This window comes from Sturnus vulgaris, chromosome 2 (assembly GCF_052056855.1).
Source record: "Sturnus vulgaris isolate bStuVul1 chromosome 2, bStuVul1.hap1, whole genome shotgun sequence".
Taxonomy (NCBI): domain Eukaryota; kingdom Metazoa; phylum Chordata; class Aves; order Passeriformes; family Sturnidae; genus Sturnus; species Sturnus vulgaris.
Genome location: NC_142244.1, coordinates 114,220,616 through 114,290,934, shown reverse-complemented (window position 1 = coordinate 114,290,934; position 70,319 = coordinate 114,220,616). Strand labels below are relative to the sequence as shown.

General features: G+C 45.0%; 3 protein-coding genes across 12 annotated transcripts in view; all 3 read right to left on the bottom strand.

Annotated features, from left to right (window-relative positions):
- The window catches only part of LOC106853516 (cystathionine beta-synthase-like), a 20,267-nt gene extending 14,412 nt beyond the window's left edge, over positions 1–5,855 (bottom strand). Inside the window, exons 1-3 of the mRNA XM_088159356.1 lie at positions 5,828–5,855; positions 5,279–5,453; positions 2,447–2,553 (exon numbers count right to left, since the gene is read on the bottom strand). Of these exons, the coding sequence (XP_088015482.1) occupies positions 2,447–2,553; positions 5,279–5,453; positions 5,828–5,855 (310 nt within the window). The remainder of the gene's footprint in view (positions 1–2,446; positions 2,554–5,278; positions 5,454–5,827) is intronic.
- Positions 5,856–16,706: 10,851 nt separating this feature from the next.
- Positions 16,707–41,810, bottom strand: LOC106853515 (cystathionine beta-synthase-like protein). Of its 3 annotated transcripts, none has more exons than XM_014876803.2 (17): positions 41,665–41,810; positions 35,984–36,114; positions 35,014–35,225; positions 34,682–34,788; positions 33,815–33,949; positions 31,248–31,327; positions 30,676–30,810; positions 30,088–30,157; positions 28,446–28,537; positions 27,509–27,634; positions 26,693–26,777; positions 25,959–26,064; positions 25,145–25,219; positions 24,296–24,430; positions 23,265–23,373; positions 20,761–20,845; positions 16,707–19,462 (listed from the first exon to the last, which is right to left on the bottom strand). In XM_014876803.2, the coding sequence occupies exons 2-17, from the start codon at positions 36,023–36,025 to the stop codon at positions 19,353–19,355; spliced, it is 1,704 nt and encodes a 567-aa protein (XP_014732289.1). In that variant the 5' UTR covers positions 36,026–36,114; positions 41,665–41,810; the 3' UTR covers positions 16,707–19,352. The 3 variants fall into 3 exon arrangements, 2 of the variants coding, with proteins under 2 accessions (XP_014732289.1, XP_088016568.1); XM_088160442.1 differs by lacking the exon at positions 41,665–41,810 and adding an exon at positions 39,103–39,152; XR_015801868.1 differs by having other exon boundaries at positions 18,953–19,462; positions 24,319–24,430.
- A 10,111-nt stretch (positions 41,811–51,921) lies between these two features.
- U2AF1 (U2 small nuclear RNA auxiliary factor 1) lies at positions 51,922–65,893 on the bottom strand. Of its 8 annotated transcripts, none has more exons than XM_014876808.2 (9): positions 65,765–65,851; positions 64,424–64,949; positions 63,292–63,379; positions 60,409–60,475; positions 56,206–56,255; positions 55,528–55,626; positions 54,261–54,394; positions 53,876–53,968; positions 51,922–52,174 (listed from the first exon to the last, which is right to left on the bottom strand). In XM_014876808.2, the coding sequence occupies exons 2-9, from the start codon at positions 64,591–64,593 to the stop codon at positions 52,039–52,041; spliced, it is 837 nt and encodes a 278-aa protein (XP_014732294.1). In that variant the 5' UTR covers positions 64,594–64,949; positions 65,765–65,851; the 3' UTR covers positions 51,922–52,038. The 8 variants fall into 8 exon arrangements, with proteins under 8 accessions (XP_014732294.1, XP_014732292.1, XP_014732295.1 ...); XM_014876806.2 differs by lacking the exon at positions 60,409–60,475 and adding an exon at positions 59,525–59,591; XM_014876809.2 differs by lacking the exons at positions 60,409–60,475; positions 64,424–64,949 and adding an exon at positions 59,525–59,591 and having other exon boundaries at positions 65,765–65,893.
- Positions 65,894–70,319: the final 4,426 nt, after the last annotated feature.

The window sequence follows — 70,319 nt, the reverse complement described above, 5'->3', positions numbered from 1 at the left end:
CTGGACAGCCCAGGATGGGTTTGAAACCAGCTGGACACAGTCATTGCAAGGTGGGAGGTCTCACACAGGCACAACACTCCTCGCTGCCCTGCCTTGAGGGCTCTTCTGAGGGCAAGGGCTAGCAGTGAGGTCTCACTGTCTATCCTGGGCCACTGAAGTTTTTAATAGATAGCTAAAAAGGTCTCCTTTTGCAGGGGTCATCTGCAGTCCTGAGGTGCCATAAAAAATCCCAAACAATAGAAAGAACATTTTCAAGTGTCAGACAAAATTACAGTTTTTTTTTTTTCACTGAGCTAGCAGCAAACCAAGTAACTTTCCAAGGCACCTTCAAATGGCAAGGCACATCTCAGTCCTCACTGGGGCCTCTACACCATAGGATTCTTCTCACCAAGGCTTTGATGAAAATCTGCATCTGAACTGATGCTGCTGAGCTCTGTTTTATGAACAACAGGGAGAAATGGGGATTTCCAGGGCTCATTCACTTCATCCTAGCAGAGACTGAGGCTGAGAAATCAGCCCAGCACCTGAGCAGCCTGAACGGGAAAAAAAATCTTGTGTTCATCGTTACATTTCATAATGCAAAGTGCCCCAACTCCAGCTGCAGAGGGATCCCTGGGGGCACAGAAAACACCAGGCACTCCCATCCAGCTGCAGCTTCCTTGGGGCAGCTGTGCTGCAGGCATTCCTGGGTTTGCCTGGGAAGGGGCTCTGTGCTGGCACATCTCCTGACAGGATCCTGTGCCTGCTCTGCCTGTCCTGCTCTCCTTCCCCTCCTGTGCCAGGGGAGGGAGACACCAGCCCAGAGTTGGAGTCTGTAAGTCAAGAGACTCCCTGGATTTTTCAGAGAGAAATCAAAATGTAGAGATTAAATTAAAACCTTTGGATAAATTAAAATACGTTAAGCCACTCGCACATAAAGTAGAGGTGTAAGTTTAAGTTTTAGAATAAGCAAGCAAGCAAGTAAGTAAGAATATGTTTTAAGTGCTTTTAAAGAATAAAGGTCTCAGATACCAGTGTAGAAGTGTGAATCCTAATAAAAGTTAAAAAACATAGTCCTAAATGCTAGTGTTTCCATGGAGGCTCCAGGAACACAGTTTTAAACATAATAAAACTATAGTAAAAATATTGTTTACATTTTTCAGATAGAACAAGACAGACCATATGTGTAATTTATATGTAACCTAACGTGCTAAAAAACTAAAATTCTAATAAGTTTAAAAAACAGTTATGGTTCGTGTCTTTAGTTTGTTAAATTTTTTATAAAAATCTATACATTAAGAAGAGCTTTGCTTTTGCCTTTCTGCTTTTGTTCCTGCTCTCCTCACCACCACCATCACCCAAAAAAATAAAAGCTGCCACAGCAACATCAGCCCTGCCAGAACCCTCAAGAGCAATTTCTTCTTCTATTTAAAACTCTATACCAAAGTTTTAGCATAAACTTTAATGCTTGTGGCTCTTTACCTTTTGAGACTGATGTGCCTTTGCAAGAAACAACTTTATAACAACTATTAACTGCTTGGCTCTTTAAAAAAAATAACCACAACCCAACAAATAGGGCCCAAAGCACCAAAAAAATAACCTGCATCCCAGAAAATGGGATCTGCCCGGCTTTCCCAGCAGCTAAAGCACCAGCCAGACATCCTCCAAGGACAGGCTGCTCCAGATGTGCACGAGGCACTGCACATCTGTCCTCCCACCTCCACCAGCTCCCTCCCATGGTTTCCTAAAATGCCCTCAGCTTTCATGGGCAGGGTGAGGCAGTGCAGTGTGCAGTTGCAGGGTTGGTGGCCCAAAGGTCCCAGCTCCTGAGGAAGGATCTGGTGGGAAAGCCCAGAGTGCTCAGTGGGGTCTGGCTGCCCTGAGGGCTCCACACAGCACTGCAAGGGTCTGCTGTGCCATTGCTTTAAGGATGAGTCCTCAGCAAGTCTCTCCTTACTCAGCTGTGTGACACTCGTGGCACTTTCTGCCTCTGAGTCTGTCTTTCTGCCCAGTTTGGATGGAATTAATGATTAGGGTTAGGAGTTACAGGAAAGGAGACTGGAAAGTCCACATGCACAGATCTGATTTTATCATCCTTGTGATTGTAGGGGACCAGCCTAAAGCCAACCCTTACATGAGACAGCACCAGTGCTATGTTAACATCTCCTTAGGGAGAGGGCTTAGCTCCATCCCCAAATTTAGGCCAGCTCTGCTCTGAGCTTATGCTGCTGTTATCTGGGAGGAAAGATGCCTCACTACCACTGCCCCCTGCTTATTGCTGCTTGAAACCTCCTGTTTGGTCCAAGAAATTACTGCCTAACAAGCAGGAGAGCCCAACATGAGCCACATCTGCCCCTCCCCATCAGTGCTCCCTCTCTCAGAGCCTCTTCTGGAGCCCCCTCCAGCACCACCCCTCACCCTCCCCTCGTGGCATGCAAAAACCTGCTGGGAAGGGGAGGACACTCACAGAGCTCACACTTGAGCCCATAGGACTTCCCAATCTTGTTGATTCGGACCATTGGGGTGCAGCCAATTTTCTTGAGGATATTGGGCAAGATCTTCTTCTCTTCTGTCCTGAAATAATGCAGAGGGGAAAAAAATAAAGTCAAATCGAAGCTATTGTGTAACATGAACCAAGAGAAAATCTGAGTGAGGTTTCAGCAGCTTTGTCAAGGCCACCAAAAGACACCCCAACTCCAAGAGAAAAAGTCCCTTCAACAATTAGTGGCACCAGGAGTTAGTTACAGGTCTCCATCATGAGTTATTAGGTCTTTTACATAAAAAGTAAGCTAATTAATTTTCAGGGTTGTTCTCAAATGCCTTGTTCTGCAAAACCCTAGGCCAGGTCTACAATGATGAGAAGCTGCTGGCAAGCCTTAGGATTTCATGCTGTGGGTGAGAAAACCAGGAGACACAGCTCAAGGCTCCTCCTCTTTTCCCCATCCAGCCCCACCTCTGCTCCCCACATTTCCAGCTGCCTCTGGGCTGAGTGCTCCTGGCCAGGACTCCCAGACTTGCAAGGATGGCTCCAAGCATCAGAGAAGCCCAAAGCCCAGAGGGTTCTGGAGGGTGTTTTGCAAACAGTTAAACCCAGCTCTGTGATCAGTGAAATCCAGCTGCCCGGATTTGCCAGTCGCTGTCAGGCTCCAGCAGAAGCCAAGAACCACATCACAGCAGCCAGAATGAAAAGGACCTGTTTGCCCAGCACACCTTGCCAGGGAACTCACACCCTGGAGCTCTTCCACAGACAGACAGAGGGAGCAGGTTGGTGAGGGCTGTGTCACATCCCATTGCTCCTGGTCACCAGTGGGGTGAGAACCCCCCGTTCCCTCACTGCTCAGCTCTGCTTTGCACAGCTCTCACCTCCTGTCACCCTTTGAGCCCCGAGCTGGAGCTGTCCCGTCCCTGCCATGGCAGGTGCTGTGTGCTGGCACCCCTGGGTGGTGCAGGGGTGACACTCGGGGTTACTTAGGGACATCACACCCCTCCCTCCAGCTTTTGCCAGTGTGTATAAACACCTCTCACCCTGCAGGAGCACAGGGGTTTAGCGAAGGGATTTCCTACCAAGAGGACCCAGCCTCCTTGCATCTCAGGCCCAGAAATGATGGGATGTGCCAAACCTCTCCCTCTGTGGGAAGCGCTTGCAGAGACTGCAGGCTCCACTGAGTGCTGGCAAATATGAGGCAATAACAACAATAATAATAATAACAACAATAAATAAGCTTCCCCCGGAGCTGCAGCCATGTCCCAGCTGCTCCAAAAGCCACTGGAATTCTCAGGGGTTTCAGTGGGGCTGAGCTGTGGCACGAGGAGGCTCCAGCTCCTTCAGGTAATGTTCACCTAGAGCCTGGCAGTGACCTGTGTCACTGCACTGCACATCTGGATTGCATCCTGCAGATGCTGGCATCAGTTCAGCACAGTGGACAAGGATGGTTTTCCCCTAACATCCCAGCTTTTAGTCATGGCTTGCTATTCCTTAAGTTGTCCAGGGGAAAACCAGTCCTGGCAAAGCAAAGGATTCCTGCTGAGGTTATTGTGGGTCAGAACCAGCTCAAGGGATATCAGAACTAGTCTTTGTATCTCTCAAAAAAAATTAAGTATTTAATATTCTTAATTAAAATAACAGCTGGTCTCCTCCCTCTGCTTCTACCCCCAAAACTCAATCAGATTTCACCTGGGAATCTCAGGAAGTCCAGAGATTGTTGCTACATTGGCAAAACCATCAGTGGTTTACCCAGAGCAGGGAAACGAAACCACCTCTCCCTCCAGCACTGCTGCAAAGATGTAACGTGTCCCAGTGTATTTTCTTCCCTGCTACACCGTGGGTTATGTTTCAGTTCCCCCTCAGCCATTCCCAGACTCCATTCCCAGAGCAGTGTTTGATGCCCAGGGAATGTTTCTCCATCTCCTGTCTGGGGGTGGGCCCAGCCACTGGCACCACCGTGGCACCCTGATGATAAATTGTTAAAAAACAGGAATGCTATCCTGCTCAGAATGATAACTAAGGAAAAAAAAATTCATTTTAGCTGAAAAGAGCTGATTCTATCCCAGGGCACCAGCTGCAGGGGTTGCACTGAGTGAATGCCTGGATGCACAGCTTGCTGGATCAGCTCCAGGGCTCTGCATTCCACTCCGCCCTCCTTCATGGGCCAGACCCAGAGGCTGCTCTGGGCTACCCAGGTGCTGGTGGCTGTGCCCTGGCGTTGTCCTGCCTGCCCTGTGGTCAGGGATGACCATGCAGGGCAGTGCTGCACCTCCCATGGGCTCCAGCTCCTCCCTGGCTGGAGCTGGATCCCTGTTTTACATTCCCCTGACATTTATGGGAAGCCTTATCTTTAGTAGCTTGTCTGTGTCGGGTTTGCAGGGTCAATAAAGCACCTCTTGGAGTCTAGTCTGGGCCCTCACGTCACCCTGGGAGGGAACCTGCTGCTGTGAGGGCAAGAACAACTCAGAGCAAGCACTTTTCTCTGCTCTGGGGCCATTTGCTACTGATCTAAAAGCCTGGTAATCCATTCTTGTGAAGGTCTCTCAGCCATCTAAAATAAGATGCCTCAAACAAGCAGAGGCTCTGGAAAATACAGAGCCCAGACTTGAGCCAGCCACATCTTTCTGCAAAATAAAAGGGAGTGAAAAATGTCTCATTGGAGAGGAGCTGGTTTTGCCATCTGGAATATAAACCATCACTAACACAACAACTGACTGCTGGCCATGGCCATCCTGATGTAACAACACCTTTTTCACCTCCAGGAAAAGGTGCTGAACTGCACCCTGAAATAAGCAGCATGCAGGAATTACTCACAAGGGAATGCAGGAGTGTGGAGACTTGCTGGCAGGCGTTGTGGCTGTCCAGGTGCATTTACTGGGCAGGTTGGGACGGATCCAGGTGCTGTCCTGGCTTCCTGCCCCACTGCCATTCATGAGAGGACACATCTTACTCAGCTCCTGAGTGGTGGAAACAGAGGTCACATAGACACCTGGGAGAAAAATAGCTGCAGAAGGGGAAAAAATGGGAGTTGGGTGGCCAGGCTGCTTGGAGCATCCTGCTGGCATTTCAACCACATGGATCTAGGTGGATAAGGAGGTTGGAAGGAGAGGAACAGATGAAGAGATGTTGTAGTGTGGTGTCAGTCCCTTCTCCCAGGGAGCAAGTGCTGTGACAAGAGGAAATGGACTCAAGTTGCCCCAGGGGAGATTATACATCAGAAAAACAAAACGAGATTATACATTAGAAAAAAAAATTCACGGAAAGGGTGGTAAGCATTTGAATAGAATTCCCAGTGAAGTGGTGTAGTCACCATCCCTGGAAATGCTCAAAACTCATGTGGATATGGCACTTGAGGACACAGACCAGTGGTGAACATGCTGGTGGTGTTCATGGTTGGACCTGATGATCGTAAGTCTTTTCCAACCTTAGCAACTGCATGATTCCATGACAAAATTGCTCTTTTGGAGTGGTGTGCTAGACCCCCTACATCATCTGGGCATCCTCTCCAGTACATCTTCTTCCCCATCTCAAAACCCTTGCCTCCATTAGAAAATTTTATGTTCCTAATTTAATTATTTGGTCAAAAACAGCTTTTTTCACCCTAGCTGTGAAGAACCTGCAGGTAAATCCATCCAGCAATAATTAGAGAATACTTTTATGGTGATGGTGGGACTTAGAGGTCACCTCTGCTCTGGCATCCAAGTGTATTAAAACTGAGAAAAAAAAGAATAAAAAAAAAGAATAACAAATAAAACAGTAAAGGGCAGAAAAGGTATTCAAGGGTACTGAGCAACTCCTACAGTAAAGTAGCTTAAAAAGAGGAGGATTCATCAGGCTGGAAATGAGACAAGAGGCTGGTGCTGAGAGCAGGCTGTAAATCCTGGGGGAGTTGGAGAAGGTGCATCAAATAATGAGCAATAAATAATAAGGCAGAATGGAATTAGCAGGAACAACTAGAGGGGCAGAGTAGAGAAAAAATTGAATGAGAAAAGGGTTAAACAAGCTTGAGAAGGTTGAGTCCAGTAGCAGATTTTAAGCCCACAAGCCCTGGTGGCATCAGTGCTCTGTAGGAAGGCAATTTTCTGTGCTGCTCTCTCTATATTGCTGGTGCATACACAGAGAAAAGGAAGACTCTGGGCTTGAAGTTTATTTTCAGCATGTGCTACTGACCAACAGCAGAAAGGAAGGTTTTGTGGTTTTGTGCAGGGTTGGTGTGACCTCTCTGCTCTGATCCTCTGTAATCCATCCACCACCATCTGTGCTAAGGAAACAAACCACATGGAGAAATAACACATGCTTTTTGGTGCCTGTAAGTTCCTTTTCTGGCTTGTTCAAGAATGAATTTACCTTGATTCAAGCATTAGTGAATAAAGGGAACTCCACAGAGTGATGGATGGAGGCTTGTGTCTCCCTTCAGTCGATGATGAAAGCTGATGTTAAGCTGCTGAGTCTGCCCGGTCTCCCTACCCCTCTGTGGTGCATTTTGCAATTAGAGCAAGTCTAACCCTTTCATTACCTTTACTGCAGCAGAAATGGCCAAAGACAAGGTGTTGGACTTTCCTTCTGCATTTAACTTCAGACTGAGAACAGAGACAGAGGTTCTGTCATCTGACAGAACCAAACCAGTGACTCAAAGAGAAACATTTCTAAACACAGAGAGCTGCCTGCAGCAGGGCCAGACCTGCTGCCACGTGGAGGGGCCATGGGAAATCCAGTTTAGTTGGGAAGCATCATCTTCCCCCCAGGCCACAAAGCCACAGCCCTGCCCCTCCTCAGTCCCTGGGCTCCCTGCTGTGACTCACAGTGGCCAACACGATTTTGTGGCTAAGTCCTGATTATCTGAATTATTTGTGGCTTGACATATGAGCCCAAGGGCAGCCTTAATTACCATTTCTGCCATCCTCCTCCTGCTTGCCTGCTCGTTTCTCCCTTCCTGGTGGGAGTTTCTTTGCAGCAGCCCAAGGTCTGTGCTGTGATTCCCTGGTGGTTTCCACACTGGCCAGGAGGATGGAGCTGGGGTTTGGTCCCTGAGGGTGTCCCTGGAAGACACAAACACACCACACCATTACTGCAGTGCTGGATCCCACAAACCTGGGGGTTTTGAGCTTTCTGTGCTTTCTGGCACTGACCCCCTGGAGAACACTGCTGTTGACCTGGGGCCTTGGAGAAAGCTTCTAAATATGAGTAATAGGGTTAAAATCATGAGTGTGTAGTGAAATAAAAGTATGTGATTTCACATGGTAAAGGGTTTTAAATTTGAGGGTTTTATAATATTGTAAAAAGTATGGGACAAGATAGAGAATTTTAAGTGTTGTCTCTTTCTGTGTTCATCTTCCTCCTTCTTCATTGTTTCACACAGTAGTTTCTGTGGTCAGTCAGTGTCACACTGAGGGTCATAAGAATTCAGTTATTGAGTTAAAAAAATAAATAATATAAGTATTAATTCTCTGTTGAACTGTTTAGCTTTAATAGACCTTGTAGCAGCTGGATCTTCCTCCATTTTCCTCACTTCTAGCAGGCAGCTGAAGTGCTGCTGAACTTTCTGTACTTTTGGTAAGATTTAACAAACAACCAAGCCCAAACACGAGAAAATCCATTTCCATAGTGTTTTTATTAATCCTGGCTCTGAGTGAAGGCAGAAGAGACTCCAGACAAATCACTAATTGAGTGGTGCAAACTCCCACCACTGTTACACTCCAGCAGCACCAGAGGGAAGGAACAGCCCGTGGAGAGTGGCTGAACCTTCTTATCCAGAGCCCCAGAGCATCTCTGATGATGGAACTCAACAACCTCGTGTTGTGACAGAGAGCTCTGGTGCACCCCAACACCAGGCACCTTTTCTTCTCCAGAGACACCACCCCAGCCTCAAAAACCAGCAGGAAACCATGAGGGTGCAGGGCAGTCACTCCAAAACGCCTTGGATCCTGCAGCTGGCAAAAGCTTTCCCAGCAAACTTGGCTTCCCAGGGCTCTTCCCCACCTGCTGCTCATTGCTGCTGGAGCTCTGGCCACTGAGAATTTTAAACTTTCTGTACTGACAAGCACTGACCTCCAAAAAAAACCCCACTGCTTTTAACCTGAGGCTGTGAAAAAAGATTCCAAAATTGAATGGTAGAACTAAAATTGTAAGTGTGTAGTTTAAAGCGTGTAACATCACATAGTAAAAACCTTAAAATTTAAAGTTTTAAAATACAGTAATATATAATAAAATGAAAGTTTTAAGACAAAAGTTTGTCCTTCTTTTTCACCTTCTTCTTCATTAATCTAAGTAGTATTTTATAATTAAATACAAAGGTCCACATTACAAGCCACAAGTAATTCGTTATTAGATTAAATGAAAAATTAATTTAAGTATCATTTCTTAATTAAACAGTTTATCCTTAAAAAGCCTTATGAAAAAAATACAACTCAATTTTTAACTTGTTAACTTAAAGTACTATAAAACTCAGTCTGTAAAAACAATAAAATAAATGCTATAAATATTATTTTATATTATAAAATAATAGAAATAAAAATTAATAAATATCTAAATCCAAACAAAAAATACTGTCTCACACATTTAATCCCGATCCTAACAAAAATAAGATAAAGCACAATACATTGGGAGGGATTAAAGGGAAAAAAATGATTTATTTCCTTGCAAGCCAGGATTTATGTTGGCCTTGAGTGTATGTCCCAAAGCAATCCTGTGCTTACCTAACAAACTAGCTGGGAAGGAGCAAAAGTCACCTGTGGGTAAAGAAGAGATAATCTGCAGTGGATCAGAGTGGTCAGCATGCTTTCACAACTGAGCTCACCAGTTACCACCCAAAATGCTGGCAAAATAGATTTTATGAGTATTTTTTTCCCTCCCTTTTCCTGCGATGCCCATCTCTACTATAAATCGTGGTGGGGTGGAAAGGGACGAGGCAGGAGGGTGAAATTACTGGGGCTGCAGAACCTCACCCACAAGATCCTTCAGGGCTGGAGGGTTTCGTGGAAGGAAGAGCATTACTGGCTCCCACCTTCTAAAATAAAGTTGCATTCTCCTCACTGTCCAGTTGTTTCCCTGACATCTGATACAAAAATAAATCAAGAATGGGTTTTTAATGTGTTCTCCCACCCAAACTGAATATAGACATATTTTCTAGACAATAAAGAAGCCAGGGCAGGCTTTTGACTATTCAACATCTACATTCCTCTCTGCTGGAGAATGCTTTGTGTCCAAGGGCTGGGTAATTCCTGGTGCAGCAGGAAAGGCATGGATGTCCTCCTTCCACTCACAAAACACTCTCAAATCACTGCATTTCTGTGCTCAGAGTCTGGATTCATATTTACATTAATATACAACAAAAACCCCACAGTGGCTCTGAAGGTAACTTTAAAAATTGCTTGAAGTGTAGAATCCCCAAAACGAGACAGCCTGAAATGGCACCAAAGGATGGGAGAATCTGGGATTTTTGGAGGCCTTAAAACAGCACTGGGTGAGTTTCTCCCCTGCTGCCAGCCTCAGCCCCATCCATCAGCAGGGGCTGGGTGGGATGTGAGCAGAAAGAGCAGCCATGGACAGGCTTAGTGCAACAGCAATGGGAGTTTTGTATGACTTAATTTGTGGTTTGTTTTAGTCTTTTTTTCTTTTACTCAGAGCTAGGATTAACAAATACACAATGGAAATGGATTTTCTCATGTTCGGGCTTGGTTGTTTATTAAATCTTATCTAAAGTACAGAGAGTTCAGCAACACTTCTAGCCACCAGCTAAAAGTGAGCAAAATGGAGATGAATCCAGCTGCTGCAAGGTCTCTTAAAGCTAAACAGTCCAATAGAGAATTAACACTTATATTATTTATTTTTTTAACTCAATAACTGAATTCCTATGACCCTTAGTGTGACACTGACTGACCAGCTAGAAACTACTACCTGAAACTCATGAAGAAGAAGGAAGAGGAAGGAAGATGAACACTGAAAAAGACAACACTTAAAATCCTTCATATTGTCCTATACTTACTACTATACTATAAAAACTTCAAATTTAAAACTCATCACCATGTGAAATCACACACTTCTATTTCACTACACACCCATGATTTTAACTCCATCACTCAAATTTGGAGCCTTATCCAAGGCCTCGGGTTAAAAGCAGTGTTCTCCAGGGGGTCAGTGCCAGAAAGCACAGAAAGCTCAAAAACCCCAGGGTTCTGGGATCCAGCACCTGAGTGCAGCCAAGGATGGCTGAGAGGAGCAATGCCCAGTGCAAACCTCTCCCCACACGGCCTCCAGTGTAGTTTTAGGTCACAAAGTGAAGACACGTCCCCTCTGGATTACCAAAACTCTTACCTGTGTTCCACTGCTCCTCCCAATCCCTGGCTGAAGCCTCAGGTATGATCCCAAATCCACCTGAGCACTGCAGGTGTCCTACCACAGCCCCGTTACTTGCTGCTGAATGGAGAATCTTGAGAGGGCACAAGACTGGGCAAAGGATAAATGGAAATCTCCACTGGAACTGGGAAGCAGGCCAAGAGACCAGGAGTGATAACACCCAGCTGCTGTCACTTAATGAAAATATATGACAAGGAGCACAGGCTAATGTTTACAGAGCACTTTGCAGATAGGAGATTGCAGTTATCAGGTTATCAGACTGCTCTGATAACTTCAAGAGGAAGAAAATCAAGATGCTCATTAAGTAGAGTGAGGGAAAAATTAGATGAACTCAGCAAGGCAGAAAGAGGCACATGCAATCTCCATTAGATATAAAATGCCTTTTTCTTGCTTTGTTCTAAAGAAATAGCATTGCTGCCATTGAGCAAGACAAATGTGACATCAATTTAACAGAATGATGGAGTGACCCAGGCTGGAAGGAACCACGGGAGATCCCAGTCCTGCCTCCTGCTCAAAGCTTGGGAACCCCTAAATTCAGCCCAGCCTGCTCAGGGCTTTGCCCTCCTTAGGTTTGAAAACCTCCAAGGATGGAGGTGTCCAAGCTCTCCTCTCCACCACCCCACTGACCTCGTAGTGTGCAGCCAGGCCCTCCCTGCTTGCCTGATTTATTCAGGACTTACTGAAAGCACAGCTCCTCCCCAGGAGAGAATCAGCCTTTGCACAGGCTGGGGAGCAGGGGCTGCCAAATTCCAAGTCTCCCCACGCCACTGAGGGTCCCCATTTCCCAGGGAGGTAGCAGATGAGGCAATACTCACCCCTGCAGCCCAGCAGCCAAGTGTCTGAGCTGAGCCTCAGCCCCAGTTAATATGTGCTGGTGGCAGGGGACACCTGTGAGAAACGGGAGGGACTCGACTGGGTCCTGCCCCACATCTCACTGTGCCCAGCACCTGATTGCCCTGCGAGGGGAGGAAGAAAAGATAAGCAATTTATTGTTTGTTTTAATACATACTTATCTCCAGGAGTGCTCTGAACCCTTTCCCCCAGCAGTTTGGTGCTGGTTGTAGAATTTCGCTGCTGTTTTGGTTTTGTGCCTCGTGCTGGAGCTTAAACCCAGCTCATGTGGCAGCGTGGGCCTTGCTGAAGCAGGCATAAGTAGTGACAGAAATGACATTTTGTGTTAGGTGCTGTTTGGTGGGGACTGTCTGTGTCCTCTGATGTTCTAGGGTTAGTCTCTGCACCAGCTCCAGCCCTAAACCTCTGTGTCCTGATTCTCATGCTTTACTACTGAGTCAGCTGGGAGCACTGAGCAGCTTCTGCTCCGTGGTAATTCCCAAACACCAGCTGGGGATCAGGAAATTACATGGCTGCAGATTTTGCTTGAAGAGGAAGAGCCCATGAGAATTTCAGTCCCTCTTTTCCCCACTCCTCCCCAGAGGCAGGGTAGCACACAGAGCTGCCTGGTCCGTGCTGGGGCTGTGCTCCTCCAAAACACAGTGGTGAAGGAAACTGGCAAGAGTAAGGCTTGTCAGAACGCTTATTTTGGAATTAAACTTTTGAAGACGAGACTGGTGTAGGTATTAGCACAGGGATGACTTTACCTTTGGTCTTTTTGCAATAAATGGACTCTCTGGAAAACATTGCCAGAGGTAATCCATCACAGAAAACTCTTGTGGGCTATCTGATGTCACAGAGAACATACAGCTCTCCTGTGAAGAGGCTGCAAATAACCCCAACCCCAGCAAGAATTCTGTTTTCTGGGCATTGCAGTTACAGAATAACCCAGCCACCCTTTCCTGGTTGTCTCCTGCAGCAGTGTGTGCTCAAAAATAAGATTCTTCCCTTCAGTGACCAAACTTTCTGCAAACATTTCTTCAAGAAATGGGGATCTTTGCAACCTGAAAGAAAACAAGATTTGGATGGGTAATTGGAGGGACAGAGGACAATTTTGAAATAAAACTCTTCCTTTAGAGAAATAATTTTTTAATTAAATACTTTATTTAAAAAAAAAAAAAAAATAGTCCAAATGGCAAATTTGGGGACTTTGAAAGGAAAAAAGTCCCCTTTAAAGCTATTCACTGCATCTGACCAGAATGCTCAGGCTTAGTTGCTGGCTGGGTTTAAACCACAATATTTTCCCATCATCACTATCCCCAGAGCTGCTGTGCACTCGGGCTCTTCAGCATCACCAGCCCTACTGTCACACACTAAATTGTTTTTTTTTTAGGTCAGCAGGTATTTTTGATGGGGATTTTCTTGCTTTGCCTGTGCCTGGGTTAAGAGCAGAGGAGGAGCTGGGCTGGGGTCTGCGCTGGAATCTTTGCCACGCTTCCACCCACACAGCAATGCCAGGTATTTCACAGCCTGTACACATCATAAAATCTAATTTTACCTCGCTGTCCTGCAAGTGCTGGTGTTACTAAGTTTGAAAACCACGAGACAGGACGGGGCACAGGTGCTCATTCCCCACCCTCTACCTGAACGGTTGCCTTGCAGCATTTCACCTGCAGGATTCCACTGGCTAAACATCAGCATCCTCAGGCTGGGAAGCAACAATCAGCCAGCCAAAAAAACGGGGGGAGGCAGCTGAGAGCACTGGGATGGCTCTGAGCTCTCACGAGAAGGTGTGACACAAAAATCCACTCCTAGGAAGAGGGACTCTGCTTTTAAAACACCATCAAACTTCCTCCTTGCAGAGGGAGTTTTATAGTTCTCACCTCATCTTCCCTGGGAGGGTGGGGACAGCCCAGAGAAGCTGTGGATGTCCCTGGATTCCTGGAAGAGTCCAAGGCCAGGTTGAACAGGGCTTGGAGCAACCTGGGAATAGTGGAAGTGTCCCTGCCCATGACAGAGATGGAATAAGATGAGCTTTAAGGTCCCTTCCAACCCAAACCATCCTGTAATTCTGTGACCCCTGTGGGGATGCAGCACTCAGGTTTTACTTTTGGGCACTTGGGTTGAAAGACCTCTCATGACCACAGCCACCCCCCACCAGTGATTTTTTTTTTCCTAGAAGAAACAACCTGGTTTTAAAATGTTACTGATTGTGCTGTACCAAGTGGGAAGAAATCCACGTTTCCCCTCCCATGTAATTTATATTCAAAATGGTTTTATCAAAGCAGTTGAAGCTCCACATCAGGGCTTGAGAAGATGTCAGGAGAAAGGTTAGCAATGTTTTGGGAGGGCCTAGGAAATAATTCAGGGCAGAACAGGCTTTCCTTGGTTCTTGCCTTATTTTCGGCCAGCAGAGAAAATACATCTTGCTGTGAGGGCACAAGATAAAACTGCTTCTGCCTGAGCTGAATTGGCCTGTGAGTTGGAGTACCGGTGATGGTACTGCTGTCTGAATAATGTGGGTAAACTGGGAGGAAGGGAGGCTGTCATTTGCTGTTTAAAGTATTTGTTTTACCTATTCAATGCACTTGGTGTAGAAGTCTTAGTGCAGTGCAAAATGATGCCAGCTGAAACAGGATTCCAGCTGCCACAGGCCAAGGCAGAAATAGGTTAGAAAAGTCACATTTTTGTCACTGTGTTGGAGCAGCTGTTCACACACACCTGTTTCAGGAGAGGTCACCATTTGCTTGTACTGATGCCTTAGGGTTTTAGCTTTTATGTTTCTCATATATTTGTAATCCTGCAATTCTTTAGTGTGTAACTCTAAACTCCCTACAATGTTAGCTGCTGCTTTCCCATTTTGGTCAGACAACACAATTCCTCTCCAGGCTGGCAATCAAGGACACCTCACTGTCTTGAGCACCAAGAAATCTAAACAAAAGTGAGTTAGGCAGGGAGCAAACTTGGGGTAAATGACTTAATTAATTACCTGAAGCTGCAATTGGAAGATTAACCCCCAATGTGCAAATAGAACAAACTTATAATAGTGTGAACACCCATGACTCTTTGTCCATTTGGGGTGTAGCCCCTGGGGGGGTGCTTTGAATGCCTGAAATGTGAAGGCCCTTCAATAAATAGAACTGCTTTTTATTTCCTTTATTTTGTCTGGTCTCTGTTTCCAGGTAGCCCCAAAAGGCATCAGTACAACCCACAGAATATTCAGCAGACCTGAGGATCTTCCTTTAATGCTGCATCTGCTGCTGGAGGCTGTGGGGAGAGTGATGCTGCAGGGACACCCAGGGAAGAGCAGACCTGCTGGCTTTTCCTGGAAGGAACACAAGGCACGAGCAGCTCCAAACACACCCTGTTTCCCACCCTTCCCAGGTCAGGAGGGAGGACCTGGGTGCCCTGCTTGTCCCATGGGGCAGATCAGTTCATTCCTGTGTCCTGCTGCCTGCAGAGGGGTCTTGCTGTGAATCAGGGCATTGCAGCTCCCCAGCTTCACCAGGTGAAGGAGTGAATACAGCCTTGAAGAAGCTGTATGAAGAAGAAGACAGAAAGAGACAACTCCCAAGAACCTCCATCTTGTCCCATACCTATTACTATATTCTAAAAACCCCAAATTCCAAGCCCTTCACCATGTGCAATCACACACTTATATTTAACTACACACCCGTGATTTTCACTCCATCACTCAAATTTGGAGCCTTCTCCAAGGGCTGAGGTCAAAAGCAGTGTTCTCCAGGGGGTCAGTGCCTGACAGCACAGAAAACTCAAAACTCCCAGGCTTCAGGGGTCCAACACCCAGGGCCATGCAGTGTCTGTGGCAGGCAATACAGGGCCAGGTGCTGCCCACAGCCCCCTTGCCCTGTTTGTTTGGGTACATAAACCCAGCTGGCTGCCACTGGAGGAGGCAGTGACCTCCCCAAACCTGGGATTTGGCAGGTGTGAGAGAAGCTATGGCAGGTTTTAACTCCTGAAAAAGCATTGAGACCTGCAGGGCAAACAGCACTTGGCTTTTCCTCTAACTAGAAGTGGATTTTTCCATAGGACAGGGTGGTGGCAGGTGAGTTGGCTGCTCTTAGTCCCCTCCACGAGTCATGTCCTGTGGGCTCTGCCCTCACCCACCATGCTCCAGCACGTGACAAAAGGTAGCAGCACTTCCATCAGCAACACGAGTGTGGGTTGGTGGTTGTGCTTTTTTTTTTTTTTTTTCCTTCCCCAAAGGGAATTTATTGCTTTCATAAGGCAGCTCTCTGGACTGAAGTCCTCCCTTTATCTGCAGAGCCAGTACAGCTGATTGTACCCAGTAATTTTCCTGCTGGTGACCCATGAGGAGGGGCAGCTCCTCAGCTGGGGACAGCTCGGTCCCAGGGCTGTCATTAGGCTGTGACTCAGCTGTCAGGAGGTCTTGGGGCAAAAAAACGGGGTATGGGCAGTGCCCTGCTCTCATCTCCAGCCTGGGGGCTGCTGCTGACAAGGTGCTGAGGAGCCCTGACCTCTCAGCAGCTGCAAGCAGGGCCCTGCTTCAGAGCCTGGTGTACCTCTCCAGGGTATTTCTGAACCTGTCCAGCTCCCTGCTCAGCCTGCTGGAAGGTGGAACTTGATCCCTCCTGCTTCCTGCAGCTCTCTGTGCCTGGGCAGCCTTTGGCCTTTTGCTGAAATGGTCTCTCCGTGCACAGGAGTGATGCTGGCCTTCTGCCCTCAGGGTCCCTTCCTGCCCCTCTGAGGGGCTGCCAAAAGGGAAAGGGGAGGTGGGGATCAGCTGCCAGCACGGGCAGGACGATGAGGACGATGTGCAAGATGAAGGCAGCCCATGCTGCTGAGCAGGGGTGAGAAGATGGAGCTGAGGACAGAGCACTGAGCGTGGGGAGATACCTGAACACCCAGCAAGAGCAAGGAGGTCGTGCTGGCAGGACTGGCCTTGCTCTGGAGACATGGACAGAACTGCAGAGAGGGCTCACACTGACACCCAGGGGGCTTCTGCACCAATTTCTTACAGTCTAACACACTTACAAGCTCGAAGTGGCATTAAAAAAAACACAACCCAGAGGCATTCTGCAACCAAACAGCTTTTATTGAACTCTTTGTATGGTACATTTGTGGACATCTGTGCAATAAATACAGCTCATAGTGTTGTTTTTTCCCAGCTCCTTGAAGCATAACAAGTCTTCCCTTTCCCTTAGTTGACACGACACAGTAAGAAAAGCTTTTGGATGACAGGGGCAGTGTCAGGAAACTTCTGACAGTGAGCCTTGTATGAGATTTATAGCAGCAAGCAGAAGTTTTCAGAAATGAGCTTGGTGGACAGATGAGACTGGTCTGGCTGCTTAGAGCAACCCCTGCCAGCCAGAGTTCTGCAGTCAGCCACGGCTTGTACAAGAAATGGGAAATAACACTGGACATGACAACATGAAAATGAACCTTAAGGCATTGCCTGGTAGCTGGTATAAAATATTGTACAGATTTTGCTGAACAGCTGTCTTCAGGTGAGAAATTAAATAGTATTTTTGCAGAGCCAACATTAGGACTGATAATCTCTTACAGTGACGAACAAATACAGCATAAATTGTTGATAAAAATATCCATGTGCAAAAGTTTTCAGGTTTAGTCAGCGCTTGCATAAGCAGCAAAGGTAAACAGAAGATGCAGGCACTCACTTCAGAAAAAAAAAATACACTTCTGTTCAGGCTCTGTCCTTCAGGTAAAAGACTGAACAAACTGCAGTGTCTTTCTTGGTCTTCAGAGCATTTGAAACACAGATAAGCCCAGTTTTAATCAGCCCCACCACAGCTAACCAGGAGCAGGCCAGCAATGAGGTTCTCAGTCATGCAAAAAAGCATCACAAGCTTTTGCAGAGGAAAATTCAGCCCTGCTGGATTCCCTGTCCCCTTCTCTTTGCTGCCTTCATCCCTCCCATGGGAAAGAGCTCTGGAAAGTTTTTCAGCTGTGCAGCAACTCCATTTATTTGCCCAATTCCTCTGGTCTCACCATTCCTCCCTGTGCCAGTGCAGAACAGGAGACAGCTCCTGTTATAACAAATCCCAGGGGAGCAGGTGAATTTCTTTGGATCCTTTGGCTTACTTGGAATGCTTTAGATTCACATCCCATTTCTAGCCACCCCTTATGTCTCAGTCCACAATACTGTCAGTTTTCATGGCACTACAGGGATTAATGTATGAACAGTGAACTAAAAAAACAGATTCAAATCTTTAGACTTCTTTATAACTGACTAATTTGCTGCCCCACCTTTAACTCCTCTCTCGTGCTGCTCTGAAAAGCAGCTTTGGGAACCTCCTTCTAACATTTTCATATTTTTTGCTGAATTCAGTTAGGTCAGGACATGGAGTTTTTACAAGGGAAAAGGACAAACCTCAGCTACTCAAGCACCTCCCTCCCTGCTGCTGTCAGCAAAGGTCAGATGGAAAATGGCAAAAAAAAGATCAGATAAAAGCCAGTAAAGTAAATATTCAAAGTAATGCCAAAATCTAGCAGCAGTGACATCTACAATGGCAGAAAGAAATTAATCACCCTTTAGAACCTTTCAGATACTATTGAAGTTGTGCATTTTTAAATTTATAGTAGTTTTCTTCCAGAGCCTCGGGAAAAGTTAAAATCTTAAAGATAGACTTTAAAATCTTAAAGAAGTGTATGAATATAACGGCAAACCACAGTTTAAGGTAAGGATGGGTCACTTTCCTTCAGCAATAGCCTTAATCCGAAAGGGGGAGCCAAGGCAGGTTTTCTCCTGGAATAAGGCACTACAGGGTAGGAGTACCCAAACAAGACTTGGAATAGCTCACAGCTCTTGAGAGATTATCCTTGGCTCTTCTGAAACAGGCACAAAAAAGGCACTCTGATATAAATACGAGGGTGGGGAGGGAAAAGGAAGGTAATAGATAAAACAGAATGATTTTAAAAAAACCTTTGGTAAGACGCTTGATCTTACCTTTTAAATCTTTCCACTTGTGCTTCCTTATCAGGATACTATTGGGAAAAAAATAGGTCTGTCATGGCAGGGAAAGCTGGTGCACTGTGTAAAACAGTGCCACTGGTTTATGTTTGTCACTTCACTGCCATGCTTCTGCTCAAACCAGCTTCTCTTCAGAGCAGATGGTTGGAGCAAGTCTCAGCTTCAGCCCTGAGGATTTTCTCTTCTTTTACAATTGTGCCACCAAAAGGGAAACCTTCCTTTCCTCTGCCCATGCCCCAGTCCCAATTTTGTCTCCACACAGGAAATATCTAACTTAACACCCTTGAATGGGGGGGGAGAAAAAAAATGCTGAACTTTCCAGAGCTCTCTTGGGCCTCTGCTTCAGTAACTCTTTATTTTGATACCTTTAGTGTTTCTGAAATATTTTGGAAAGCCAAACTTTATACATAACAAGTAAGGAACAAACCAGTTAATTTAGGCAATATTTTTTACACATACATATGTATATATATATAGGTAAAAAAATAAATTGTCTTGATAAGAAATACTGCTTAACCTGATTAAGAAACAAGTCCCAGAAGCTGGGCAATACAGCAAGACACATTGGCTGGATAGCTGACACCAGGATAGCTAACTGCTTATTTCCAGAATTTAAAAAAAACCAAGAATAACCCAACCAAAAAAAAAAAATCTTCTACTTAAGACTTAGACCTGATTCTTTGTTTGAGACTGGAAAATGCTGAAGAGGCTCCAGGCTGCTGCTTGGCTTTAGTTGGATTTCCTCTCCCGCTCCCGTGCAGTCACGAAGTTCAGGAGGTCGATGGCTGTGACAATGCCAAACACCATCTGCCTCTTGCTGGAGGAGCCATCCGTGTGGTCTGCACAGAAAAAAGAGACAGTTCTGACTCCAGGAGGCACAAACACACCCTCTCCTGCCTGGTTTTAGTGGCAGTGTTTGTAAAAATCGTGGGCTGAGCCACGCCAGCTCCTGGAGCTGTTTGGTGATCCTGGCACACAGAGGGGGAACACAAAAGGCACCTTGGCCAAGAGTCACAGAGCAAGGGACAGGGATTTTCAGCTCAGAAAAGCTCCTCATCAAAAGGGACATTGAAACTTTATGGAAGGAAGGATAAGGATGCACTGGATTTATTTTTCTTGACACAAGAAGTCAAACCCGGCCCTCTTGTTATAAAGTGTATTTCCCTCAAGCATTAGTTACTTGAAAGAGCTGCAAGAGGCATTTCCTCATGGAACCAGGGGCCACTGGAATGGCCCAATGGAACCACATTTTGAGGAGGAAATGTGACACAACCACCTTCCTGCATCCCCATCAAATGCAAAATCTGTATAAAAACAACAATACCCCATTTTTATCCAAAAAACATACTAACCATTTAATCTTTGCTGCATGGAGAACACACTGAGGGTTCAAGTGATTTTCTCATAGTGAGCCTAATCCTTGACTGGGAACCAAGTGGCCACATGACCTCTGGCCCTTCATCAATTGTCCAAATTCCTAAAGACTCTGCCTGTACTAAGATATTAGATCTACTTCTATACTCAGTTTTTTCAGTCAGCTGGACTGTCCTGGGCTTTTTGTTTACTCAATCTTTGTTTCACTGCAAGCTTTCAGTGAGATTCAAGATTCATAAATAGTCAGCTCAGAGCCAAGAGCCTATCCTTATGGAGATCATCAAGAACAGCCCCAAATTTAATAAATTTGATGGCTCCTCTTCCAGTTACAACTGAGAAGCTAAAGATAAATTTATCTGGCACGGCTTAATATTGTTTTGACTCTCATTTCTCCGTGTTTGTAACTTTGCAAAGTTGTCTGCTATTAGGAAGATTAAACAGGACAAAGTACTATTAACATATACGAGTGATATACTCCAGATTTGAAGATTTATTTAGTCTTACTAATCCTAGAATGGTTTGGGTTGTAAGGGACCTTAAAATCATCTTGTTCCACTGCTGCCACAGGCAGGGACACCTTCCACTAGAACAGGTTGCCTCCAAGCCTTGTCCAGCCTTTCAGGGATGGAAATTAGGGTTAGTAGAATAAAGTTAGACACAGAATGAGGATTTTGCTTCTTCAGAGCTCACTTCACACATTCACACTCGCTTCTTGTTACCAGTCAAAGGTTTGCTCTCACAAGGCGCAGGACTTGGTACTCACATTGAATTTGTTCATGAACCACCAGAGCAAAGTGGTCTATTTCCAGGATGTGAGAGAGCTTCCCCAAGTTGTCTTTCAGGTTAATCTGAGGAGAGAGTTTACAAAACTTGAATAAAACAATCCTTTCTATGTTTAGTAGTCAATAATCTCTGTACACTTCATACAGAACTAAATCAATACATCAGCAGTGGTGCAGTGCTCCCACCTGAAGCACTAGAAAACAACAACTCAAGGTCAACTTAAATATCAGTTTTCTTTGTTTCTGATTTCCAAAAAAATGAGCCACTACATCATTCTGTAAAGATAATGAATATAATGAAGATCTGAAAAATGCTAATAATCAAAGAAGATCAAGTGTTCCATGTGTCTCAACAAAAGAAGTTACCATAAAAGTCTTTGTATTTGGTGATTTTATTCTAAAAGACTGAAAGAATCTAGCTGCAAACCATTGTGGAAGTGAATATGATCTGCAAAGGCAGAAAAGCCCAAACAAGCCAAAAACAAAACCAAGGGTGAAAGATTGCTCAGCTAATACAGGATTTGGGTGCAAATCAAGGAACTGAGATTTAATAATTCTTTTTTGTGAAGTTCAACTTTGCTAAGACTGAACAAGAAAGCACCCTGTGTCAACCCTGAAAAAATATAGGTATTTACAAAATACTTCAGCAATCACCTGCTGCAATCCTTTTAAAAAATGCCTAAATCTGTTCAAACATGAGTTAAGAGATGAAGCAGCAGCCACAGCTCCATTAACCAGGTGACTCTCCCCAGCACCCACCATCTGACACACTTTTATTAAAGGAATTCACAGCCAAGCAGAGTCTTGCACTGCAGCTTCAAAAAGCCTCTCTGTGAGAAATAAGTGCCACCCACGAACAGCTGGAACATGGAGCTCATACTGGGAGTCAGAGGATCCCAGCAGTCTGTGTTTAAAGGACCAGACTGAGGAACCAATCCTCACACTTGGGGGTCAGGAAAGGAAGGAGTTTGGAAATCTGGATCTGCTGCCACATGGAGTCACCCATCAGGCCCAAATCTGTCTTCAGGGACTGGGCAGGCTACAGATAACCAGGACAAGCAGCCCCTTGGCAGCACTGGGACAACCACCAAGGAATGAACGTGCCTAGAGATGCTCAGTGGAAATTTAACAGAATCCCCACGGAGTTTTCACCTCTTCATTCAAGCTTCTTAAACATTTTGCCCACGGGTTTTCCCACATTTAGGCTTTGTTTTTAAGTTTACTAGGTCTCCAGGCAGTGAGTACTACACTACACGACTGGGAACCCAAACCACTGGAACTAACATCTGACTCCACAAGGATGGCTCCTCCCTCCACTAACACTTGTTTGGGTTGGCAAATTATCCTGTGACTGGTGTTTCAAATCCCCAGAGTACAATTGTACCAGGGACTTTCAGAAAAGCTCTAACCATTCTGCTTCCTTGTCCCAGTTATAAAATCACAGAATGGTTTGGGGTGGAAGGGACCTTAAGGATCATCCAGTTCCAACCCCCTGCCATGGGCAGAGACACCTTCCACTATCCCAGGCTGCTTGGAGCCCCATCCAGCCTGGCCTTGGACACTTCCATGGATGGGAAATCCACAACTTCTCTGAGCAACCTAAAAAAGCCAAGAGACTCATCTTTCCAAAATGTACCTTTGCCCTGATTTACAGGCTAAGCCTCTTATTTGATGCATGCTGTGGTATGCCATGTAGGATATCAGAAGTGATTTTGGTGACACAGATGATTCATTTTCCCAATTTCACTTATAAACAAGCCACATCAGCTTGACTTAAGTCGTAAGAGAAGCAAGACCCACAACACTTCTGAGGTTATGAGGTTATGTGCATTCCACCACGTTTCACCATTAACCCATCAATTCAAATGGAAAATAACCATTTTTAGTTAACATGTCAGCAGTACCACAGCTTGTGTCACTCCCAGCCTCCACCAAGAAAATATCAGAAATAAAGGGAAAAGAAATGGTTAAGCTGCTCTTTACTAAAGAAGCCTTCAAGCTGCCCATGGCAAGAGCCACAACCTCAGAAGTGCAGAGATTTGGCTGATGCAGCCAACACCAGAACAGCCACAGAAACCATCACACACCACCAGTCCCAGAAACTCTCAAGGTGTCCAGGTGAGGGAGAACATGAACCAAGCAGTTGTGTTACGCACCACATTTCCCCATGATGCTGGGTTATCTGTCTGGGAAGGAAAAAATAAGTTTACATTTGTCCATGAAGAACCAGCACCCTTGGGTGGCTCACAGGATGAACAGAAGCATTAAACACACATTCAGAACACAGCACTCAATCCACTTTGGGGCAGTGTTGGAACTTAAATCCTGATGAAAGCTAAAGTCAAGCATTCCACCTTTTTAAAAGAAAATTCTGTGCTCAAAACCAGCTGGTGGCATGGTCTCAGGTAAACATCACCCAGTGTTAGCACACCTTCTGTAATACTTGCAACCAGAGAAGCAGGAGCTGCAGAATATACCTCCCTACCTGCTGAAATTGCTTGTAGATTACTTTTCTGACTTCATCAGAAGGCTTAACTTTTCCAACAAGCAGTGAGGATAGCATGTTACCCAGGGTAACCATGCCCAGAATCACCCTGGGGAAGGAGAGACAAGACAGGGATGAACAACACAAAAGCCTCAGGTTCTCCTGTAGAAAAAAGCATCCACTCTCAGCCAGCCTGGAGGAGTCAGTTCAGCTGCTTCATGGTGATACTGCAGCATTATCAATGGCATATTTGGATTCTGTGTGTCTGCAGGGGACAGAGCACAGTTCTCAGAGGTTCTGAGGACTCACACAAGGCAGCAGGTGCTGCAGGTCCTTCTGAGCACCAGCACCTTTTCATCTCTGCTCCTTGCAACTGCAGGGAGCCACCTGCAATCCCAGAGAGCTTTTGGAAAGCAAAAACTACTTCACTTTTCCACACTCATCTTTTGAAAGGTGTGACATCCAGAGACAAGCTCACCCCAGTTTGGCTCATTTCCCTTCTCCCTGGGAGGGTCTACAACAATTCATCCTTCAGGTCAGCCCAACTGAGCAACTCTCCAACACTCAGCCTGTCTGCAGGAGACCTGCAGGGTGATAAGGCATTCCAGCTTGCTGGGGACACCCTGGTTTATAGGGGTCACTGGAGCCCTGCACTACAGCACAGTGTGCTGAAGAAACTCTCAAAATTCTGATAGAGGTGGGAACGTTTGTGTTGGTCGTTCTAAATAGGAATTTTTGCATTTTTAAGGTTAAACTGGTATTATTAAAAGAAATTAAATTATCCTGCAGAGACAAAATGAGTAAGTATATCATAATAATCATTAGAATCATGAGAAGGGTGGGACAATCCTGGCATGAAAACACAAACCCCAGCATTGGTGTGTTCAAGGTAGCATTTCTGAACTGCATTAATAAATGAAAAAGGATGAGTGAGAAGATATTGTATTTCCAGCAAGCACTTGAAAGGCATCCCTGAGGAGCTGGGTAGGGAAGTGATACATATGGATAAAGAGTGATATATGTGGACATACCCAGATTCATCAACAACTGGTACCTGGTCGAATCCCTTCTCCCGGAGAATTTCCACAGTCTTGGCACAGGTAACAGTTGGAAGCACAGTCAGGGGTGCAGAGAGGCTCAATTCCTGAATACTGATGTTCCACCACCTGGAGATGGAACAAAAAACAAACCCATGCAAGTCTTATGGAGAACACAGAACCAGTCCCTCATGCACAGGGGCCTCCAGCACCACGGGAGTGACAAAAGGCTGCAAGGAAGAGTCAGGATTCAGCCTGAGAGTCCATAAAGCCTCAGGGCTCTCAGGTGTTATTCCCAATATCAGGAAGTCACCTAAGTGTGAGAAGGCTTGAAAATCAAAACCCTTTTCTTCATTTCATCTGCTTTCTATGATTACAGATAGTCAGTGGAGAGCACTAATCTCCCCAATTTCATTTATCTCTCACACAAAAAAATTTGTGCTTCTACTCAAAGACCTCTCTGTATTTTCAGTCATTATGGGCAACACTTTAGGGAAGATTCCCTTCCACCTATGTAGACTTGGAGTGCTTTGCACTCAAAAACTCTGATTTTGGAAGGATTCTCTGCATATTTCCTTTTTTAAAAAATTCCAGATATAACACTTTTCATTTAAAAACCCCCAATCATTAAACACCAAATGTTCTTCTGCCATAGAACTCAAGGAAGGATGTCAACTAATTAAAGCAGATTTGATTAATATCTGCAATTATACATCAAGACAATAGCATGGAAGATCAGCTAAATCAAAGGAGAAGTGCAAATTGAAATGAGCTTTAAATTAGCAACTGCCATAAACTTGATTGAATAGACTGATGGAAATCAAATGGATTTGACAGGCTTACCAAGGTTTGTTGCCAAGGTCTTCTTCTTTCATGAACCCTTTCTGAATCATCCATTTGTCACTCAAGAACTTGGACCTGCAGGAGTGAAAAGCTCATTAGCAGGGGTTGAAGATCTGACAGCAAACAGAGGCTTTGAACAAAACTGTTCACAGCTCACTGCCACCAACAGCTAAAGTGTAATTGGAAAGAGACCATCATTTGCCATACAAGCTTAGCAGCCAGGGATATGGAGAAGAAATACTCATGGAAGAAAAAGGAATTTCACAGAAAACTCCAACTGCATCATTCCCTTGCAATATCATAGAGACATAGCCTGGAATGGAGATGTGTCTTGTCTGCAGCTTCTGCTTGTCTAATATTGAGCTGGATGCAGGGGAAGTCAGGAAACTCAGCTAAAAGTACCATGTTTTGGGGTATGTTTCAATGTGATTGGAGAAAAACTTCTCAGCACAGCTCAGAGCTCTGACACTTCCACCTGCAAACTCACCTGAGTGTGGCTGCTACTGCTGCAGGACTGCTGGATCCTGCTGTGAGCACAGGAATCCTTCCAGGAATGGGATAACCAGTGATCCCCCACAAATAATACAGTGAATGCAAGGCCTCTGTTGTGAGAAATGCTAACCAGTGGTGATTATCTACTGAAATCAGAGCTCAGCCTTAAAAGAGAAAAGATCCTCCCTGCTCCATGTCAGACCCCTTTTAGACAGCTCAGAACCTGTGCCCCAGAGACATTCCTTGCTGGGGTAAGTGGGTGTTAGAAGGTCTGAGGGACTCCCTCAGCCCTCTCCCAGAGAGAAAACCAGCAGGTCCTTACATGTAATTCCTGATGGAGTCAGGGCAGATGACAACACAGCGCTGACCCTCCTTCAGCTCCTTGGCTGCCTTCACAGCCACAGACATGGCACTGCCCGAGCTGCCACCTGCCAGAACACACAGAACAGTCACACCACCATGAGGGACATCGGGAGAGGGGAGGAGAAAGAACAGAGGAGTTTGTAAGTGTAAGTGCAGGAGAATAGTTTGTAAGGATAGTGCAGAAGGCGATCTTTCCCAATGAATTACTGTACTGATTAACAAGGAGCAGAAACAGCCTTGCCTGCCCAGTGAGGATGGGTGTTATAGAAGAGTGGGCTAGTTGGCCACTAATTGTAGATGGACATTGCTGCAGTTCAGGATAGAATTTGGTGGCTGTGAGGAGGTAAGGGACATGTGGTCATGCAAGGGACAGACAAGGTAAGAAGATGCTGTGTGAGGGACAGACAGGGTTAGGAGGGCAGGGTAAGGGACAGCTTGGGGTTTAGCCAGTCATGCAGAAGGAAGAAGGAAACTTGCAGAGAGGAGAGAAGGAGTCAGTGCTGTGTAGAGCTGTCTATGAAGACAGGAGTCAGTTACCTGAAAGAAGGCATGTAAAGTTTTTAATAAAGAAGTGGTATTGATGCCAGTTGTGTCCATCTCGATATAATTTCTACAGAAGGAGGTCTCTGATCTGCACAAGGCTCCAGCCTCCCACAGAGCAGAGAAAGGCAGAGGGTTCCTGCCTGCTCTTACCACACAGCAGCCCCTCCTCGCGGATCATCATCCGTGCCATGGCAAAGGACTCCTCATCATTGCTCTTGTACCACTGGTCCACTGTCTGGGGAGGGGCAGGAGACAGAAACAAGGCTCTGTTTAAGTGAGGAGGCACAGGGGAACTACACAACCAGTGTGAATTCAGCCTCAGCTCTTTGAGGGAACAGCTGCCCTACTGAACCCAGGGTTTCCGTCCTCCTCCGAATGCCAAGTGGGGATTTTTGCCAAGGTAAGATGATCACATCAGCACAACAGGCTCCTTACTGGAACCCTTCTGTGAGAGCAGGCTGCTGTGAGCCAGCCTGAGACAGCATCAGCTTCCTCCCCTCTTGGAAGGCTTCCCAGAGACACAGGCTCAGCTCAGGACAGTCTTAGCTACTTTGTCCAGCAGAGGCTGGGATGCTCTGCTGGAAGGTTTGGTTTTGTTGTTTTGTGGGTTTTTTGTGATTGGTAACTTGGTGTTCTTTGTTGTATGTCTGTCTTATTTTTATTGTGTGTTTCATGACTGTTTTTTTCAGGTGTGTTCTGGGGTTTTTTAAGCACAAAAATAAGTGTGTGTTGTAGGAAAATGTTATCTATTTGCAGTATTTTGACCTGGCACTGTAAAACTAATGTGGCCAGTTCAGAAGCCTGTCAAGGACTGTTCATGCAGATGGAAAGAACAGGAATAGCTCTGTCTGCTAGCCCTTCCATTTCAGCTCAAAGAAATACTTCCCCAAGTGTTCCTCTGCCTTTAACCACACTCCTGCATCCCAGCAGAGGGCAAAGGGCAGTAAACAAAGCAGTGTGACTTACAGATCTATCGAGCACTGTGGGAACAAAATCATATCCAATTCCTTCCACTTCATACGTTGTCTTGTCAGTCTTGTTCAGCTCTTCTGGTTCAGCAAGGATGGAGCCTTCAGGATCCACACCTATGATCTGGAGAAGCAGTTTCCACTCAGGCCACCAAGACACACAGCCCCTGTGAGCACTGGCCTTGTCACAGCTGCTGGTGGCACACAGCCAAGTGACAACAACTTGCTCTCCTGCTCATTTCCTCCTGGCAACATTCACCTTCCCTGGGAGCAAAACGCTTGGCTGCTTCTGGCCCCCTTGGAAACCCATCCCACCTCCTCAGGCTGTGGACACTGATGGCACCACTTGCTCTACATGGGTTTTGCTTGGTTGAAACAGAAAACAAGGTTTCCCTGAGACAAAGCTGTCCTCGTTCACATGCCAGGCATCATTACAGACAACTCATTTAGTGCAACGTGCATGCAGATCAGTTTCATTTTCTTTACCACTCCCTGCCTGTGTAGGAAAATTCTCATGACTGAAGCAGGATCCCAAGTTCTGTGAGGAAATCTAACACATCACACAGGTTGGTGTGTGTGCAGAGACAATTCCACAAAACCTCAGCAGCTCCAGAGCGGCTGGGAAGGCACAGCCAGGGAGGAAACTCAAGGCTGCAGAGCACACACCAGGGAAAAAAATTTCCCAGGCACCCCATGGAGAGATCTGAGAGCCTGTGTTCATCTGCTGAGCCAAACCTGAACTCTGCTCACCAGCAGGACCAGAGCCAATGATTTTAGACATTCTGAAACCCTCTCTGCAGCCAGAACTACCTTTTAACTGAGAACACCCCAGAGCTTCCCACAGAGACCCAGGGCAGGCTGGCAAGGAGTGGGATGAGCCAAGGGGAGCAGTCTGAGGAGACACCAAACAGAAAAGCAGTGGGCTTCTCACTTACTTTGCACCCTGGGCACTTCTCCTTCAGCTTCCTGGAGATGCCAGTGATGGTACCCCCTGTGCCAGCCGTGACCACCACCATGTCCAGCTTTCCTGTTCAAGGGTGTGGGAAAGAAGTGTGAAATCTCCAGCAGAATGAAGGATTGAAAGCTCACTTAACACCTAAGGATGGACTTTCTTCAACAAAAATGCACAAAGTGGCTGAAAAGGGCAGGATAGGGCTCTCTGCTTCCCAGGAGCTGTTGTGAGACTTGCCTTGAAACTGCATTGCTCAATCATCATTTTCTCCAACGAGGGCTTTGAAATGTCCACCCAGAGGCCTGGCAAGGCACCAATCTGTGGCACTTTGGACACAGCTGGAAGTGGCCCACAGAGCTGACAGCTGCAGTTTTCCTGTTACTGTATTTGCTGATACAGATAATTCATTCTCTAAGTTAAACTGAGCAGCCCATTATGTTTGCTAATTAACAGAGTGAGTGCCAAGAGCATGGGATAGGCATCCCTGGAGAGAAATGTTAACACTACTCCCTCATTTTCATGTGAAAAAGACTGTTTTGGTCACTAGCACTCAGACTGAATGTGGATATGATAGCTCATCCTTGTGTCACCACCTACAGCTTCTCTGGTGTATCCACATGACAGCTTTGTTAATTTAAAAAAAAGGATTTTTAAAGGGTCACCAATTCACACACAAAATCAATTGCTTACCAGCCAAAAGAACAACACCCCACCAAGCAGGGGTAACTGAACAGTGCCTGAGCTGTAAGGGGAAGTAAATAGAAACAAGAAGAAGCCTAAGTCTGAAACTCATCTGGACTCTCAGTTTGTGGCATGGCAGCTTGTAAAAGTGTACTCACTTTAACTCCAAGTTTGCCACAGAAAGACAAAGCCAAATCCTCTGAACAGCTAGAGCTTTAGGAGGGAGGAGAACATTTCACGTGATCTTCACCTTAATGCAAATGAATTTAATTGCTGATTTTCTTATCAGAGAGGCCAATCAGAAACTGCAATGTTTAATAAGGCAGGTCTGGAGCCTTCTGTGTGACTCCCTCCTGTCCCCTATGGAACTGCTGCAGCACGAATGTCTCCAACAGCTCCCAAACCAACTCCTGAGCTGAGGAATGAGCCCAGGGGAGGCTCTGCTGCCACAGCTCAGCCCCTGCTGGTGCTCAGCTGCCCATGCTGAGGAGAGCCCTGCAGAGCCAGAGGGTCCTGCTGGTGACAGCTGTGACACAGAGCACTGCATGCTCCTGAGGACTCCTAAGTGAGGATGCTCCCAGTGTACTGGAGTATTTGCTCTGGGAATGTTTAAACACCTGTTTCTGCATTTGTGATCAAAGAATGACCCTATTCCATACCAGTCTATCTAAAAGGGGTTTTTTTAAGGTAACTTAAATACCATTGCTTTCTCCACCTGCTCACAGGCAGAGAAGTCTAAAAAACAAAGAATTCTTCTTTAATGGAAAAAAATCATTAGTATGACTTCTGAAATAAGGTAACTCTCTAATGACATACAGCACATGTATAGGGTTTGCCTTATCAAAATCCATGCTTTTCTCATCTGAGGTTTTGTTCTCCCAGGGCATAACATCAGGGCACTACCAGGGGCTCTCTGGAGGGGTTTAGCAGAAGAGCAGACCTACCATCACACTGCTGCAGGATCTCCTCAGCTGTGGTGTCATAGTGTGTCAGGGGGTTGCTGGCATTGCGGTACTGAATTGAAAGACAGATCAGCCACAAAATAGATCAGAAACACAAAAATCACATTTTGAGGGAGTTCAAAAACATTTCAAACAATCCCCAAGCCTCACAACATCTAAACAAACTCTCTGCAGAATGCTTCATTGAGTATTATCTAGAACTAGGCCTCCTAAGTGACCTAATTTAAGGGCAGTCCTAAGGGGCCAGCACCCTCCCATGCCAACATTAGTCCTGTCTGTGGGACAGCACTCTTAGCAACCCGACCCCTGTGTCCATTCTTCCTCACAGCATTGCCAACTCAGTGGAAATAGACACCAGAAGTGTTGTATTTCTGGCAAACACCAGCTCACTGCTGCTCTCTAGTGACTGTAAAAACTTCCTTTCCTACAATGTGGTGACTGCTCAGCTCCAGCTCCAGATTTGGGGCATCTTCTCCTCCAGAGACACATGGAGAGTGTTGAACAGACAACCTAGAACACCACAGAGCGTCCTTCATGCTACACCTGCACCTCTGACACCTTGGCTCTCACCTGGTCCAGGATGTGTGCATTGGGGATTTCATTCTTCAACCTCCAGGCCACTCCCACGTGAGATTCAGGAGAATCAAATCTGGCTGTAGTTGGGGTCCTCACAATCTCAGCACCCAGAGCTCTCAGGACATCCACCTGCAGCAAATAAGGGTGGTCACAAAACCCCAAAACTACCTCAACAGGCTTCCTTCACACTCAGCCCCAAGGCCAGAATATTTGCAAAATATTCAGATTTAGCACTGTCTTCTTTTGCCCACTGCTCAGCGAGGGACAGCTAACCTGGGCACAGGTAACCACTTCAATGTGCCAGGCAAACCTGTCTTGACATTTTTAAAACAATTATGGGAGTTTTCAGAGTGGCAGTACTGTGGGGATGGCTCTTAAAGACATTTTCTACCCATGGCCAGCCAGCCTGGATTTCTCTGGGCACTGGCAACAGCACCCCAGCAGAGTTTTCCCTGACCAAGAGCCTGCACCTTTGCTGCTGAAGCCCCAGCACTCGTCTGCACCAGGAACTCTGCGAGTGCAAACACGTTTATCTTTAAATTGTTGAAAAGAGAGGCAGCTCTGACCTTCTCCATGCTCATTTTCTCCGGCATGACGATGATGCAGCGGTAACCCTTCACTGCCGCCGCCAGGGCCAGCCCGATCCCTGCAAGCAAGCAAAGGCAAGCAGAGCACTCAGTGAGCAGCACCAAACCCACAGTGCCAGCTCTGGCACGCCCTGGCTTTCATCAGATTTTCACCAGAGGCTTGAGTGGAGTGTCTCCAGAGGGGTGGCAAAGGGAAGGCTTCTGCCTGTTGGGTTTACAGATGCTCATACTTGTTTGAGGTTCACAGCCCAGAGAAAGTTTAGGCAAGGGTGGGGAAACTTGATGTGTGCAAACTGCTGCCTTTACCACATGCACATCAGCCTCCTCCTGCCTCACCCACCTCATTTTTCCAGAAGTAATTTGGGGAAGGAATGTGCTTTAAGCCGGAGGAGACCAAAGGAATCACTTCGATTCTGCCAAAAGGTCTGTAGAGCCTCCACTGACTCACTTCTGCATAAATCCCTGTTTGCAATGTGCTGAAACTAAGTCCTGTCTGAAAATAAATTATTTAGATGCTGTTGGTGATTGAGGTTCTAATACACTGTGTCAGCTTGCTACCACAGTGAAGCACCCTGGCTGCTGGGGACAGACATCTCATTTCTACTGTGAAAGTCTGGACCTCCAGCCTGATTCCTGCCTGCACCTGAAGAGCTGAGCTCAGAAGTGCTGTCCCTGTGGAAGAGAAGCTCACACCTGCTATCAGATCATCTCTCTGCTGGACAGGCTGAGCTGATCAGGGTGGCTGAGAGGTGTGAGAGGTCAGGCTGCAGCTCCCCTGCTCTTCTGGGCACCAGCACAGGACCAACATATGCAGCTCACTCTGCACAGGGACCTGCTTCTTCAAAGCTGGCTCTGTTTTTGTGTGGATTGCGTAGGGGAGAAAACACTCCCCACCCCAATAATCTTTAGCTGTTCTTGTAAGAGAAGTATAACTCACACTTCAAACAACTCAAGTAGTGTTTAATATATTGGGAAGGGAAAGTTTTCTCAGTATATTATAGATAAATATGGATGCCCAAATACACAAGTAAATAAGACAGCAGCAGCTTCATTGAAGCCAAAGGCTGAAGAGAAGTCACCCACATCTTTATGGTCAGTGATGAAAAAAGGATTTTGAGACGAACTCTAATACTTTGTACTTTCTGCTACTGATCTGGAAATGCAGCAAACATCAAAACAGGACTTTGGCTGAGGGAGAACTGGGATGCAGAGAGGATAAAAATATAACACATTAGCTCTCACATTCAACATAGTAGCTCTAAGCAGTAGAGAGCAAAAACCAATTCACTCGGGTTACTGTGTGCCCTGGTCTTTGCTCTTATGTGACAAAAAAATCAACTTTCTGAAGTTATTGTCCTGTATCTCCTTCAGTTCTGCCTTTTTGGATTCTGTGGCAAGGAGAATCATTTATCAGGTACTGACCCAGAGAGAGGGGTGTCACGGTAAGACCTTGGATACTGGAGGAATGCAACACACGAGGATATTTTCCACTCCATGCCATTGTTCAGGCAGGAGGTACAGCCACACTCACAAAGGCTTCAGCTGCCTTGAATGCCCCAGAGCCCCCCGACCCCCACCCAGAGCAGCTGCTGAGCAAACAGCAACAGATTTGACTTCCCAGTTTTGCTGCAGGTTGGGGACCTGGTCCCAGATCAGCTCATCCCCCCAGTCCCTCCAGTAACATCAAATAAAGATCTGCCTGGTCTGTGTCTGTCAGAAAGCAGCAGGGGGTGGAAATCCAGAGAAGAGTTTAGGAACAGGACCAGACACCTCTCCTGAACACATCAGGCAGGAGGGCAGCTTGCAATTCACCCCATGAACCTCCTCAGAGGAGGCACTGCGTTAGATATTTAACTATTTCCATTTAACTATATTCTGTATTTTATATTTGACTCAAGGGGAAATATTCCAGGTATGTTTGACTCCCCATGAGTGAGCTTAACACAATTACAATAGCTCTGACAGAGGAGCCCAGAGTCCTCTCCAGACTGCTCAGGGCTCTGCCCTGGCCGCTGATTTAGGGGGACTGTTCCTTCCTCCAGCCCTCTGAGGAGGAAATGTGGATCCAGATGGTATCTGCTGACAGTCCAGGAGTGCAGGAGCTCTGTCAGGCAGTGCTGCAAGGATGCAGCTCATCTCCATCTCAACTGCATCAGCATGGAAAGGGCTGTTCCTCAAACCTGACAGACGAGCCATGGGACTTCCCCAACAGAAAGAAGGGGAAGATCCAGATTCACACCAGTCTTATGGGTGCTTTTTTTCCACAATAATTCAGAGTTGAATTCCTAAGGACTCTTGTGAGTCTGGCCTAGCACTTTTTTTCTTTTGAAGCAAAGAGGCTCTGCAATTTAGCAGAACTCCTTCCCACCTGCTCTGGTCAGCACAGGGCACTGCAGAATTGTTCCTTGTGTGAGATGGAAGAGGCACTGCACCCTGCACCCACACGGGCAGGAAGAAATTCCCTTTCTTCCTTGTACAGGCTGCCATCTCCAGGAAAACCACCACAGCATTTCCCCCCTGCTTTTCCTCAGTCTCTCCATCCCTACCTGTGTTGCCAGAGGTTGGCTCTATGATGGTGTCCCCAGGTTTCAGGATCCCAGCTCTCTCAGCATCCTCCACCATCCTGAGGCTGATGCGGTCCTTGACGCTGCCCCCAGCATTGAAGAACTCACACTTGGCCACTGCAAACACACAACCAGCAGAATGCAAGGGATTCCAAAGCTCATCCAGCTCCATCCCCTGGGCAGGGACACCTTCCACCAGAACTGGTTGCTCCAAGCCCTGTCCAACCTGGCCTCAAAATCTGGTCTTGCCCATTTCCTGGTAAGCTCTCTGACAAAAAAAAAAAGTTCTGATCAAGCTGAAGTTTCTCCCCATGCTCAGCCTGCACTTTCACTCCAGCACTGCCAGCATTAATCCCTTCACCACCTTTCAGGACTCTGATCAGAGCCTCCTAATATCTACAGTATGGCTGGGTTTAAAAACACAACCAACCAAAAAAAACCCAAATTCACTGACTGTTTTACCCCTTTAATCATTTTCAGAGATCTTTAGTGATAACTGCAGAGCTGCATTTTGCACACTGATGAATACTCTGAATAGGAGAAGCAGTCAAAAATTTTATGCAACTTCTTTAAATTAAAAGAATTATTTTCTACAAAAAACATCTTTTGATTTCTACAGAAAAGGAAAAGCTGTAGGAACCATTCTCATGAGGTATAAATTGAAAGATGTTTAAGACGACCAAATCCTAGAAACCCAAAAACCTGCCAAGGAAAACCAGGATTTTTTCCTCACCATTTCCTGCCAATTACCTGCACTCCTGTGGCCAGGCTATATGACACTACTAACCCGAGCTACTCAAGTTTCTGAAACAGTGTTTGTTAGTTTGTTCTCTGCCTGCAGCAACTCACAGAGTTCACACTTGAGCCCAAAGTGCTTCCCAATCTTGTTGATCCGCACCATAGGTGTATTGCCAACTTTATTCAGGATGCTTGGCAGGATCTTCGGAGGCTCTGGCCTGGTACAAACACAAACAAAGTCAGTGCATTCACACAACAACCATTTATTGCTTCTTATTTCAACCAGCTTTCTCCTTCTCCTTTATCAGGCTGGTTATTTTAGGTATCTTAGTTCAAAGGAATATCCATTGGATACAAACTCCCAACATCAGGTCCTTGATCCAAAACGTGGATTAATCAGACCTGGATTTGTGCTGAAAATCAGCAAGTAAGGTAACACTTACAGGGTGGTATGATGATGGGGGGAGGCAGAGAGGGGTTTCCCAAGCTTCCAGGTGCATTTGCTGGGTGTATCAGGGCGGATCCACTGCCTTTCCTTCTCATTAGCCTTGCAGTTCTCAGTGTTCACCCCACCAGAGCTTAAACACTTAGCAGGTGCATGAGGGCATGAGTTTGTATCAGGCTTCTTCTGGGAAGGAACAGTAGGGATTTCATTCTTGGGGGAGGGAGAAGGAAGAGAAAAGAAAGAAAAAAGAAAAAAAAAAAAGTTGATGTTTCCACAGCACTGTGAGGATGGAGAAGTGGGGAAGTGTTTCAGCATCATCTTAATGTGCCAAATCCTTATCATCAACACGAGAATCTTGCACTGCAAGTTTGGGAGCAAAAGCTCACCACAGTGCTCTGCACAAAGATTATTTAAACACATGTGCTCACTGTAACAAGCCTCCACAGATACAAAAAAAACCCCAAAAAAACAGAACTATTCTCATGGGAGACACCTCTCCCATACCAAAAGCTCTCTGAAATAAAACCTCCCCATTTCAAGCAGACTGGAATACAGTAAGACTGCTTGGTGACTAATTAGAAAACTGTGCCAGAAGACTCTGCATTGCTACTGGTGGCCATAAGGAACTTTCCAGAAAAGTTTCAACAGCACCTTCATCCACAGAGCTCAGAGCCCCATCCAACCTGGCCTTGAAGCCTCTTGGTCTTGGCCCTTCCCTGAAAAGTTCTCCAGCCAAAGAGATTCTGATAAAACTGGGTGTTTCTCCCCTTGTCCAGCCTGCACTTTCTCTCCAGCACTCCCAGCATTAATCTATTTGGTTTATTTTATTTATTTTTATTTATTCATCCCTTGCCTCCACAGAATTTCAGCAAAACAACCTAGAAATCTCCCTGGAAACAGGCAGGGCTCTCCCAAATCCTGGTGATGGAAAGATGGGCAAACAGTGCTCCCCAGAGACCTGGGAGTACCTTAGACACAAGAACAGGCTTTTCTGATGCAAACTTCTCCATGGTTTCTGGTGGGGGTGGTGGCACAGGAAACCGGATTTTCTTCAGAAGAATGACTGCTCTGGGTCACAAGACTGGAATCCTCTTCAAAGCTGCAGATCATACAAGTTAGAAGGAAAAAAAAAATCAAGAAACTCTCACAGGGGCAAAACACACACACCTTTTTCATAGGGAGAAAATTGAAGCTGCAAAACAAAGTGAAGATGACTTCTATAAACAGGATTAAAAAGAAATCATGCATTAGAGGTATTGTGCAAGATTGATGGAGGGTCCCCTGACCCTGTCCTTCCTGCATTACCTAATCCTTCCTCTGCCCCATCCACCACAGCTCAGAGCAGAAAGCAAGCACAAAACATTTTTATCAAACCTTCTGCAACTCCAGGAGCTTGAAAGCCACAAAAAGCAATAGGAAACCCTTCAGTTCACAGGAAATACAGTCCTAGAGACACAAAGGGTAAAAGGGCTTCGTGGTGCTGTCCCCAAAAGACCCTGAACACAACTTTGGAAAAAGCTTTATCCAGGAACAGAAGCCTCTCCACCCTCAAGGAGAGCAAAATCTCACAAGTTCCTACTCAAAACTAATTAGTGTTGCATACACAGCTACAGTGATGCTGCATATAACACACACAGCAAACAGTTCATGCTTCTAGCAGCTTTTTGCTCCAGAAATTAGTAAATACACAATAGTCTAAAGTTCATTTCTCCTGCCAGTTGTTCACAGAGCCTGACTGCTTCTTATCAATTAAAGACAAAATATTGTTGAAATCTTGGAAAGCACGAGGGTTTGGTTTTTTTTCCCTAATATTTGTTTTCTTCATCACTGTTTTGCAGCAAGGTTCAGCTCTTTCCATTACTGAATTGTGCTGAAAAGGGTGTCTGGCCTCATCCTCCTTCTGACAGATGCACACAAAACACATATTTAAGATTTCAGAGTTGATGGTCTGGTGAGAAAACTGGAAAAAAAATCTGGATCACAGCATCAGTGACCTTTAGTATTTGATCCTGCAAGTTAACACGGGCCACTGACCACTGCTGCCCCAGGCACACCAATGCCCTTCCTGTATAATGGTTTGAAGAAAATGCCTAAAGCATTTAAACTGCTCTCCTCCAGGGAAAAAAAAAGCCCTCTGAAAAGATCAACATTCCAGACTAAGACTTGAAATAATTTTCCTTGAAGATAAAAAGATTTTCATGCCACCAAAATGATACAAGTCTATTTAATCAGGTTAATACATGCCCAAGAGCCAAGATGGATTTATCCTGTCATAGACTGCTGAGCAGGGTTAGAATGAGAGACACCAGTCTGAAAAATCAAAGACCCCATAAATACACAAAATCTAACACCAGCCTATCTTTGCTACCAGAAATCAGCTTAATTCCAGCTCCAGAACAAAACCCAGCCCTCATTTCTCTTTCTAGGATACTCTGGTGCACAGTCCAGAGGATTACTGGAATTTTTTTTTGGTAAAGGAAAAATACTGGAGGAGTGTCAAGGTTTCCTATGTGGCACATGCTCCCTCTGACTGCTGGCATGAAACACTGGACACAGACAGTGACTGCCTCTGGTAACACTGACAATATTGACAAAGTCCAGCTAAAAAGGGGGGCCTTGCTGCCAAAGGATCAAATAATTTCAAAATGCAGAAAAGCAGCAAGGGTTTAGAGACAGGAAACTGCAAATTTTGTTCCACTTCCAAGTTATCATAAAATAGGAGCACAAAACCTTTAAAGACTTTAAAACACCAGCTCTCAGTGTCTTTCAAGAGTATCCAAAAACTGAGATGAAAGAGGGTGAAATTTATTGCAATAAAAAAAATTAAAGAGGTTTACAGTACTGATGTCAGGAAAGAAATTAATGTGGCTCTCAAAAAGCTGCCTTTTGGAGGATTCCCTCCAGACTGGGCAAGGCAATAGCATCTCATTTCCTCCCTTGTCACAAGGCAATATTGTCACTAACAGCAACTCCCATTACTCCTTGAACAGCAGAAACTGAGAAAAGGCTGTATTTATTGCCTTCAAATAAGCTGTGAGATTCTCTCATATTTTTATAATGACAATAATTGATGTTTGATCAAAGCTTCAATAATGGGGCTTCAACTCTGAACAAAAGTGAGGAGAGGGACAAAAAGCTAAGCAAAAATCCTGTCGCCAAATACCAATTAAACAACATAATTCATTGCTTACAGCCCTAGGTGACACAACCTCAGCAAAACAGGGGGCAGAGGTGGTCTAGGACATCCAAATCCCCATCCTGATCCTCCCTACAGGCCCAAAATAATATTTTTTTCTGAGGAGGCAGGACAGGAGGATGGCAACTCTGCTTCTGTAGCTGCAGCTGAACACTGCTTAGCAGAGGCCAAAGGAAATAAGCTGCAAGAAGAGCTGCCCATCTTTAGGGAAAAAAATTCTATCAGCCTGAATTTAATTTTCCTGTAAAGGAGAACACTCACAAAACTAGTTGGGGATGTGGGTAGAGTCTAACTAGAAAAGCCTGACTAGCTCCTGCCATTATATCTGCAGATCACACAAGGCAAAAAAAATTAATCAGAAAGATAATTTACAAAGCCACTTAAACCTAAGTCAGGAAGGGGAGTGGGACTCAGAGGTAAGAGATCCAGAAAGTCTCATGGGCAAGGCTCACACCCCTGGATCCATCTCCACAGGGAACCCAAGACCTAAACTATTTCTCAGCTCCTAGAGAACAGGAATTCCAGTGAGTGAAATTAATCCCTGAGCAGCCTGAGCTGAACTCGGTGCACAGATGAGTCAGGAGCTGCAGTTCCTATGGCTGTGCACAGTGTGTGGTATCAGCACTAGTGTACTGTACTATTTAAACATCCATGTGCAACAACCAAATTAATTAACTGGAGTCAGGCCTGGAGCACAGATGAAGCTGTCTAAAAGACAGGTGTCAGAGCTGAGTCAGAGGGAGATGGCCCCAGGGGTGACTGCTCAGGGATGAGATACAGAATTCCATCATGCTGCAGCCTGAGAAAGGGAAACTTGATGATGTTAAGCAGGTTCAAATAAACCACTGCAGAACAGTTGTTCTGCTCAGCCTGAGTATCACAGGGTCTTACTGTGGTAAGAGCTGTAGGATCTTCGTAGATAACCTGATGCAGCAGTACCCATCCAGCCTTTGGAAACACCATAGCTGTAACAGATTAAGGAGAAGGTCAGATATTTGGGTTGTTTTGCTGCTGTGGTTTTTCTGTGAGCGTGTGTGTGTCCTTGCTACTTCCTCAGGAGCAGTCATCCCTCCTGTGTCAGGAGATATCAAGTGATCTGAAGTAACAGGGGAATGAATTAACATCTGGCTTCAGGAAGAGACCCTTCAAGAATCCAAAATTTCCATTTTCTCCTACAGAGCAGGTGAGCACATGCATGTCTTCTCGATGATCACTCTTTAAAAGCCAGACTGGCACACTCACAACTTTCTAAAGAAAGGCAGTTCTTTAATGCCCTCACCTCTACAACATTGCAAAGAATAAACTGTGGCAGCAAAGCAACTTCCACTGCTGTGGCAATCGTTATTCTAGAAACCAGCCAGGGAGAACAGGGAAGTGTTCAGTTTGCTGTGCCCCGACAGAAGGGAAGCTGTGCCTGCAGCCTCACACAGGTGTCTGACAGCTCCATTTCCTGAGCTCACTCCAACCCTGCCTATCACAATCATGTAATAAATCTTGTGAGTGAAGACTGATGTCTTCAGGAGCACAGCAGCATTAGAGAAAAGACTGGAGAGTGCTTTATCTGCGTTTTTACTTCTTGCATTAGAAGCTTTCAGTATTTCTTTCCCTACTTCTAGCTCCCCCTCCTTAGCACACAGAGATGGACCAACACTGAAGCAGTGCTCTTGATCTGCCCAGGGAGAGGAGGATTCCAGGGAGGGTGACAAAGGCTCAAGATTAACCAAGTTGTCCAGCATGACAAAAAGAGGGAGCTGCTCTCACTTTTTGAACAGGTCTGTAACACAAGCAGAAGCACAGCACCTCTTCCCCAGCATTATGGTGCCTCCTGGAAGGCTTCACAACTTTTGTTAGCCCAGGGACCTCCGATAAAGGCTGGCAGAGAGCTGGGCAGGAAGGAAGCTTTTTGGCTGACGCATGTTTTGTGGGAAAGACCAGCTGCCACCACTCTGGCTGCACCCATGGAGTTATCAGCAGGATCCCCAGAGCAGCCAAGAGCACAGCACTGCTGTGTGCCTGGTTCCTGTGTGCACATGCAGGCCACAGAGCAGTAGCCAGGGGCCAGCCCATGCCAGCCACCCTGGCAGGCTGCCGTGCTGCCAGTGCCAGCTCAGTGTTGTCCCTGAGCCTGCACGCTCCAGGACACAGGTCACTCATGACCCTGCTGCCACCAGCCTCGTTAGAAGCGGGCTCTGGCTTCAGGAAAGCTGAGTAACTCACACACAGAGGGTATGGCAGGGTACCACGAGCCACCAGCTACTATGGAAAAGGATGCTGAGTGCAAATGCCCCAGCACTGGGCCGGCACTGGCATCTAAACCACTCTTCATCAGTGGAGATCTAACTACAGGAGAGAAACAGCAGGTTCTGAGCAGGTCTCAGCTTTCCAGGAAATACTTTTTCTCTCTCACATAAGATCCCCTCGTTTCACCTGCCTCCATGCTCTGTGTTTTTCCGTCTTCCCGCAGTGCAAGCGTTGCAGAACACGGAGCTCTCACGCCTCAAATCAGCAAACAGACTCCCGGCAAGGGTAAACAGAGTGAGCAACACTGCTGGAACGGGGCCCAGCACTCCAAAACCTCCATGGTCAAAGGCTTTAGGATCACAGAGATGCACAGCAGACTAGACACTCAACCAGGAGCAGAAGAATCACTCGTCTTTCAAGTTGTGGCTGGCTCAAGACACCAAGAGCATTATTAACACTGCTACTGAACAGCTCCCTCAGGTCCTAGTGAAGTTCAGATCCCTCCCAATTGGGGAGGGGTAATATATGAAATCAAATGTAAAAAAGAAGCTTTGTGGTCCAGTGCATCAGCCAGACTTGCCAAAAAAACCTTGCCGGAGAACCTCGTGGCACCCACTAGAACAATGGGCAATGAGCCAAGACCAGCTGGAGAGGCAGTGCCAAACCCCAAGGAAAACCCAAAAGGCACAAAATCATCTTGTGAACCTGTAGGAAAAGCAGAGAGCCCATCTCAGCTCCGAGGTCAGAGGAGGCGCTGCCAGGCATCCTCCGGCCCGTCCCGGGCATCCAGCAGAGCCAGCACCGCCCGGGGCGGCTCCGGGGCTCCCCCGACCCGCGGCCGCCTCTTCCCGGCACCACCAAACCGAGACGGAATCCCAGCTGAGCGGCACAGAACCACGTAACGGGTCAGGATGGAAGGGACCACAGAGCGGCATCTGCTCCAAAGTCCCTGCGCAAGCAGAGCCCTGCCGGAGCACATGGCACGGGACCGCATCCAGACGGTTCTGGAATATCTTCACGCAGGGAGACTCCGCAGCCGCCGCGGGCAAGCCGCTCCAGTCCGCAGCCCTCCATCCTGCATCCCCTCGGGGATGAGGGGCACGGCCGGCCGCACTCTCTCCCCCCCACATCCCGCTCCCGCGGATGATGCAACCTGCGTCCATCGGGATGCGGCGGCACCCGCCCAACCCTCCGCCACGGCCGCCAGCTCACCCGCGCGATCCGGACGCTGCCCAGGACACGGCCGCCGTGGGGATGGTGGGGATGGTGACGGTGAGGAGGTGATGATGATGATGATGATGATGATGATGAGGAGGAGGAGGAGGAGGAGGAAGAGGAGGATGAAGGTGCGGATGATGCGCGGGGTTTAAGAGCAGCCCGCGAGCCGCCGGCCCCGCCCCCCGCGCGCACCGCCCTGGCCCCGCCCCGCCACCCCCGAGAGGGGCGGGAGAGGCGCGGCGAGCGCTGATTGGTCAGAGCGGGGGCGTCGGCCACTCCGGGGCAGCCAATAGGAGCGCGGTGCGCGGGGCAGGAGCGCTCGGCGGTGTCCGGGGATGTCCGGGAATGTCCCGCAATTCCTGGCGATGCCCGGTGATTTCCGGTGATGTCCTGCGATGTCCCGCGCTGTCCGGCCGGGTCACTGAGGGAAACCCGGGGGAAAACACCCAGCGTTTACCCACAGGGCCTCCAGACTCTGTGTGAAGTTCTGGTCACCTCAGTTCAGGGAGGACATTCAGGTGATGGAACATGTCCAGAGAAGAGCAGCGGAGCTGGTGAAGAGTCTGGAGCATGAGGCCTGTGAGGAGCGGCGGAGGGAGATGGGAGTGCTTATCCTGGAGAAAAGGAGTCTCAGAGGGGATCTTAACACTCGCTACAGCTCCCTGGTTGTAGCCAGGTGGGAGTGAGACTCTTCTCCCAGGGAAATAGCAACAGGACAATGAAACGGCCTCAAGCTGCACCAGGGGAGGTTTAGGCTGGACATTAGGAAGAGGTTCTTCAAAGAGCAGGTGATTAGACTGGAATGGGCTGCCAAGGGGCATGGTGGAGTCACTGTCCCTGAAGAGACTGGATGTGGCACTCAGTGCCATGGTGGAGATCAGTCAAAGGTTGGACTTGATGATCTCAGAGGTGTTTTCCATCCTAATTTATCCTGTGGCCCTGGAGAAAGGGCTCTGCCATGGAACCTTTGAAGGTGTTTTAATCATATCCTCAAGGGCAGTGGCCATAGTGGGGACACACATGTGGCTGCCAGTGGCTCCTGAGCACAGCCTGTGATAGTGGCTGCTTCTCTGGTTGGGGGGGGAAAATACCCACTGCATCTGAGGGGTCTGTGAGAGGCTTCATGCTGGGGCAGCAGTTAGGTGCTCCCCCTAAAAAAGCCTTGGGGTTGTGCAGCATTGCCCAGGCTAGCAAGAGGGGAGAGAGGTGCAAGTAGCCCTAGAAATGCCCATCTCAGGGCAAGGAGCCTGGCAATCATGGAATGGTTTGGGTTGGAAGGGACTTTAATGACCATCATGTTCCAACCCCCTGCCATGGGCACCTTCTACTAAACCAGGTTGGTCAGAGCCACATCCAACCTGGTCCTAGACACTTCCAGGGATGGGGCAGTCACACCTTCAGGAGACCTGTGCCAAATCCTCACCATCCTCACAGTGAAGAATTTCTTCCTAATATGTATTCTGAGGCCATTCTGATGGTGTCTGAGAATGTGACAATGACTTATTCACCTGGGAAACAGCTCAGTGTCACAACAGATGCATCCACACTGTTGATGATGTAGAACACAGGGTTCAGGTGAATTTAATACACTCCTTGCAAATTATCTCACAGTAATTCTTAGAAGTTGCTCTAGATTATGCAGAAAATTAAAAAAAAAAAAACAAAACAAAAAAACCCCACAGAAATCCTTGCATGAAAGCAGAAAATACCAAAAGGCCTTACAGAGAGAAGTTCCTCAAGAGCACAGCCTGTGGCTCTGGAAAGTCCAACCAGAAATTTCTTCTGTATCTATAAAAAGTACCAATACAGAGAAAAGCAATTCAAGGTAGTTTATTTTAGGACATGAGATTCACCCTGAAGTGTTCCATGTGTTTCAGGCCATTGAAGGAATTGAGAAAGCTGTATGTCTCCATCTGCACGTATAGTATATAGAGCTATTTGCAGAGCATTGCATGCTGTAGAAATAGGAAAAATAAGAAATAGGATGTTTTAATCAAGTGTTAAAAGTGAAAGAAAAGACTTTCCAACTGGATGTGACTGGTCTAAAGCTGAGGGACCAGTTTCAGATTAAAAAGTCAAGGGTCTGTCTCTCTGGTAATAAAATGGACCATGACTAGAATGTGGGGTGAAATTTATGAAAAAAATGCAGGAAAAACACTGAGCAACTAAAAACAAATCAAGAGAAAAGATGGATATTTTATATTTGCCATAAATAGAGATACTGAAGCAGTTGTCTCATTACATTGTAAAAAATCCACAACTTGCAGAGAAACATCCACATCAATGACAAATTACAGAATCAGAGAGTCACAAAATTGTGAGTTGGAAGGGACCCACAAGGATCATCAAAATACAGTTTCTGATTGAAATGACACTTTTTTCCCTAGCCTCCATATTCTAATTTTACTACAGAAGAGTTTACTAGAAAATAGTATTCTTAAACAGAACAATTATTTACTCCAAGTCATAGTTTGCTTAGTTAATTACATCTGAAATATGCTATAAAGTGACATTTGCACAAGTAACCATTATCCCACTGGTAAAACATCAGTTGAAAAAACATGTGGAATAAGATTGTGGCTTGCATCTGGTGCAGCTAAATCATGGGATGGCACAAGAGCAATGCAGAGTGTGAAAATGGTGATGTGAAGAAGGCCTGGCCCTTGATTTGGGTCTCAGAGAACCACAAGATTCCAGGGCACACGCGAGGCCAAGCTATGCAGAAATCCATGAATATTTGGAACAGAAGGAGTGCAAGCACTGACACCCTGCAGTCACAGCCAAGGAGGGATATCCATACCCTTCATGCCTGTCAGGAGGGACAGGGGAAGAGGCCCTGAGTCAGCTGCTCTGTCTGAAGAAGTGCCAGCCTTGCAGCAACCACTGCAACTTCAGGCAGATGGGTGTTGAGGCATGGAATAGTCAGCACAGATGGATGTGCCAGATCCTGGGAGATGCAAGACAGACACCTCTGAGGAAACTTGTAAGACCAAGTGACAGTGCCAAGTGTGTTGGAAACTATCCCAACATAATGTGTGAGGCAAATTAGAGGGGTTTGTAATTGCAGCACAGCTCTGCACTCAAGATTTAATTTCCTTCACCAACGCAGCAGCCAGGTGAAGAATGGTTTGGGTTGGAAGGGACCTTAAAGAATGTCTTAGTTCCTACCTCCCACACGCAGGGACACCTTCCACTCTCCCAGGCTGCTCAGAGCCCCAAACAGCCTGACCTTGGACCCTGCCAGGGATGGGGCATTCACAGCTTCTCTGGGCAGCCTGTGCCAGGGCCTCACCACCCTCACAGGGAACAATTCCCTCCCAATATTCAATCTAACCCTGTTCTCTTCCAGTTTAAGGCCATTCCTCCCTGTCCTGTCACTACATGCTCTTCTGGAAAGTCCCTCTCCACTACAAGGGAGTTCTGGTATACATAATAAACTGATTTAAAAGATCTCCACAGCAACACCAACCCACACTGTGCCATTGGCATTAAAGCCATTAAAATCAATCATGGTGGCTGGGAATGAATACACACCACCAATTAGCTCCATTAGGGCTTAGCCAAATCAGTGGGACACAGACTACTCTTCATCACAGCCTTGAGAATAACCCCCATAAATCAGCACCAATTTCAAAAAGAGAGCCACTTAATCCATTTCCTGAGATCTGGCAATGACTGGGTTTCTTTCTCTCACAAGGGACAAGAGGAGCTGCAGTGAGGGTTGGTATAAAAGCAAAATTATGATCTGACCAGCCTAGCAGTGAAGTGACACCAGCTGGAATATTAACATGGAAATAAACAGCTTGTTTATTTGAGATGCAGAGAATGATGTTTCTTATATCAGTGATGAGTAGACATGCTGAAGACTGAAGGTCAAGAAGAAGAACCCCTAGGAGAAGCATAGCCAGTGATCAAAGAGAGAGGGAGAAAAAGGTAAATGCTGTTGTGGTAAGATCATTGAAGAAGGAGATCAAGTGGAGGAGGCTTTTTGTGAGCAGCAACTGAAGTCACCAAAAGAACCAATGGAGCTTTGGTGCTACCCAGAGCCCTTTTGGCAATGGAGAGTATAAGCCTATTGCACAACTTCATGGAAATATCTTTATGCAAAGGGAGGAAAACACAGCCCAAAAATAATCACTCCTTATTTTAACTGCATGGGATAAGCCACAAATTGGGACAGAATCATATTTCAAAATAATCTTTGGCAGACTAGAGAAATCAGAAGGGAAGGTAAAATAGAAGGTGGCTGATAAGGCAAGTGCTAAATTTTGCAGCCAGGCAGGAGGAATAACCTGCTTGAGTAGCCATTACCTGGACAGTAATTGTGTGGAGTGGAAGGGCTGATTACAGTGCCAAGCAGGCTCAACGTGAGTCAACAAGGCCCTGCTGTTGTGTAAAAAGCAAACATCATACAGGGTTACGCAAACACGGATCCAGCCTGCAGGACACATGGCACTCCCAGCACCCCTGTGCCATGGGGAGGTGCCTTGTCCCACCTGGAATGACGTGGCCTGGGGAACACAAGAAGGTGTAGAGAGAAATACGGGCCAGGAGTAAAGACTGAAAGAAGTGAAGTTGTCAGAGAAGAGAAAACAGACTGTCAGAAACCTTGCTCAAATCAGCTAAAAGTATAACACGGAGAAAAAAATGTAATTTGCTACTTGCTCTGCACTGCAGGTCTGTTCCCTTTGCTGAAGATATTTTTTCAGTGAGGTGTAACAGCTGCCACCACACGTGAGCTCAAGAATCCCAGGGTTGTCCAAAAAACCAAAGGCCTCATTGGAGACTGAGCAAGGAAGGCAATTAAATGTCTCTTTGTTGTGGTCAGATGAAAGGGTTAAAATATGAGTCAAACCCTTGCAGAATGAAAAAATGGCCCAGACATTAATGAGACTGTTACTTGGTCAGATTTTGGTCTGTCAGACATTGGAATTTCCCTCAACCCTCTCCAGTCCAGCACTGCAATAATTAATGTTGCATGCAATCCCCAAGGCAGTAAGGGCTAGCTGCTCACTCTCCACTGGTGCTTTGTCCAGAAATCAGTTCTTCATGTCCTGCCTCGAGTCCCTTTATCAACTCCTCTCTCCAAGACTTTTATCCTACAACACAAAAGCAAACATGTTGCATGTTCACTGAGGAGGAAGGAAGAAGGATGATGGAAGATGCAGGCGTGATTTGTCCGTGAGGTTCTCTCTCATTTCTCTCTGGGACAGGAGCAGAGCACTCAAGGAAAATGGGTGGTGGAGCAGGGAGGAGCAGTCACTGCCCTTTGGCTCTTCCCACAGCTCCCAGGCCCAGGAGCAGGCTGGTGCAGAGCCTGCAGTGGGAGCAGCTCCCTCCCTCCCTCTGCCTGGCCAGAATCCCAGACAGCTCCAGGAAGACAGTGAGAAGGATCTGAAACACATCCAATATTCAGCTGAATAGGTAGCGAGACTTGAAATGAAGCCAGGTGCTGGCAAAAGCACAGCAGGCCTCAGCCTGGCAGACTAAAGGCTTTTCCCTGAAAAACAAGGAGGCAGGGAGACTCCATTTCTCCCCACTTTATGTTGCTGCTCAAGCAGAGCAGAAACGATTTTTTTTCCTCCAGACTTAACTACACATGCAGTTATGGAAGTGCAGGGCTGGAAGAGGCCTGCAGTGCTTGAGAAAACAGTGTTGTGCAGACCTTTGTCAGTAACACACGGGTTTGTCCCAAAGGAACGCCTGGATCACAGAAATTGTCTCCTCCTAGTGGGAACAGCTCGAAGAATGCTGTTATGGCACTTGGATCGCACACACAAGCTGCTGCCCATCCCTCCCTCACATCCCACCACTTCCATCAGTTGTCCTGTACAAACAACCCTGCTGGAACGCCAACACCCAAACAGCACAAATGATGCAGAACTATCGGACCCCGATGCTTATCAGAGCACCAAGAAGTCGGCATTTGCATCTGAACAGTCAGAGATAAGCACACGCAGCCCCTCCTGCCTTTGATATCTCCAACGAGCCGCTGGCTACCGGAGCCAGGCTGTGGCACCTTTCCACCCGACCCCACACATCCCATTTACAGTTGGAACGTGAGATCAGTTGAATTAACGCCACTCCTGGCAGAAACCACCAGCAGGGAAACTGGGACCTTCTAAAGCAGCTCTGTTGCTGAAGAAGCACAGGACTGCAGAGTGGGACTGTGCTGTCCTCTCGCTCATGGATCTTCTTGCTAACGTTCTAATCTTGTAAAAAATAAAACATGCAAGATTAATAGGGGACCAGGGGGTTTTGACTGATGAGCACATTGCTGACTAGGAGGGACTGTCTACTGAGGAGATACGCTGCATTTTTCATACAAGTGCATTTAATACAATGAAAACCACAAAAAAAATAAAAACAATTTGAAGATACTCTCTCTACTGACAGTGCAACACAGGCTGCCCAGAAAAGTTGTACACTCCCCGTCCCTGGAAGTGTTCGAGACCAGGCTGGAAGGGGCTCTCTCAGCAGCCTGGTCTAGTGGAAGGTGTCCCTGCCCTTGGCAGGGGGGTTGGAACGTGATGGGTATTAAGATCCCTTCCAACTCAAATTATTCTATGATTTGTAAAAAAAAAAAAAAAAAAGCTAATTGGATTAATTCAGAAATACTTGTGGGATGGTTTTAGAAAGCACCATCTATCAATTCAATGTGAAGATACATTAATTTATTCTACAGACATCTGGATGCAATTTTGGTATTTTTTAAAATTGAAATCCATTTGCTCCAGGGTAAGACTGTACAGTAACACAGCTCAGCTTCAGCCTTGCAGTAAGTGATAAATGCAGCTACAAAATTTATTCTCTCCTGTGACAGCCCTGCCACTCAGCCATTACTTCCTTTCCAGCTAAAAAGAAACATCAACTCAGTTCTGCTTTTCAGATGGAATTTTTCCTGACCAAGACTGTTTTTAGGGAATCTTCAGTGCAGCAGTGTCTGGAGAATTAAATTATTTACCCACACCGTCCCCAGCTGCCATGAAAACAATTTCACTTCTAATGTATTAAAAACAATAGATGCAGTTCAAGGTGCTGATGTACAATCATTAATACCCAAAATTTTGCAGTCTGGATGGTGCAACACTAGGAGGAATCATCTTTAAAATTGAAGTCATGACCCCCTCTGATTACCTATTTCTTCAATTAAACACATTCCTTCTGTAAAAATGAGCTTTCTTGTCCTATGCAGACCACCACAACAGAAATTGGTTAGCTTCTTCCTAACCTTAACAACCGAACCAAAGCTCTATCAATTGAAAGAACCCAAATTAAACTCCCCCAACTCCCCAAGCTGCACTCTTAAAATTCAACTGGATCATGTAAATATGGAGAGGCTGGGGTTATTTTAGCTGAAGACCTGCTTCACCAGCTCTGACAAACAGAAGGCAAAGAATTGCTTAAAAAAATAGCTTAAGATCTAAGAATTTGAAACTTTAGTCTAAGTCCTCATTCGATATTTAGAGAGCGGCATCCAATCTAAAGGAAAGGGATAATTTTTGTCAGATTCTTATAAAAAAAGGCTTTATTTTGAACAAGTTTTCTCCATTTGGTTTTACAGTCTCAACATACATCATATTCATGGACAAGCAGCATTTTCACAGAGTAAGAGCCAAATACAAAGAAGAGAAAGCCACTTGGGATTAACAGTTTTAACCTAATTGACTCAGTCTTCAGAAAATCCTGTATGCTGTCACTTATTTGAGGTAAAGGAATTCCAGAAATTAAGATCCACTGTTTAACAGAAGAGTCAACAATGAAATATTTGAGAAGTAGGAACCTTGGGAAGGAGGGGGGAAAAACAAATTTTAAAGACATTGTGGGCAACAAGAGAAGGGGGAGGTAGGATTTCCACTTGGTTTGTATTGGTGAACCAACACTTGGGTCTATCAGGTGTCAATGTTTAACCAAACTGGCACAGTTTAAATTTCAAATTGGATGAAATTTACTGGTAGCACAGTCTCAAAAGGTGAGCCTAACAAGATATGTCATGAGCTTAGTTTATGTACTGAATGCTGTCACTAGGCACCCATTAGACTATCCAGTAAAAGCTGCTGCTTTCAGTGCCCATTCTGACATATTCCAGTTACATGGGGAATTTTTGGGCAGCTGTGCAATCAGATCATAGAATTATACATTTGGTAGAATTCTAGAATGCTTTCTTAAGTAAAATTCTATTGAGGGAGAGAGAAATCAACCTTCCACTATCTGTTCATGCAAAAATATACCTGCAGTGAAACAGGGTTTAGATAAACAGATTAAAGCCATTACAAGGACACATTTGTACTTGTTTAAAACTAACTTTATAAAACAACTAACTCTTAAACTAGCTTTATAGAGCAAATCTTAAACTTTTTAAAGAGCATCCACATTGCATTAGATACTGTTTAAAAATCAAAAACTATCCTCACCTTTTGTAGCTTGAGATTTAAATTAGCTCACTAATAATCCTGAATCTCACTTAAGAGAAATATGGAACTGGATTAATATCCTATAAACTCTAATAACTAAATTATCAATGTGAAATTCCTAATGCCCAGCAGAAATACATTTCAGCTGTCATTTAATGCCAGGCACTGCTTAATTTCTTCCAGTAAAGCATCATTTGATTTATGTACTTACAACAAAACATCATGTGGAGATGGGCTTCACTGCTTGAGTGATATTTCTTCAAAAAGGGTCCTGGCACACCAAGTTCCAAAGTCTGGTTGGCCAAACCATCCAGTGGGAACAAAAAAAATTCGAATTGAACTGGTGCAAGAATTTAGTTTAAGAAGCAAAGCAGATTAATTTAGAAAAGCTCATTTTTTCAATATTGTTTTGTTTTCCAAGTTTCAGTGAGAAAAATGGCTTTATACTTAAGAGCCAGAAAGAAGCTGGTTTGTTAATCATCTGACTATGTGATGCATCTGTATCCTATTTCCAATTTTTTAAAAGAATCACCAAGGAGCAGATTGATCATTTACCAAGTTATCTGGCTCAGAACTATGGAAGCTCTAGCAAATTCTCTCCCCCACTGGAAAGCTGTGGTTTATTGCGTAGCTTTGTGTACATAAAGTTCTATTTTGCAGAAATATGATGACCAAAATGTCTTGCTACGTTACACTTTGAAGAAAAGCAGACATAAATGAAGTGAAACTGCAAGTCAACCATTGTACAAACTATCTCTCAGAATTCCAACATTTCCACTGAAGCTTTAGCACTTTGGGACACAACCTATGATGTTCAGCGATTGTGCAATTCAAGCTCAAAAAGAAAAAAAAAAAAAGTACTTGTGAAGGAACTGCCATCTGTCCATTAGCCTTATCACACTCCAGACCATCAGAAAGGTGGAAAAAAAGACTTATTTTCCACTAGCATCCAATTAGTTTTCTATGACCTTGAACGCTAAACAAAATGGTTTTCATTAAATGACAGGTGAGAGAGCACAGATTAGGAAAAAAAAAATCTGTTAAGAAATTTGATCCTTGCATTCAAGACCTTGCATTTCCTTCAATAGCACTTCTCTGTCATGCTGCATGGAGCATTAATTTTGGTGGGTTTTTTTTCACAAAACCCTCACCTGCCTATTATGAATCATTGCAATAAAAATACTCTTTTTTCCCCACACTGCACTAGGCAACTTTCTTTCCAGCTAAAGAAAGGAATTTAGTCAAGAATTATAAAAACCTGAACTATGAACTCTGGCACAGCCAGGAGCAGCCACTCAACTACGCCAGAGTGCTTAGAAAATAGGCAGCCAGGAGTAGCAACTCAACTACTCCGGAGTGCTTAGAAAATAGGCTTTAGATTTTACACCAAGAAATTGGATTTATTGTAAATGCCACAGTCACATTGATAGACAGAGCACAGACTTCTGGTAACAAACAAACATACATTTTTGTAACTAAGCGTTTCTACTCAGTAAATAAATGCATTTCGCACAGCCTTCCTCTTAAATGTGCCTAAACTAACCTAAATAAGCAGACAGCATAGCAGAAAAGGGAAACTTATGTGAGTAACTGTTTCTTAAGCAGTATATTATTTTTACTATGTATATAATATTTTATATTATATACACACACATTTTCATCAACAGTTCAAATTATACCCGAATAAAATTAAAAAAAAACCCAAACCAAAACTGGCGCTCCTCCAATACATTTACCACCTTTCCCTCAGGCAGACTTAATCCATTTTTGTATTTGTCAAGATAGAGGAATGACAGTTAAAAAGACTCCCCCCACAAGAAACAAGTTACACAAAGAATACTGTATCACTACAAATTTTTTATTCAGAAGCCCATCTTTAAAAAAAATGTCATTATGAACTTGTTTGGTCAAACTACAACACTTTCTAGCAGACATACAGTAAAAATGGCATGGCTCAGAATCGACCGGATCGTTCACGATCTCTGGACCGCCTCCTGTCACGCTCACGGCCGCCTCCTCCTCCTCCACCTCCACGACCGCGATCTCTGGATCTAGACCGGCGTTCACGGGACCTCGACCTGGATCTATGCCTTCAAAACAAAGTTTGGACATTATTGTTTCACCCCAGGCAGCATTTTATTTGCAGTACCACACAGCAGAACACATAATTAAGAATGGGAGTGATGAGGGAGAAGAAAGGCAGCGTGTCATTAGAAGGATTGGTTAATTGGCACTTAGGCTGCAAAACCCAGTTTATTTACAAACTGCCCAAATTTCATACTGGGAAGTCAGCACAAATGGGTACAAGAACTGGCTGTTCCCTGCAGTCACCTCTTACAATGGATGTGCAAACCCTAAGGAAAGGCACAGTTACACTGCTGTTATTTAAAGCAGGAGAAGGGGACACCTGCTTTGGCAGACAGGAATAGCTCTTAGCAACACACATCAAAAGTCTACAGCTGCTTCCAAGTCCACTCATATTAAATCAATTGCATTAATTTGCAATTACAAGCCAGTTCTCTGTTGTTGTTCCTCTACATGATTTCTACCTCCCCAGGATATCAGCACTGGCGAATCATATTCCCTGCCTCTTAGGCTGGTAAATTCACAAAGGCAGCTAAAATCAGCCAGAACATATTGCCATCACAGCTACTACCAATCAGTGTTACTGAATCTGAGAGTTCCAGATTTATAGGTGACCAAAAGGCTAGTATAAAAACCACACCTAGTCTTTTTCATAAAGCATTCAAATATCTGAAAAATTTACTTAGCCACGAATACGTGTGGTTAAGCAGCACAATTTTATTTTTCAGTTAAATTCATCCTCACAGATCCTGAAACACTGCCAATTAGAGATGTTTACAGGAAAAACACATCCACAATCCCAGGCTCCTTGTTCTGATTGATAGAAATCTACAAAAAAAATCACACTCTATATAAAAGCAAGATCAAAATTTTATATGCCAATCCCAAACACCAAGGTTTTAAATGCAAGCAGATTAAATCCAGTTCCAAGTGAACCACAGTAGTAACAGCAGTGATAAAAGCCTTTCTGCAAGGTACCTCACTAAATTAATAATTTAATATATAATAAAATGTTTGGGGTTTTTTTTACCATTAAGCAAAATTACTTCTCCTTTCTCCTACTGGGAATTCCTATCAAGAAGGTACACACAGTGAAGTTGAGCGAGCTCCATACAGTGACTGGTTGGTACTAACAATAAGAAATCAATACAGGCTATAACATTTCACCTTTAACAGTTAAAAGAAAATAAGGTTGGGTCCTTATGGGTTGGAGCATAATTTAAAGATATGCTTGACTGCACATAATGCTGAAAGCTGCCAATCTGATGCTGCCAAAATGCCCATTGGCGAAATAGCCTGCATCTAACAAAGGCCATGAGCAAAGACATTTAGAAGAGAATAAAACAGAAGAAGAATAAATCAACTTCTCCCAAATTATGTCCACCTGTACACTTCACAGTCTGGAGATCTGAGCAGGTAGGGCCCATGTACTCAGTAACTCAGTGAGTCTTCTCTTTGAACCCTGCCTTCCACACCAATCTTCAGAATCCATAGCCCTGCAGAGCAGGAAGCACTGTATTTTTAGAGCCCTACTCCTTTGTTCTGAACTGGCCACTTGCCAGCTTGACTTGATGCCCTTTGGCATGTGCCAGAAGTGCGTCAGAAAAAACAAGAGGACTTGGCACAAGTTTAAAGATTTGCCTTCAGATTTTTCAGCAACTGATCCTTAAATTACTTGTTTTAGTAGTGTTTAAAAACAAACTTACTTTTTACGACGCCGCCCATACAACTCGCGCCTCAACTCTCGAGAAATGGGCTTCAAATGCATAAAGTTGCAGAAACCTCCTCGTGTACACTCTCTGAAACAGAATTCAAGAGGCACAGTCAGAATTCCCAGCTCTACATTATCTGCTAAGACCTCTAATATTACACGTAGTAAATTACAAGCATCATTTACTCCAAACCTCACTTCTAGGTGAAAATCCCCAAAAGATGGCAGAAGTCAAGAGGTTCACGGCAGGTCCTCCACACTACAGGTACCTGAAGTGGTTTTCTTCCTGCACTCAGCTACACAAACCCCACCCCCAAGCAGCCTCCCCGCTGTGCAAACACCTCCCAGGCTGTGAAGGCAAGAGGAAGCCCCTGCTTTACCCCATCTCATATTGACGGCAGCAGGCCTCTCTGAAGTCAGTCACAGGGGAGAGCTCGGCATGGATGGGCTGCCCGTTAAACCAGCGATTGTTCAGGTCAATCACGGCCTTCTCTGCATCTTCTTCACGGCGGAACTAAAAACGAAATCAATGTTTTCAGAGGAAGGAGAAGATAAAAGATTCCTATCAAATCAGTTGTGTGATATTTGAGGCTCAGGGCTAGTAATGAAGCTAGAAGCTACTTCAGATTTCTTGGACAGTCCATCAAATCAAGGGTCAATATGCCAGCTTTTCATTAGCTGGGACTCAAGGGCTAATCAAAACATTGATTTTCCTCTTCATTATGCTCTGTTTGATCTCTCAAGTGGGAATGTTAGTCAATATAAGATATTGTGGTTTTTTTAGTGCAGCTTTAAACCAAGAGAATGCTTATATATACTTTCTGGAGCAACAACAGTCCTGATGTAATACATTTTTTTCAAACATTTAAGAGATTTACATATGGAGCTCGCATTCATTTAAATGAGAATTTACAAAAATCAGATCCTGTTTTACGATGAATGTAAAACTTAAATTTGAAATGCCTTTTCACAGCTAATTTTTTAGAACAACTTTTCTGATTATGACCTATGCAGTCGAGAATTTCAGGTGTGAAAATACTTTCCAGCTGAGGGAATGTACAGCCAAAATATTCAAAGAAACTCTCTCACACCTCCCCCACACTGTGAACACAGAGTATAATTTCTGCAGGTGAAAACTTTGTACATTATTCAAGAGATACCAATGACTTTTAAAAGTTAAATCTAAGTGCTCCAGTTTGCACCTTGAACCACCCAGCTACTGCCAAATCTAACTTGGCCACAGATCCTGTGTTTAACTGGGAAGTTAGAAAATTAATGCACCTGTGGCACATAAACCTCTGTCATACTGATGTGCTTAAAGAGCAGTGTGATGCTATAACCAATCCCAAACTAATCCTGCTCAACTGAACAGTCCAGCAGTGGTGACTGCTTATGTAAAAGAAAAAAACAGTGTTAATCTTTCTGAAAGTTAAAATCTATGTAATTATCAAGAAAGCTTATCAAAATTCATTAATTTTTTTTTTATTCCTTTAGTATTTTTCTTCTCCTTTAAATTGTGAAGCTGGAGGAGCTTATACAGTGAAGAGCTTTCCTAGCAAAATAAAATTACCATCACACAGTAGCTTTTAAAATTCTCAATCGGTAAATAGCCCCCCTCTTGATTACATGAGCATCTCTTCAGCCTACCTTTACGTATACATTTCCAACTAGATGATCTCCAAGGTTATCACAAACGTTCATCTCCTCAACTTCGCCGTATTTCTCCTCCATTTCTGTGAAGACCTCCTAAGCACAAAGCAACCCAGAAGTTTGCAACACATTACTTCAAAGTACAGAAATACTGCCTCTAGCTCTAAGTAAGTATAAAGAAGACTTTCCTTGCAAAAAACAGCAAGATCACTTGATTTTTTTTTGGTTTTGGGTTTAAAATTAGTACTTGCTTGGCCATCTGTAAACACAGCACTACTAAGATACAATAAAAACCTATGGAAAATACACACAGCATTTACAGAATGCACAGGATACACTGTCAACACAACACAGAAACTCTGATGCTAGCTTCAGGTACTTTGTTTCTATACAAATAATTAAGAGAACTTTAAATTTATAAAAGAGATTATACAATCAAAATGCCACATCACTTAAGCTGCTGATGTTAAATAAAGCCTTTTCAAGCAGTCAAATTAAGGCCAAACTAACCAATGGTGACACCAAGAAATATTTAATACAAAATTGTATGCTTTATATGAACACCTGATGAAATAAGTCTTTTTTCTTGAATCCATCTAATTGTGCTATACACTACATCCATTAAACTTATTTGTGGTGACAAATCCAGTGACACTGCAAGGCACCTTTACGTACCTCAAAGAACTCATCATAATGTTCCTGCATCTCAACATCGCTCACAGCACCTGCAAAAGTCAAAGAGTCAGATCGATTAGAGCCTGCCAGTGAGGAAGAGGAGATTTTGATCAAACTACAAAACAATCTAGAGAGGCCGTCTGGAGCATAAGAGACACCATATAGCATGGAGCTAACTAACAGGAATATTGCAAAATAAGGATGTGTGAAGAGCTTTGAGTCCCCAAAATATCTGTCAAAACATTACATTGATATTATCAAATCAAAGCAAGTTTTAATCAGACCCAAACTTGTATGCCACAAATTTAAAGGGGAAAATAATTACTTTTAAATATCACTTTAAATTTAATGTATAGTAGCACTCTCTAACTAACAACAATTTTACCTAAACAGAAGGCAAGTGCTTTGTTACAATTCCAAACCTTAGGATATTATTACAATTTAGTATTCCTCTTCCTAAAGGCAGAAATTTATGTCCACTTCTCCAACATATTCATTAAAATTTAAGAGCTCACAATGTAAAACAGCCCAGAATTTTTTTTTAAATTTGTTGAGAACAGTCATTGAAATGACAACTCTTCTCAGCGCCCTCAATGCTTTGCAACAGAGAGCCATTTTCTAGTTTAAGTTTGAGTGTCACTTCATTTTTCTGCAGTCCTGCAGAACACCTTTCAGTGCAAGGCAAGCCAGCCTTATATTCAAGTTAAGATTATTTTCATGCCACAAGCTGGACTTCAAAAACGAATGCTGCTTGCCTGCTGCTACAAAACCCAACGTAAGTGTGGCTTACTTTTCAAAGCATTAAAAGTATAAAAACGAGTTTCATTTATTTCTTTCAGTCTACAGCACTTTAAACAAGCTATATACATTAAAGCCATTAGATTAGCTCTTCAGCAGTTAAGTGGTTTATTAGGACCAAGCGGAGCAGTTTTACAACAAACCCTGCATTTTATGCTAAAAAATATGCTAGTGTTGAAAATTACAAACCAGACTGGTTTAATTCACAGAATGTAAAAGAGAAGAAACTGAGCCAATAAAGCTGAGTTTATTCATTTTCAGGCTGCTATGAAAAAAAATTTGGCTAGTATTATCACTTGGACAAACTTCACGTTTTTCTTCAAAGGCTCTAACTTTAACCAGCCACACTCTCTGGAACTGCAGTTCCTGTTCTTCCACCCAGCTCACCTCTACAAGAGGCTAAGGGGCATTTGATTTCTAGTTTGGGATAACAATGTTTATGCATTTAAGACATGTTTGATTTTAAGAAATTTCTTCTCCCTCATGGTTATAGCAAATTAAGGAATATCAAACATTAAGCCAGTTATTCTAGGCAGTTTAATACTTAACTATATTCCCAAGGTTCTGCTAACACCACTGATAACAGCTTACTAACACCTAAGGATTTTTTGTTTTTTAAAGGTTTCAGACATGGGCTCTGTGAGCCTTAGTGGGAATAACTACTTTTTACCAGATGGACAAGTGCTAAAAACTATTTTTTTGTCGAATTAGGAGATTACAGGCAACAGTTAGTTAATGACTACTTCAATAACCTTCTGAAGTGGGAAGCATACATAAGCACAGGCTTTACAAACATCCATATTCCAGGGCTACTGGTATCTGAACCATGAAAAGCCCAATTACTAATTAAAATACTCAGGAAAACTACTGCTGTTCCAAACTAAGGTTAATCCTCTACGACGGCAATAGAAAGGAAGACAGTTAAGCAACAACGACAAGGCATTAAATAGCTACCCAAGTTATCCATTTAAAATACATGCAATACTTAAGTAGGGACAAATATCAAAAACCAAGGAGCCAGGAGTTTCAGCAAACCTACTGCTTGCAGAGCTCCAGCTCTACCCCAGGAGGTACAGTCAGGCTCTGGCACACAGCTACTCGCTTGTCACGACAAACTAGAGTTGGATACCAGCATTTACAACACTGGAGGATCTGTGCAGGACTCTTGCAGCTGTAAAACTAAACAGCTCCACAGACCAAACTGCTGTAACTCTGTGCAAATTAGTTACCAGCGCATTGAGAGTTCAGGGAGAGAGTGGAAACACCCAACTGGGAATGTTTTGAAACAGTGTTAACTACTTTAAGCATCTGCAAGGAGAGAGCCTACAAACCAATGGAACTGGTCAAGCATCTAGAAAAATGACACAGCTCATTTACATGTCCAGCTTGATTGTGTGACAAAAACACAAATTACATAATCGAGCCATTATTCCTTTTGGAAGCAAGAGACAGTGTTGACTTTTAAGTTAGTGGCTGATTCACAAAGCACTTGTAATCAAATGCTGGTAACTAATCTGAACTAGTCTATAAACCAACAGAAAAAAAGGAAAAAAATAAAGGATAGCCAAACAAAGCTTTATTACCACACAGTCAATACTCACTTCAACAAGAAATATTAGTTAGAAAAGAACACCGACCCTTTCTTTGGTTCTAAAACTTTTTTTTTTTTTTAAATCTTATTCTAATATTGATGATTCAATTACAATCATAAGTCAGTTAATCACCAATCAACAATCCTGGGCATTAACTGCTGCCAGTCTCACAGGAGGTGTTTGCTTATGCCCATTTGTATCTCAGGAGGAGTCATTAAATTACTTCATGACCATACCCAAATGCCTTCCCCTTCTCAAAAGTATTTTAAAAAACGTATTTGTCTTAGGTAAATATGCCAAATGGCATTGGAATTTGAATTTTCAAAGCATGGAAAGAATTTTAAGCATGCACCCATCCAAAAAGGACAGCTGCCAGAAGGGGTTAGTCAGTCATGGTGTGTTCTTCCAAAGTGCACTCCCTAAATGGAAGCTGCATTAACCTAGGACAAATTTATGCATGCAGTCTGAAAAGTTTCAGTTCAAGTTCTCTTAACATTTACACAGCAGGACATTTGTTCTGGATGAAGTCAATGTGTCACTGTCCTGCTCTTTTTGACAGTGGAACCTAATGGATAACACAAAACATACAGAAAACCATTCCTAGGATGCAGGCAACTGGCAGGGAGAGAGGTGACAGGAAGAAAGCAGTGCAACCAACACTGCTTCACAGGGGGAATACAATTTCAAGCCTTTTGGATTTAATAGTTGTTATTCAGATTCCCCTCATAATTTTGGGAGTTGGGAGGAAGGTAGTGGGACAAAAAAATTTGGGTGGTTTTTTTTTTTTTTTGTTTGTGTTTGTTTTAAACACATGTAACGAAACGTGGTCAGTTTGATCTGTTAAACTAAAATGGCAGACCAGCTTAAGTCGACACTGAGCTCTGACAATCAAGCCCAGGGAACCAGTGAAGGAACTTGTATGAACTTACAGCGCAAACCGTCAGCAGACTGGGAAGAGTTTTGAGGGTTACGGTAAATGTTCAAGAGGGCAATGGTCTGAAATACAAAACGCAACAACTTTATATTATGGAAAATAATTTTAACAAGAAACTGGTTTCCTTTAGGGTCGCTTTAGCCGAGTCTGTGCTGAAAGAGAGGTGGTTATTCTCTCCCAAGCAGGAGAACTTGCACTTAGCTGGTGACCTTTCTATATCAACCTAACACTGTAAAGTAATAGAGATCTCATGATACTCCATTATTGTATTCTTAATTTCACTCCATTCACCAATATTACTATAGAGGGGGTTTTGCATTATTTCAGACAGCTCTGAAAATAAGTAGTATCCAAACACAACAGTCACATTACAAGCATATTAACTTGAATTTGGTATTACTGAATGGCTTCTTAAGAGCAAAATCCCAGGAAAGGAAGTAATACAATAATTAGAGCATAACATGAAATCTCCATTTTCCTAAAAAAGTTAAGATGAAAGAAAACCCAGTTTTGGGACTTACCGTACATCACGTATATACCTATTTTTTTTTTTTTTTTGGGGGGGGGTGTTAAATCAAGAATTTGAGAAATGTCTGCAGTTTAACCCTTTCAAAAGAATGCAGTGTTACTAAGTAACCAAGTTTCACTTTGCAACACAAAAGGGAATCTGCATCAAGTCCAATTTGTGCAGTCCTTTCTGCACTCAGAATTGCACACATTCCACAAATTCTTGATCTGTGCGCAAGAAGAGTTCCGTCACTTGTCCTGTTTGCAACAGCTTTATGTCAGCAGCTCAGAAGCCAACATTATTTTCTCATAATTAGGAGTGGGCTCTTTAACACCATTCTTTAAAAAAATTTCTCCAACTGTGGGACTTACAGTGTGAGCCGTCAGCCGTCTGTGCACTGTTTTGGGGGTTACGATAGATGTTTTGAATCAAGATGGTCTGCGGGGAAAAAAAATAAAAAGGGGAATTCTACTGGCTGCTGTGCATATAATAGACAATTGCAAAGAGACAACTTGTTTGCAAACAGCTAAAAGTCATATTTTATCCTTAAGACTTCCTTTTGTATTTGCAGAGTATCTTCCAAAATTGTATCCAGACCATCATATTATGAAAACAGTTGTAATTAACCACCAAGAAAGAGCTGCGTTTGTCTCAACAGCTATCCTCAAAATGGGAGGTGTGAGGCCCAGTAACCTAAAATGTCACGAGGTATTCTGGAGATGCCTAAACTTTCGAGACCAGATTCACTACTGCAAGTCAAGGGGGAAAAAAATAAGTGTTATGTGCACAGCATGTAATACATAATGCCACAGTGTCCAAAATGCTACACCAGACCATAAGGCCTTTAGGCAACCACTACATCTCGTTTTGTGCATCAGGATTTTCTTGGTGGAATTTCTGTTTAAATAATATAATAGCATCATAGGTTCACATGTTTCCGATCCTTCAAATAAGGACAATATCCTTTTAGCCCTTCTGCTTTTTACTTGAAGAATTAGCCCAGGCAGACTTGAAACCTTACATTTGTACCGTTCTTCTTAAAATCAAGTTGTCTGAAAAAACAAACCATGTTTAAGTTAGTAAACTAATATTACAAAAAAAATTCCAAACGTCCATATCACTGTAAGCAGCTCAAAATTTGAGATTTGATTACTTAAAATACAAGCTCAATGTTAGTCAGTATGAATGGCAATCCCCAAGTAACTTTAGTTTAGACATTATTATTATTAGTCAAAGTAAGAATTCAGAGCTTAAAGTCACAGGACCAGCAATGTCACACCTACAGATGCTACCCTTTTAACATGTAAAAAAATACAACTAACATCACATTTAAAATCACACACTTGTTTTATTATGGGTACAGCCATACCAACCAAAGCTTTGTGCTTCCATGGCCCAGGTTTAAACTACCTATGCTTTAGTCTACAACTGGAGAGTGCCAGAAACAGCCATCTCGTTAGGGTGTTTCTGCTGATTGAGGGTAATTCGATCACCCCGGATTGTGTGACCTTTCCTAACACAGCTCTTCTGTGAAGTGGCTGCACCAGCAAGAGCTGCACAAGGTTAAAACATTGTGCTGGTCACTTCCCATTAGCAAGATCTCTGCTCTATTTTCTATCACAGCTGATTGTCAACCTGCACACAAATAAAGACTTCTGCAGACTCCACACACTGCCAGGGACCTGGGAGATGTCACAGCACAGCTGCCAGGTATGAGGCTGTGCAGTCCCAGACATCCCTGGATGAATGGGATGCGCCCTGCTGACCTACTTCAGCTGGCACTGCTAAGCAGAGTCTAAAGCAAAGCTAAAGGCTGCTCTGACAGAAAGCTGCAGCTGCACACAAACTCTTATTGGTAAAAAAAGATGTAAGGGTCGTGGAGCCTTGTTAGGTTTTTGAGTTGTTTTTTTTTTTTTTTTTAACTTAAAAGACAACTACTATGGAAACTTTCTGCTTTAGAAATATTTTTTCATAGCCAATGACCTAAATTTAGGTCTCTAAATAACCAACTGCACTTCAACTTGTGCTCCATGTAGGTCAGGTCAGCAACACAGGATAGTTTTGAAAATGGACAACACTCTTTTGAAATATAATATCTGCATTAAAAAAATTTAAAATCCCAGAAGCAAAGAGGTGTTTTTATTGCTTAAGTACCAGAAGTCCCTATACACCAGTAACCTTGACATTCTCCCCTAGAAGTCCCCCTTCCCACTCAGTTTAACTTGATGATCGCAGCTCTGAACCAGTCACATGGATACTACTTCCCTCTCTAATTTCCAAACCAGTATCAGCCCACATTTCTCATCAACTCTACTTTTAAGCAGATTAAATGAACTTGCCGAAGGCTCTGCTGTTATGTAAACTTTTCTCTGTAGTTAAAACCACTGCAGTTGAAACTGCTATAGTAAAAAGCACAATAACTTTCAAAGGCACTATTGCTCATGTACAAAGTTCCCAAAGAAATTCATCTGTGTACCTTGACAATCAGCATTGATAGAAAGATGGGAAACATACATTTCTCCAGGAATGTACTTTGTGAATACTCAATACTTTGTACAGCTCATAGTAACAATAGTGAAAACCGTGCCAGTCCCTGCACCTTTTCAAATTTATTTTTATTTCTGGCAGATATGCAGTCACACATCACGTGTCTTAACAATATTCACTGAGCCAAAGATAAAATAATCTGTCATGCCAACTGACAATTCACCCTCAGCAACCAGGCAAGTTGTTTTCAATAAATCATTTCTTCCACATTCAAATTCAAAGGAAGTATGCAAGTCACTCTAGAAACTTAAGAGCCTGGGTCAGAGAGCAAATGTAATGACAGATGAGCCACTTTCACTCATTAATTAGTTTTCTTCTACTATATACATAAAAGATTGAAGTTCCCACCTCTGGGACAGGTGGAATGCGCTGCCATTGTCTGTGATTTAAAAACTCTGGGATGGTTTAAGTGCCTGAACACCACTGAGAAGGCACACTCACCTGAAAGTTAGCACTGGTTGGTCTCTACTACAGGCAAGCTTACAACAGCATCGCTTCCTGCAGCCATTAAGGGTGACAGGAGATAATTAGAAATGCTGGGAGAAGTAAATGGAATACCCCCAAAAAAGCAAAGACCCAGATAAACTGGGGCTAAAACTGAACTAATTAATCTGGAGCTTGGTAATTATTCACTTGTATCTGAGAATCTATGTTTTAAAGAAGCAAGAACATACTTCCACAAGAAAGAGAAAAAAGGGGAAACAAACCTGGCTAAATGTTGGTTTGTTGTGCAACCGAGAACATCTGTCTCCATGGCGACAAGCTCCAATTTTGAAATAAAAAGAGCAGTTGACTCTGCAAGAAAAAAAACGAATAAGGTAGTTACACACTGGCAGAGAAAACACTAATTTGCAAAAAAGCATATGCCCTAAATGTCTTTATCTTGATGTGGAGAAGTAACACACAAAAAAACCCACATCAAAACTGTACAGGAAAGCATTCCAACAAACCTGTCCATATTCATTGCTTTTACCCCTAATTTACAGCCAGTATCTGACCAATTTCCCCCAAAGTGGTTTCATGATGCACCACACAGAAGTGATCTCTGTTCTACTCTTCCGCTTCTCCATTCTTGTCTTTACATCAGTTTCAGTGGGTGATGGGATGGAAAATAACGAGAAAAGAGGTCTGAACATTTACACTGGGAGCTCTGCGGCCGAGTTGATGCAGCCCCGGGTCCAGGCAATAAAATCTGCTTTAAAACTGACACAGTTGTACCTCTCTCATGTTTTATAAACCACCTGTTTAAGTTATACTCGAAGGGTAGCTCAGGCTGCTACCAACACAGTATCCCAAATAATTCAGGGAAGAGAAAACCATGTTACAGAAAGAATACACATAAGCAACATTAATTCATTTAGTAAAGCCATTTCCATGAATATAATTAATGATTTTAAGAGTAAGCTGCTTTTTGTTTTAAACCACAAGCTTTTCTTGAATGATCCCTCTCATGGCATCTTGATAATGATCCGGGTTCAGAAATACTACTAGAACTCCCACAAAAAGGTGTAATTCACATAGAATGATGAAAGAAAACCACAACGAGCTTAGTTACCTTGACTGGGAAATGCAAAATTCTGAAGGGCAAGAAAACTATTATGGCCTATATATGGATAAGTGAAATATCAGAATTCTCCTGGAAGAAAAATTATTATTCCCATCATTAACACCAATTCTTTTCCACAACCCTAGGTAACCAACATCAACTCATGGAGGGGAGAATTATTAAAGTACTAAAGCACATCTGATCTCTAGCAAAGCATTCTACTGTAAAATTGCAACATGCTCACTCTTTATTATGTTTTTGAAAACAAACACTTAGCAGTATAAAATACTTACTGTCTTTTCTGAACTCTAACCTGAAACAAAAAGAAATACCTAACTACAAAATTTCCAGTAGTGCCTCCAACTTCAGCACCTTCTGGAAGGTTCCGTTTGCTTTTTTTAACAGAAAACAAGAGCTGCACAGGAATTTCATGCCTGATTAAATCTCTGAAACTGTAATGCATTAAATTCCTATGTATCTCCTTTGTGTGAAAGGATGCTACAGTAACAGAGCTCAAAAGAGAGGCTGCCGACACTGCTTTCCTGGAATGGCAGCACTACAGAGCAGAGCAGAAGCCCCACGGCCAGGGGCTGACAAGAGTAATTTAGTCCAGCAGCACATCGATGCCCCCTTTTCATTTTTACGAGTGGAAAAACACGCCGGTTTGGTCAGGCCGATGGTGACCAAATTTTCGTTAGGAGGGTTTTGTGTGTGTGCTTCCAACAACCAGAGAAACTAGAGGCGTTCCCGGACGCGTGGAAGGCTGCAGGCAGAAGCCTGTAGGATCAGGATGCAGCAGTCGGGGAAATCCTCCGCACCCTGGGGAGGGGGGAGAAATAACCAGTCGCTGTCCTTGCAGCAGAGCGGGAGCTCTCAGGCTGCTGCGAGGCTCAGGGACACGAACAAAAGGGGAACAGGAGGAGGAGGAGGCGCTTTCTGGCAGGAGGCGGCGGGAAGCTCCGGCACCCAGCGGCCCCGACAGGAAGGCGCAGCCGCGGGGGGAAGGGCGGAGGGAGGACGGGGGAGGGCGGCAGCGCGCCACGAGGCGCGGGCACACCCTCATGGCGGCCGGGGGAGGGGAGGGGTGGGAGAGGAGGAAGAGAAGGAAAAGGAAAAAGGGGTGGGGGGGGAGGGAGTGCCCGAGAACGGCCCCGGCCCGGGAGGGGGGAAAGGGGGGAAGGGGAAGCGCGTGGGCGGGGCAGGCGGGCGCGCGCGCGGGAACGCGCGAGACCCACGCGCCGCCGGGCGCGCGCGCCCCTGGGGGGGGGGGGGGGGGGGAGGGGAAGGGCCTGAGGGAGGCAATGGCGGGGGGGGGAAGGGGACGGGGAGCGCGGCCGCCTCTTGCTTCCCTCTTCCCGCCGCGTTCCAGCGGGATGGGAAAGGCGGGGGACGTGGTCCCGGGCGGCGCCCCCGAGGCGGGAGTGGAAGAAATGGGCGAAACGGGCCGGGGGTCCCCCCGCAGGGAAGGAGGGGCAGGGAGAAGGGAGGCAGGGCTGACCGCCGCGATCGGAACAGGCCGCGTCCCCGCGCAACCCGCTACGGGCCTCCGGCCTCCCCTCGAGCTTCCCCCCTCCCTCCCAGGGGTACGGGAGCCGCGGGAGCGGCGCGGGAAGCGGGGCAATGGGGCCACTCACTTGTCCTTCTCGGTGCCGAAGATGGAGGCCAGGTACTCCGCCATCTCCCACCGCCCGCCCGCCCGCCGGACCGCCCCGGCGCCGCCGCCGCGTCACAGCGACCGCGCCGGAAACGCCGCGCTGAGGGAAAAGGGGGGGAGAGGAGGCGGGGCCTGCGCCTCACGAGGGGTCGCCACTGCGTGCGCGCAGGGGCGGCGGGGCGGGGCCGGAGAGCAACCTCAAAGCCGCAGGTTCGAGTCCCGTCCCCGGCAGGAGCTGAGAGGACGGAGCTGTTCGGGAGGTTGTGACTTCCGAATGCGGAATGAAGGGATTTGCTCAAAGGTGGCGGGGTGTGCGTGCACGTGCTGCAACGGTTAAAAAAAAATAAAGTAAACCATGCTTTGGAGTTAAAACCAGAGTCAAGAGTAAAACCAAATTCTTTTAGGTCGTTGTTTTGGGAGGTCTCATGGAGTTACAGGCTAAAAGCTGCATGTCTGAACCCAGCGAACTGAAATTTTTGCAGTGGAGTGACAATGCATATGGAAGATTCCAATACTGTATATCACTGGAAACCACATCAGGGAATAAACTTACTCATTCTTCTGATTCAGAAAATGAGACTGAGTACTAAATATGAGACAAGTAGAATGAATCTCAGATATTCTGCAATTCCCTGAAGCTGTAGCAAGTACACACCATAGAGCTCACAGCTCCAGTTGGACTATTCACAGAATCACGGAATGGGGTGGAAGGGACCTTAAAGATCATCTCATTCCAAGCCCCTGCCATGTGCAAGGACACCTTCTACTAGATCAGGTTCCAACCTGACACCTCCTGCAATTCCTGATTTGGTTTGAGCTGTGACCTGTCTCAGGACAGGGACAGTCCTCCTGACACTGCTCCCTGTCCTGCCAGGTTCTTTCTGTGTTCTTTAGCCACGTGAAGCTCACCTGCTCCCTGCTGCTCCCTGCTCCTTACAACAAACTTGCACTGTTTTTGCTTCAACGTTTTTGTTAAAGCCTTCAGCTGGAATATGTCAAAATACATTTTTTCCTGGGGAATCAAAACACGTTTTCAATATAATTTCAACGCTGTGTTGTTTGGGGAAGGGATCTCTGCGTGGCATGGTAACAGCAGCCAGTCTTTTTCCATGTTTCTTTTTTTTTTTCTACCTATCTATAAATCTCAGGTTAGTGATTTACTGCAGGTTACTCCCTGCCCCAAATTGCTCAGATCTATTGGGTTAAATGCTGCCACAACCCCTCCTCTGTTTTGCTCTGTCTCCTTAAGGCTCACTGTCATCACTGGGTATCAACCCAGGACAAAATGGTGACACCCAGATCTGGTTTGGAGATAAAAGGGCTGAGAGGAAAAATGAGGAGGGAAGCAGGTGGTTTTAAGAGAGGCAGAGCTAGGAGGAAAGGCACCAAAAAAAAATTGTGAAGCAAAAGAAAGCAATGCTTGGATACAGAAAAAAAAAAAGATTAAAACAAACACAGAAACATATCCAGGGGGTCAGTACATGAAGTACTTGAAGCATTCACTTTAATAGCACTTTGTTGTTGCCAGTGGCCAGAACTATGTGCTAAAGAGGTACCTGGAGTTCCAGGCCAGTGCACAGGACTTGGTTTCTCAGGTTAAAAGGATTTTGCTAACAGTGCATATGCAGGGATAATTACTGACCCACAGCCAGCAAGCCCTTTGAACAATTTTGCCAGCTCTCTGCTTGACACCTCTTGGAACAAGGCACAACTGTGAGAAAAAAGAACCAATTTAAGATGTAATGTCAAAAAATTAATCTGAGAAGGCAGCCCGTGTACATTAGAACAGAGCTGTGGCTGGTAACCTCATCTAATCTACTTGCATGCCTATACTTCACTAATCACCATGGTTATATAAGCAGATCTTTGATAAGATCCTTAATTATAGCAACCCCAGGGAAGGCTGCACAGCACAGCAGAGGGAATGGTGAGGTCTTTGGAGCTGTGTCTTCCATGGGGGTCTGGGGGAGGACTGGCTGTGGCTTTGTTTCCTCTCTTGGGGCAACTGGTGTGAAGGACTCTGCCACCAAGCACAGCCCCTCTCTGAGACCCCCAGGTCAGCCCCAGCTGAGCCCTGACCCCGACAGGGCTGTGAGGGCACTGCTCTGGTGCTGCTCTGGAGCCGTCTGGCACCAGGGACAGTCCCTGGGGTTGGAAGAGTGGCAGGGAAGGGGAGAGGAGATGCTGAGTCAGAGCCTTGGAGAGGCAGCAGTGCAGACACTGCAGAGCGTGGCTGAGGGATTTGTGTCTTAGGGAAGCTCTTCCTTGGAGAGGCTTTGAGATCCAACCCCTGATTAGGAACACTGCTGATTTATTTATTATCTGTTGCTGTTAGAGAGAGCTTTACAATTGTAAACCAGGAAAATTAATAAAGTTGCAGGGCTTTTAAGTTCAACACAATATTTGCTGTGATTAGAACTTTCATCCAGCAAGCTGCTGTGCAGTCTGTGTTCAAGGCCATCATTATGGCACTCGCTGTTTGTAAAAAGCCCTCTCTCCATGCTCAGAGGAGCTAGACAAAAATGCCATCCTCCCCCCTTTACAGAAGAGAGCAGGTGGTTTTCCTAACATCAAGGTGGACAGGAGACGAGCAGAATCAGGGCGAGAATTTAGGTACAGCTTTGTTGGTTCAGATGGAGGGTTCACCAGGCTCCATCTCCTTGTGCACACACGAGGCAGCAGAACCTGTTAGCTGCAGGGAGGGTGGAGTGCCCTGGCAGGAGGCAGAAAGAGGAATATTCTGCACTCAGTGGTGAGCACTGGTGTGTTTGTGGCCTCCTTCATGCCTCAGTGCACAAGTAACATCTGGTGTCCACAGCTGCAGCTTCACTTCTGGCTCCTCCGGAACCAGTTCTTGATTTTTTTTTTTTATTTTTTTTTTTACCCCATTGTTGTTGTCTCTCCTTATTTGGGTGCAAATCACTCATTTTCTCCCTGTTCTGCCTCCCCATAGCCCTCCAGCCCCCCTTGCTGGGCAGGAATTCCAAGTTTTGCTCAGGATATGTGTTAGCCTGGCCCAGAAGAGAAGATGTCAGTAGAGACTGTAGTGATACCAGCCTGGCAGGAGAGCTCTAAAACCATGGAGGTGTTTTTTCAAGGTGAGCCCCATCCCTTGGCCTCTCTCTGTGCTGATCCCTGTGCTTTCCCCAAATGTGGGCAATTGAACAGTGGCCATGGGGAGGATGGCATTCCTATTCACCACAAAACGAAGAAAAATCTCTTTTCTTCTGCTTTCAGTGTCTGCCCCTGTGAGTGCAATCCTGGCTCCCCTGTCTCAGATCTCCTCTCCAAGCCTACTGGGATCAGGCTGTCCCTGATCCACCTCCACTCTCCAAGGGCCAAAAGGATTCACTGGAACATAATCAAAGTCCACCTCATAAGCAAACCCAGCTGCTCCTTGGAGGGAAATTCCTCTCTGGGCTGTCCTGGGCAGTTTGGATGAAGCCTTTTGTGGGAGCAGCTGATGTCTTTTGACCTTTCTGAGTACTCTTTGAAAAATTCTCCAGATATTGCATGCTTGCTGCCCTCAGGTACTTTGAGGACCAAGAAGACACCAAGGCAGTGAAAGGAGAGATTTTGGTGGAAATCTCTTATTACATCTCTCCTCCAATGACTTTTCTAGTGCCCCTGAGCTCGTGCAAGCTCTTTGCATAGGAAGGCAGCTTGCAGATCTGCTGTGCCCATCCCATAATTTTGTTTGTTTTCAGCCTGTCTTCATTTGGTTGTGGTTTCCTGGTGCAACAGGACCTTGGCTCACATGAGCTCAGCCCGGGTGCAAGGGGCAGGTTTGCTTCCACCCCTCCCAGATCTTATTTTGTTCCATCTCCCACACTTGCCTGGCTGCATCGTGCCTTGAACTGGCTCAAATGGCCAAGTTAATAAGCTGAATCATTTTATCTTGCAATCAGGACGGGGAAATGAAGCTGCACTGCACAGATGGGAGCACACGGCAGGAGGAAAATCAGGGAGGATGGGGTAGAAGGAGAAAGATAGAAAACTTCTCCCTTTCTGTGGCAGCTAAGTTGTTCAGTTCAAGCCCATCATGGGACTGTACCCTCACAGTGGAGCTTTTTTATCAGCAAATATTACATCTAAAAATAGCAGGTGTTTCTGCTAGAGAACCAGAGCAGGGGTATCAGAGAAAGTTATTGAAGGGGGAGGGAAACCTCCTGCACATTCTCTTTGCTGTCTGCAGTAGAACTCTGCTCCACATTCACAAAAAAAAGGGATCATGCCAGACTTATCCTGAAATATATTTACAGAAAATCCTTTGTTTAGGGGAAAAGCCCAGTCATAACAGCAAGGCACAATACACCCACAGCAGGCTCATTGCTGCTTCCTGGGGTCACACAAGCCTCCCCAAATCCACTGGGAGACGTCCTGGGCCAGGTGAGGGTAGGAAATGCAGGTGAAGAGGCTGTGACTCAGGTACTCCATGGGGGCTCTAAAGCTTTCCTGCCCTGTGGTTTAGTAAAGAAGCAGCCCGAGGTGTGTGAGTGATGGACCCCTCCTGACAGAGAGGTGCTGCTTTCCAT

What these genes read in the sequence shown, in the direction of transcription:
- U2AF1 (XM_014876808.2), bottom strand. Translation starts at nt 64,593, where the DNA reads ATGCATTACAGTTTCAGAGATTTAATCAGGCATGAAATTCCTGTGCAG. An exon ending in TTGGAAATGTATACGTAAAG is followed by an intron (nt 54,395 to 55,527) that starts GTAGGCTGAAGA and finishes TTTCGTTTTTAG; the next exon opens with TTCCGCCGTGAAGAAGATGC. An exon ending in TGCCGTCAATATGAGATGGG is followed by an intron (nt 53,969 to 54,260) that starts GTAAAGCAGGGG and finishes ATTCTGTTTCAG; the next exon opens with AGAGTGTACACGAGGAGGTT.
- LOC106853515 (XM_014876803.2), bottom strand. Translation starts at nt 36,025, where the DNA reads ATGGAGAAGTTTGCATCAGAAAAGCCTGTTCTTGTGTCTAAG. An exon ending in GATCCTGCAGCAGTGTGATG is followed by an intron (nt 28,538 to 30,087) that starts GTAGGTCTGCTC and finishes ACCCTTGAACAG; the next exon opens with GAAAGCTGGACATGGTGGTG. An exon ending in CCAGTTGTTGATGAATCTGG is followed by an intron (nt 23,374 to 24,295) that starts GTATGTCCACAT and finishes CTCCTTCCCCAG; the next exon opens with GGTGATTCTGGGCATGGTTA.